Below are 60,098 nucleotides of genomic sequence, written 5' to 3'. Positions count from 1 at the left end.
GAGTTTCAAAATACCAAAACTTCTTTAGACTGAATAAGTCTGACTTTGGGCAGAATCTACATAGGAGCCTCTGGATCCTTATGTCAGTATGTTCCAGGTAGGAAAGCAATCTTCCCAGCAGCTGCTGGCAAGCACCAGCTATAGTGTTGTTCCAGCAGGACAAAAATGTGGAGATTTGAACTGGCAGCACTTCCAAGAACACCAAGGTGTGCCATGATCTCTCTTCAGCAGTGAATACATCAATCTTTTTAATTGCAGCAAACAGAACAAGAGTTTACCTATAGATGTGTCCAAATCAGCACTGACAATCCTTGCCTGGACATTGAGTTTGATACCTCTTTTTAAAAAGTAGCTTCGTGGCCTCCCTCACAACCTGATGAAGTCACATGTAGAAAGCAGTGGTCATCCCCCTGCCCCCTGTTTTCTTGGTCATACTATAAAACTTCAGAGTTTATGAATCTTCTTTGAATTTTCCTTTAAAGTGAATTTATTTCCTCCTATATGAAGGCTGCCTTTTCGGCAGCATTTATTTCTAATATATTTATAGGCAGCAACTCTATCCCTTCTCGAACCATGTTTTGAAAGTTTAGAATTAAGTCTGAAAGACTTTAGCTTGTCAGAGGCCAAGTGCCCCTTCTACTCAGGATCCCGTTAACCTGCTGCACCTCTTCAAGTTTCAAGTTATTTTTTCTGAACCTAGACATGTTAAATTATACATTTAACCTGCATGGAAAAGCCTTGTCCTGCCACATGTGAAACCATTCACAGTAAGCACACAATTAGATGGTTCACAAGTTTGTTTGTTTGTTTCTTTGTTTGTATGTTTTCCTGCAGTAGTTTATACCAGGAATTCTAATGAGCAGCTGATAACACAAGGTTCCATGACAGGCAGTCTTCACACCTCTTGCAACCACCTGGTTTTCAGCTGCACAGCAGTGTTTCCCAGTTTGTTGCACCAGCATGTTCTTCCCCCTTTCCCCTACTGTCCCTAATGACAGCATTTATGACTGCGGGTCCTAAAATTCACTTCAGTGCATTTCTTTACCATGCAGGGCCTCTTTTTTTAGAAGATAACCCATTATTTTTCCCTTTTAAAATTGTATCTTTGCATTCCTTGTCATCTTGACTGTAATTAATACTTACATTTGAAATTACTTAAAGAACTTATTGAAATTCTGGTAAAGGAACCCAGAACATTTCCTTTGTCCAGAGAGAATCTAGATTAGTAAGCCAAAAAATTGTTATGGCAAATTTGTATTCTTTTTTTTCAATCCTTCTTCCTGCTTATTCCATAAATTTTCTTCTTCCAAAGACATCCAGATCCCTTTTCTCCCTTTTCTGAAAGTGAGGTACCTTTTTTAGTCTCTGCTGTGGCTCTGCTTCTTGCTGGACACCAGACCGATAGGTTAGCTATTGCTTCTTTCAGGTCTCAGGGGGCAATTTTCAAGCCATTTGAACACCTTAATCTCTAGATTTTATTCTGGATGGGGTGGCCTGTCTTTACACCTGCTTTTTATTTTGTCCTTTTCTTCTGTTCCCCTATCTCACAACATGGAGGTGGATGCTTGCACGGCTGAGGAGTCACACCTAACACTGGATTTTTAATCTTCACACAGGTTTCCCTTCTCTCTGCTGTTCTCCATCAAAGACTACTAAAGACCGTAGTCTTTAGTAGAGTTTCCTCTGCAGGTTCTCAGCTGGGAACAATTCTCAGGTTTTCCATGCACAGTTTGACCTCCAAGTCACCACATTCTTTGTTAATTTTATTAACCACTTTTATTATTGCTCAGATTCTTTGTTCATCCTCAATATCATTCACCATAGATATACAACCACAGAGGGCTGGAGTCACCTCCTAAAGTATTTAGACATTATTCAGGTCACAAATTTAAAATGTTTTTTGTACCCAGAGAACTAAAAAATTCCATGCCACTCCTTGGTCTATGCCAAGTCCACGTGCTCCTCAGTCCAGGTGACTTCGTTAACTAGTTCCTGTAATTTATTGTTCTAAGTTCTGTCCTTGAAATTAAATATCATAATTGTAAACATTTGTAACCTTTTACTTGTTGTACTTAGGCTCTTATCAGTGGATATAAGGTAATTTTCTGTAACCAGCCTGTGTACAATAATTTACATGCACATAAGAAACAGTGTTAATGACCACCCGCTCAGGCTAGTTCCCTGGATGTTTAAATTGAGCAAGCCCCGGCTGGTGCAAGTGGCTTCAGAGCAAACTCTGAGTTGTGTTATAGTCACAGGAAGCTACCAAGCTACTCCCCCGTTGAGAACTGGCATTAGAGAAAGAGAAACAGTGTCTCAATGAATAAGAAATTAGCAGAGTTGAGGATCTTGCCTGTAACTTACAGAAAATTGTGAAATGCTTTCTGGTGAAATTTCCCCAGCACTGTAAACTCTATACCCTAGAAACCAAACACATTTTTGCTGCTTAGGAGATACTTGATGCTGGTTAGGGCTACTCAGACAGACCACTGCCATTGTGGATGACTGTGTGGTGTACTGCATGATGACTTTTTCTTCTTTAAGAGCTTCTCCAAAAAGGGGAATAGAGTAGCAAAGCTACTGCTGGGGCCATAAGACTACAAGACAAATATACAAAGAAAGGGGAATTAATGGAAGAGTCGTTTAAAAATAACCACTTTCAACTATTGTTACAGTGTCTTATTGACCCAAAGCAGTTAAAATAAAATAAAAGGTACCTGGGATGAAGTATCCCAGTGGCAAGTTAGGGACTTAGAGCTGCAAAAAGAGTCGCCAGATCATTCTGCCAGGCATCAGCTTACCCAGTCACCCTGGCACCCAGCCTGGCAGCTTGCACATGATCCAGTGTTCACTTCTGGGAAACACATAGCTGGAGCTCATAAACCTTCAGGGGACTTAGGATTTTTCTTAGAACTCCTCCAATGGATGTTGAAATGACATACTTTGTATTTGTTTTCCATTAGTCTGGTTAACACCATGCTGCTGCATCTCATTCTGCTGTGTAGCCAGTCCAGGATTCTGAACTGTCCCTCTGTATTTTCCCTAATCTCACTTGAAGCACCCCTCAATAGCCACCTTGATAAATTAATAAAACAAAGCCCTTTTAATTAATATCTGGAGGACCCTTTTCCAGCCTGAGAGTCCATTTTTTTTTTTTTTTTTCTATGAGTTCTCCAATTTTCCATCAAAGTTATTTCAAAGACGTGGACACCAGAACAGGACACTTTACATGAGCCACAGCCTCACCAAAACTGCTCATGGAAGAGGAATCCCTTCATGTTCCCACATACTAATCCAAGATCCAGGTTGGAAGGTGTCCTTGCCTAGGGCAGGAGGATTGGAACAAGATGATCTTTGAGGTCCTTTCCAACCAAAACTATTCTTGTGATTCATTGCAATTCATCCTTGTCTGGAAAAGCATTAGCTCCTTCTGGCACAGTATCCTAGTAGGAATTCATACCACTCTGCTTCATACTCAAGACTATTTTCTAAAATCTGGATTTCCAACGAAAACCCCTGTATTTCCTAAGCCTGCTCTGCTCCCTGTCCTCATGCTTGGCTTTCATGTGCCATGATTTTGAAGAGTACCATGTCATTCAGGCTTCACAGTAAATCCTCACCTTAAGCACAGCTGGGATTCTGCCAGAGGGTCCTGGTACTAACCTCCAGACTAGAGATTACCCCCACAGAGAGCCAGTTCCAGCAGAACCCCTGACAGTCATCCCAGCAAGTTGTTTAGCAGCAGGAGAGAACTGCTCTGCTGTCAAACATCCTCAGAATCTCAGCTGTAGAGTTCCCATGCCCTAAGCACCTCTGACACTGATTGTGTGGAATCCCACAGACAGAAAATACGTCTCTTTAACACGTAGCAGGACATCCCAGGGTCAAGGGACATCAATGCACTCTTTCACCTCCGTTCTTAAGAATCATCCTTGTCACAGATGAGCTGGCAAAACAGGCTGAGGAAAAGGAAGTCAGATTCACAAATGACACTTGCAGGGTTGTGACAGAGGAGAGAAGACCCAGAAAGGCGCATGGAAATCATGAGGCTCTAGCATATGCCAGAGAGATGCCCCCAAGGCAGTACAGCCCAGCACAGCACAGCTCATCCCCCGGGGGATGCTGCAGCCTGCCAGCACCTCTCTGTGCCTCAGTGCCAGCTGCACACACTCAGCCACGAGGCAGGGGCTGCATCTTTCACAGAAGGGCACTGGTCAGATGCAGAGACATGCAGCACACAAACAAAAGGGGTTTTACTCATGGCCACTTGGCTTACAAAAACCTAACACATCTTGAGTCTCCTCAGCAGTTTCCAGTCCTTTCTTCCACAGCTGCACACGGGGACCAGGCTCTGCTGCCTGCAGTGACAGGCAGCAGAGGAAAGACAGGCGGGGATCTCGGAAGGGACGTGCAGCCAGAGCTTCCACTGGCAGGGCTTGCTGCCAGGTGATGTGTCTGCGAAGCAAAGCTCACGCCCATAACTGCTGCACAATAGTGCAAACATAAAAGACCTGTATATCAAACAAGCCAAACAGCTCTTCACAGCAGGGCAGAGCATGTTCTTCATCACAATGGGATGAAATTTTATTCATCTTGCCAGAATCAGGGATGAAGAAAACGTGGAGGTGAGCCTGCTTATCACAGCCACAAAGCCTTGTTTTCAACCATGCAACCCAGTCTGCTGTGTACATCTGTGGCCAATGTCCATGCACACATCAGCTGGAAACAAAATCACCATGGAGAAGGGCTGGGAAAGAGTCCTGGCTGGGGAGCACCCCCAGGGCCAGCCTTGACTCCTGAGCAGACTCTAATGCTCAGGGCGACAAACACAGATGTGAGGCACCATCACAGAAACTAATTTCTTAGAACAGAAGCAGTACAGCCAAAAAATGGTCTCTTGGACTGAAAGGACCAGTACCGTGCTTTGTGAGCACCATACCTATGCTCATCCCCTCTTAAGCCCATTTGAGATTTCATAAACCCTAAGCCAGATCTGTCAAAGCCTCTATTGTAGCCTTATACCACTACAGAATCATAAAATAATTTAGGTTGGAGAAGACCTCTTAGACTATTGAGTCCAGCCATTAACCCAACACTGACAGATCCACCACGTCCCCACGTGCCAACATCTACATGGTTTTTGCACTTCTTGGGACAGAATTCAACCACTAGGCTGGGCGGTCTCATCTAATGCTTGATCATCCTTTCAATTAAGAATTTTTTCTCAATATCCAATTTATAACTTCCCTGGTGCAACTTGAAGCCATTTCCTCTTGTCCTATCAACCTTTCCTTCCGTAGGAAGATCCCAGTTCTGCCTCCCCTGGTTTCTGTCAGCTGCTAACTTCTGGCACATAGCAGTGCTCCACCTAAAAGTGATAGAGCATTTTAGGAGACAGGCCAGCCCAGGGCCTTTAGACCAGAGGGGCCTGGGAAAACCAGCCCCCCTAGCCTGAAGGCTGTGACTGAAGTCTGCTGGGAACAGAGTGAACAGCCCAGCACCTCTCAGGTGAAGCCTTTGGGGAGCTGGCAGGACTGCGCTGCCAGACCATGTCTGCATCAGATGCAAGACACTGGGGCACTGTTTTAATTTAAAATGGATTAGACTTTGTTTTCTTTGTAGCACAATAGCATTGCACACATTGTTGGGCGATAAAACCCACAGATAGCTCTGCCAGCGGGGTGTTGGGGAGGACGTGATCGACAGCACAGTCTGAGCTGAGATGGCGAAGATCATGGGGAAAGCCTATAGAAATGTGATGCTGCCAGGTCCTGGAGAGGCCCTTGCACAACTGCTGAAGAGCTCCTTCCTCAAAGAAGGCAGAGATGCAGCCCAGAATCTGGATAGCAGCTGGAGCAGGACACGGGTGTGGGGCAGCAGGAACATGTGTGAGCCTTGTTGTCACCCCTACTCACAGCTGTGCAAGGGGGGTGGTGGTGATCACTTCTGGAAGGACACTGTGGAAAAGAGGCAAAGATGTCTCAATTCACCGCAGCATCTCTTAGTTAACTGCTTTTTTTCCAAGCTGGTTCTGCCTCTCCCTGTGTGCTCCTCTCCTGGTTTTCCTGGGCCTAAGCTCTGCATTGAGCTCTGGAGCATGAGGGGAGCATGGCCTGATGAAGGTGCACTGGCAAAGTCATTTTGTTCCCTGGGTTTCTTGGTAGAACCTTGGTATCACGTGCACCAGGTTCCTTCATTACCTTAATCCGTGCCTTTGGCATTCCTAGAGCATGAGGGCTTTAGGTTGTCTCAGGACCAAGCAGCTCAGTTTGGGTACATCTACCTATAGCCCACTGTGGTGTTACAGACCAGCTATAATTTTTGCCTCCTGCAGAAATACAGGATTCCATAACAAATCTTTCTACAGCCTCAACAGCTCACCAAACCAGTGCTACCAAGCAAGTTGGCCTTTGCAGGTCTCTGACCCAGTTGTTCCTGAATCTCCTCTTTAGTCACATTTGCTCTTGACACATGTGATGCCTGAGGAAGGTGATGCAGGAGCAAAATGCAGAAGGAGTGTTCCCAAGATGTTAATCTAGCAGCTGGGGACCTGATCCCATGCAACTTTCTGCACAACATTCTCCCAGTATTTTTTTGCCTGAAACTCTTCATAACCTCCCATGGCTTTTTTTAGCATCAGTTTTGCTGCTGATGTGCTCCAGACCAGGCAACTCTTGGTTCAGAAGCTAACAGAAGGCACCAGGCTCTCCTGGGATCATTTGTCACTGCTAGAAGGACTGCTGGATCTGAGAGGGGCAAACCTTTTAGCAGGGCCTGTTGTGATAAGACAGGGGGCAATGGTGTAAAACTGAAAAAGGGTCAATTTAGGTTAGATATGAGGAAGAAGTTTCTAACAATGAGTGAGCTGGCACGGGTTGCCCAGAGAAGCTGTGGCTGCCCCACCCCTGGCACTACTCAGGGTCAGGCTGGCTGGGGCTTTGGGCAACCTGGTCTAGTGGAAGGCATCTGTGCCCATGGCAGAGATGACCTTGCTTATGTCCTTTTCGATTTAATCTATCCTCTGATTCTATGAGCTCCTGTGGATGTGCTGCAGGTTGGGCTCAGAGTGTGCTGCAATATAATATGTTTACATACTATGTATGTACTAATCCACAGCATGTAGTGTCACCATTGCTGCTGCCTCAGGCAGGAGTGCAAGACCTCAGGGGCAGCATGAGAAAACCCCTATCTCTGCATGATACCAGTGTCCATCTGTCCTGACCTGCCAGGAAAGTGGAAAAGCCCAAACTAGCCAGACCACAGGTCTGTGCAGGCCCTCACAGCAGCACACTCCTGGGAGAGAGAGGTCTCAGCAGGCAGCCTCTCCCAGCTGCCCAGGGAGCAGAAGGAGCACAGATTTTCTGAACAGTGCAGGAAAGAGGAACCAATTCGCACTGGTACTCAAGTGATGCCAGGACAGACCAGAGCCACCAGGAAAGGAGACTCTCCCCCAGTGGTGGGGGCAGCCCCAGGCACTTTGCAGAGGCTGATGCATCACCAAAGTCTCAAGTGCACAGTCTGAGATGACAGAAAATGAGATGGGATGAGCCAAGTGTTAGCAGCAAAGCCAACACACCCCTAGAGTCCACCTGGCTGGAGGCTTTGCATGATGTGAGGACTACATGAAAGCCTTCCCCTGGGCCACCACAGACTTCTGGCCAAGTGGTTCTGTGGTCTCTTGTGAACTTGATACACCATGAACAGACAAGTTCTTTCCTGGTTGCAGTTTAATTAGACCTTCATGTTACACAGAGACTCTTCTCTAACAACTATAATTACCATAGGAATGCAGAGAGTACAGTTTTAGTTCCATCAGATGCAGATCATTTCCACATCCTGCATAGTCTTCCAGCATGTTATTTGTCTGATACATAAGATCTCATTTTCTTAAAAGGGGAAAAAGAGTCAGCAAAACACTCAGCAATAACAAATTAAGTGTCATTAAGTTGGGCAATCACAGGGCTGTGACTTACTGCCCCAATTTATCTACCTCTCCCTGCAGAAGCACTTCTCAGTGTTATATCCACTCCTGTTGCTGAAGGACTCAAGAACAATGAAGATCCTTTGCATTTGATCTGGACTGACACTCTTCCATCCAAAAAGCTCCATGTTTCACCTCCTATGAGGGTGACATAGACAGCACTCTGCCAAGTCAAAGTTCATGCTACAAATTAAAGACAAAAGACAATCCCCAGCTACCGAAGAAAAACTCTGCAAACAGTAGATTCTCCTCTCCTACACAAACCCAACTAGATCAACCATCTCCTTTGGCAGCAGCCCCTACAGGAAGGGATAGAGTTTACATAAATGAGGCAGAAGAAGAGCAACTGGGCAGTTTTGGGCTGAGAGAGGCAGGGAAGGACTCTTTCAAGTAGAAATTGACCATGCACAGAGTATACCAAGCCAGTGTGAAGCAAATGAATGGGAAGGTAACATTGAACGAAGATGTTAATACCAAAACTGTTGAAAGACCAGGGGAAAATGTGATAATTTAAAATATATATATATATTAAATACATATGTGAGAAGAGGAAGTAGAAAAGCTTCACATCACACTGAGTTTGGCCAGCACGGGCAGAAAACATCAGGTGTTTATTACAAAACCTGAACAACTGCAAAGTCATCTGGACATGCTGCAGGGAAACCTGGGCCATTTATTATTAAACTGCAAAGCAGCCTCTTTCTCAAACTTTATCTTCTACAGACGACAAAAATCTGTCTGAGAAAAGCCGGACATGGCAAGCCCCAGCAAAAAAAAAAGAGGAACTCCCTCCACAGAGTCTGGAGTCCCATGTTCCCTGTGATTCCTTGTGTTGCTCTCCTTGCTCTGGTGCCCATGGCAAGGCTAATGCCCAGAGACAGCCATGGGGCCCACAGAGTGCCCAGCCCTATGGAGACCCAGCCCCTGCCTCCTGCAGCAGGACCATGAGGGGATAACAGGATCAAAAGAGCAGTAACAAGCTCCGGGAACTTGTCAGGCAAATGTGACATTTTTTAACCAAATCCCAAATGAACTGCTGAAGGGAAGCATTAGTACTGTCACGTGGAGCACATGATTTTGGAATTCATTAAGCCTTTCGTGCAGTGTTAGCAGTGCCGTCCCCTGCCCCAGCCATTAGCCATCTGGCTGAAAAGCAGCCAGGTTCCCTTCACCCCAGAGCCAGGGGAATGGCCTGTGCTTGCAGCAGAGCACAGGAGCTACACAGAACTACAGCATGCATGCGCTAGACAAGCTGATTGCACTGATCTTGAGGAAAAATGGCACCTCTTCTTGGAGCCCTCAGCACAAACATGCCTTTCCTCATGTCCTGTGATGCTTCCTCAAAGAAATCAGATGATTCCAGAGAATCTCCATTTCTTCTTTCACTAAGACACGCTAGAGAGGAATGAAGAATTTAGTTAAGGAGAAGTGGAACTAGGGATAGAGGTCCTGCATTTAGATACTGACAACTAAAACCGATGCACTCAAATTCAGATGAAATCAGAAGAGAACTGCAGGTGAAAGCTAAAGGCAAATGTTGCTGAATGTTGTTGGCTACAGCACAGTGTTATGGTTTTTCAGTTCTACCTTGAATACAAAGTCCCCTCCGAAACTCCAACTCTCCCTTGTTTGAGGACAGTTTGTAAATTAACCTTGCTGTGGATGTGAAGACACAGAGGTAGCTCCAGGCTGATGTGAGCAGTGTGGTGCAGAGCTGGCTTGGAGCTGGAGCAGCACCCATCATAACAGCCAATTGCCCCAGCTCTGACATTAGAGAGCACAGTGGGCATCTCAAACCAGCTCTGAGGAAATAGCCTGTGCTGGGAATACTGAGCTGTGAATCAGCAGTAACAGGGCTGGATCCAGGCTGGTTTCTACAGAAGTGTTTCTAGGTCTTGCACTGGTAAATATTTTCCATTACCTAACTCATCAGGATTGGAGTCCTCAATCTTCATCCAGGATAACAGCAAACTCGTGAGCATACAGAGACACAGGCTATCTCTTACAGCCTTAAGATGGGGTGATAATTGCCTATTCCCAACTGGGATCTGCCTGAAGTCATGGCCTCAGTTCCTCCAGGGGAGCCACTTCATTGTCCCTGGGCTATCCAGAGCTCCTGGAGTACCTGCCACTGTCCCCCTGCTCTCCTCCCAGCACAGTGCACGCAGCGTGGTGAGGCTGGTGCACTCTCAGCTCAGCAGGCCCTCAGCTGTGCTGTTGCTGTCATTCCAGACAATATTTGGTGAGACGATGCCTCTGGCAGGGACTGAGCAGCTGAGCTGATGCCTGCCAGACCAGCCACAGCAGGGCTCAGTTGCTGGCAGACACATCCAAAGCACAAAAGCAGCAGGAGAAACATTTTGAAACTCTCTTGCAGGCCTCCTGACAGTGTGGTATTTCTTACTAATTTTCCAACATCCTAATTTGTTAAATGTTTTTGCTTGACTGGAAGCCAAGCACAGATTTGGGAACAAAACCTGTGGTACACAGGGGGTTCCCCTGGCTGTCAGCTGCCAGGATCTGTGATACCAAGAATTGACACCAGACACAGTAAGCAAACTCAATGCATAAACCAAAACACAAACTTTTAGCCTGCCCTGCCCTGTCCAGAGCGGCTGTGAGCCTCAGATGCGCTGTGCTCCCTCCAGAGATTCGGCTGGAAACATGCAGCATTCCCAATATGTGATGAGAGCAAAAAAATGCCCAAAGCCTTATGCAAGTGTGAATGTACCACAGAAGGGGCTAAAGACTTAACATAACTTTGCTGCTGGACTCAGGTCCATGGCGCTGCATGGGGCATTAATTCTGCACCCTCTCTGCATGCTTTGTAAAACCACAGAATGATTTGGGTTGGAAGGGGCCCTAAGATCATTTGTTTCCAATCCCCTGTTGTGGGCAGGGACACCTTCCAGTATCTCAGGCTGCTGAGAGCCCCATCCAGGTGGCCTTCAACACTGCCAAGGATGGGGCACTCACAGCTTCTCTGGGCCAGTTGTGCCAGTGCCTCAACATCCTCACAGTAAAGAATTTCTTCCTAAAATCCAATCTAGAAACTCTTTCCTCTAAAGCCCATTTTCCTTAGTCTTACATGCCCTCGTGAAATGTCCTCCATGTTCCAGCCTCCTCCAAAGTGGCTCTAAAAGAGTTCAGGATGAAGCTACTGAAATCTGAAGTGGTGTTTAAAGTTGGCAAAAGTGTGACTTGATAGGATTTTGTAATGGGTTTCCAGGAAACTCCAAATTCTGAAAAATTGAATTAGCGTGTAAAAGAGAAAATGAGACATATAGGAAGAGACAACTCACACTTTTAAGGATATTTCAACACCTTCAGCAATTCTCTGAAGAAGAGTAACCACAACAAATGAAATGGAAAACCATAACAGTCTGTTAGAGTAATAAGCTGAAAAATGTTGTAGATGTCGGCGAACCCAATGGGAAGAATGACGATGTCTAACTCCATTTCAGAAGGCTGAATGATTTCTTTATTATAATTATGTTACAATACATTAATATGCTATATAAAAGAGGATACTAAATACTACATGCTACTTTCTCTAACTATCATATCTAACTAACTCCCAACTCGTGACCCTGTTCTCCAGAGTCCAGACACAGCTGGATCTGATTGGCCATCAGGCCCAAACAATCCACCATGATCCAACCAAGAGCTCACTCCAGGTAAACAATTCTCCAAACACATTCCACAAGAGAAAAACATGGAGCAGAAATAGAAATTGTTTTCTCTTTCATTTCTCTCTGTGCACCTCAATAAAAAATCCTGAGAGAGAGATAAATGTGCTTGCCACAGAAAAACTAAAAAAAACTCCAAAATCCCAAACCTCCAAACCATAACAAAACCCCCCCTTTTTCACCCTGGAAGTTTGCCATAAATAGTGTAACAGAGGTGTGAAAGACCATTCAGAGAAGATAGATGCCCAGTCAAAAAGCAAAATGAGTAATCCACACCAACAAGGAATGAAGGGAAATTCCCATCCTACAATCTCCTTTTGAAGGGACAGATGCTTTAAGTGAAAGCCGTTAGGAGGGTATGTTTAAAAACAAATTGATAACACAAACAGTAAGCTATACAAACGGCATTTATCCAAGAGTTTTGGAGGAATTCCAACAGAGTGCCATGGAATAGCATGAAATGGAATAAAAGGGGAAGAAAGAATCCCACTCTAGCAGAAGATAGTCATGTCTCACTGTTTAAAGGAGTGAGGAATCCAGTTTAATTAATGTGGCTGTACAGATGGATGTTACTGGATGCCCAAAATATTTTCAGAAAGATTCCTCACCAAATGTCCTTAATTGCTCTCCTTCACAACATGCTTATTTGCATGGTTAACAGCAAGACAGAAGATAATGAATGGAAAATGGTCAGTGTTTAAAATGGAGCACACCACTGTGTCCCACCAGGATCTATGCTAGGGCTTGTGATTTTTGATGTATTCATAAATGGTCTGTGTGTGAGCAGCGAGGGGGAAAAGTTTGATGGTGAGGCTGAGGAATGCAGTGTAGTGGAAATGAGCAAGATCTCAGAAGGAAAGCTGGGGGATAAAATGACAAATTAAAGTATGAGTAGGTGTAATTTACAAGGAGAAGCTCTAACTGTGCAAAGGTGTTCAGACCAGTTATCCCAAGTGGGAAAGTGGCCTGGGGATCAGTTACAGGTTTTCTCCCTTTCTTCTCAGAGAAGGTACAGTGGAATTAAGAAGAGGAAAAGGGAAAATCAAATGCATAGGACAAAGAAGACAGCCAAGGGAGACAAACTGATGTGTCGAGAAACCATTTGCAGTGACTGAGATAACTGGGAAACGATTACTTGTTTTGTTTTACAGTATAGGAACAAAAGCATATTAATTAAGAAATTACATAACAGGTTGAAGCAAATTTAAGTACTCTTTATGAATTGAGTCTCCCTCACTGGAGATATTCAAGAACCATCTGGACTCAATCCTCTGCAAAGTGCTCTAGGATGACACTGCTGGATTAAGAAGGCTGGATCAAATGTGGTCCTTTCCAATCCTACTCACCCTGTGACTCTGTAAATCTGAGGAAATAGTTAACTAGGATTTCTGGGATGCAAAACAATGCAGAATGGATCAAAGGCAATCAGGTTCTCTCACAGAAGAACAACCCAGCAAGGACCACTAGGCAAATGATGCTTTGGTCAGAGTAAGATTAAACAGAGCTTAATCTTGATTAAAGATTGCTGAAAACATGTGGCTTTATACCTACACTGCTCCTCCATCTGCTCCAACCACACCCCACTGGCCACCTTCACAGCCAGAATCTGGTGCTGATTTGTCCCCTAAATCCCACAGTGGTTTCTTGTGGTGCACCAGGAGGAGCAAGCTGATACACAAAGCCCTCGTCAAGTAGCCAGTCCTGAATGTTGTTGGACAGCAGAGTCACACCATGTGAGAACTCAGTACGGAAAACAAAGTTAGCTGGAAGACAGGAAAAGACTGTATCTCAGAGATGCTGTCACAACACTCTATGGTCACTTGACAAAGGCTGGAGTGAGGCTAAGGATAGAGTGGAGTAGCCCTTGTCTGAGCTGATGGCCAAACCAGTCTTTAAGACACATTTGGGGAAGGAAACATGTCAACACACTCTATAAAGTTGTCCAGGAAGAAAGCAAACAACACAAAGACTGCCCTTGTGAAAAGAGTGTAAGTGCCATAGCAGTGCTGAGGTTACAAGCATTCCCAAAACTCAAATGTTCAACAGACATGATGGCCAGACTGAGGGGAGGAAGAGAAAAAAACAGAACTGTGAAAAAAGGGAACAGGAAAGGTTCAGAATGGAAGGAGAGTGAAAATTCTGTTTCAGCCAGCCTGGTGGAGAATTGCTGGCCAGATATCTCAAGGGCCAAAGGCAAGACAGAGTTTTAGTTTGGACAGGACAAGACTAACCTGGAGTAGATCTTAGTCCAGAGGTGATTGGCTAAAATGTCTGCAGCCAAGATCATTCAAATGCAAAGGATAGAGGGAGGCAACAAAGGGGCACAAAACCCTTCTGCAAAAACAGTGAAGCAGGTTAGGGAAGCTCTCTAGAGGATGGTATGAAACATCAGTTATAGAGAAGGAGTGTAGGGGGATGACTATTAAGGTTCAGGTTATGAAATAAAATTCATCCTAAGCCTTCAGGCCCAGAGGAGCACTTCCATTTCTCACTCCTGTGGATTGCAAATCCTTCTTGCTGCTCATCCCAACTTCTTGTGTGCTGGCTCTTCCCAGCTCCCCACACCTGTTTTTGTGTCCCTATCCTTCCTCTCAGAGCTCAGCTTAAGTCCCATGGGGAATGAAATGCAGTGCTGAGGGGATCCACAGGCTGCCTGACCTTCTTCTGGATGCTGCCCCACTCACCCAGCTCAGTAAGGCCTGGTATTTGCTCTCTCTGTGGGAGAGCAAATGTATAAATCCTATACATTTCATCACACAGTAGCTAAACTATAGCATGATAGATCACAAAAGGTCTTCCTATCCTGGCTTACATGATTTATTCTTTGCTTTTTTCTGAGACATAGCTTTCCAAGTGCCATGAGGTAAGATGCTGCTGTAGAAAATGAGGTACAGCTGCTCATGTACCTGCTCCTATTCAATGGGTAATTATAGGATCATAGAAAGGCTTGGGTTGGAAGGGACTATAAAGGCCATCTTATTCCAACTCCCTGCCATAGACTGGGACACATTCCACTAGACCAGGTTGCTCATCTAGTCGGGCCTAGAACAATTTCAGAGATAGGGCATCTACAGCCTCTCTGGGAAACCTGTTTCAGTGCCTCAACCACTGTCACAGCAAATGATTTCTTCCTGATATCTGAACTAAACCCACCCTTTGTCAGTTTGAAGACATTGCCCCTTGTCCTATCTCTACAGCCTCTTGTAAAATGTCTTTCTCCAACTCTCTTGTAGCCCCTTTAGGTATTGGAAGATGCTATAGTCTCCCCAGATCCTTCTCTTTTCCAGGCTGAACAATCCTGATTCTCACAGCTTGTCTTCATAGGACAGGTCATCTTCAGTGAGAAGATGAAATTAATTCTTAGTTTTCACACAGTGCTGACTTTGGCCACTAGCTCAGGGCACGCAGGCAAAGACCACAGTAGAGATATCAAATCTGCATTTTATTCTTCAGCAGCCTATTGTATTCCCAGCTCTTCCTACAGTTTTTCCCAACTGCTCGCACACATCTGTGCCCATGACAGCCCAGCACCAGCCACACTGCTCTCCAGGAGCTTGGCTAGACTTTGTGTGTAGGCAGGGCACTGGCTGTTTGCTAATGACTCTGCAAACCAGAGCCCTGCAGAAATGATGCCAATGTCTCCTCTGTTGCATAACCTCCTCTGACCAGCAGTTTCTCACCCTCTCTTCCCTTGGTTCCTTGCTGCCTTGTCACAGAAAAAGCAGAAGTAACAGATGTGAGAGAAACTTGACCTGCCAACACAGGTGTGCTGCCTGGGTCTGTGCCAGGCTCCTGGCTGCACACACTGTGATCCAACCTGCACCCATTGCAACAGAGACAACAGAAATCTGTGATTGATCTGCTCTCCTTTGGGGAAGCTTGCCAGACATGCCATGAAGACCTACCAGGGAATTATCCTGACCCTCCCCTCATGTCATTTCTCTCACTGTCACTAGTGACCTGTGCCTGCAGCAGCACCCAGGAAGCACTGGAGGCACTGCTGGGGAAGAGCTCTTCACCACTCTCCTTGGCTCAGCATGATCCCTGCCAAGCTAAAGGAGCTGTTCTGCAGCTAGATCTTAGCCCTGGGTGTGCACCATATTCTTGGCACGGGAATTAGGAAAGAGTTACTGAGGGACTTCATTACTGACGTGCATTCCTCATACATGTCTCAGCTCCATGCACGAGTTCCTAGAAAAGTTTTGACCACAAGCGGTTCTATGTGCTGCCCAAAAGGCAGGCTTCCCAGCAGCCCAGTGGTGGAGGAAACTAAGGAGAACACTGGAAAAGAAGCCAAGGCTGACCAGGGCTCAGCCAGGAAGAATCTGCCAACAACAGCCTTTGTCTGCCTGGGCTAGTTCTCTCCTGAACAGCTTCAAAGCAGCTGCCAAAACCCAACCTGAGGAAGAGAAAAGGTGTGTTAACGCTGCAAGGCAGTGCTGGGGAGAGCCAGGAACAGCCACTGCTTCCCTGTCCTGCAGCCAGCAGTGCTGCCTCGTGATCCAGCACAGCTCAGCACCAAAGCAGAGGGAGGGAGGAAAAATAGCCCCGTGATTAAAGGCAGTGCTGAGACACTCTAACCCACACCCTGTAACACATTGATAACAGCACCAGCTGGACACAGCCATGCTCCCAGGGAAGGGACAGGTTGGGTGGACAGCTTGGCTGTCCTTTGGAGCAGAGCCAGGGAAACAGAGCCACAGAGAAATGAGGCTGGCTGGCAGGAGAGATTTTACAGGTGGAGTAAGGAGCACTCTGGAAGTACTTCAGGCATAAGTAAGTATGAGAGGAGTGGCTGTTATAGGGAGCAGTTGTATGTCAGAGTTAGTGCACCACGTGCCTTCAGCCTCTCCACTGAGACATTTTCACATGATCCCATGTCTGCCCCCAGAGGTATTAGCTGCTCCCTTTCATTTGCCACTTGTGGCTGAACTGACTGCAGGTAACAACAATAAAGAAAACACTGAGCTTCTTCATGCAGGCAAAAAAAAAAAAAAAAAGAGATTTATTTTAAAAGGTAGGAGAAACAGAACAAGTAGTATGGTCCTTTATATTGTCCAACCTGGACTTGCAGAGATTTCAGCCAGGATGAATGAGAGGGCTTCACCAATGATTCCCTGACTTTAGATCTGGTTAAGGACTGTGGAGGAGTGTGCCAGCACACTGATGCAAGAGCAGTGAATCCCCTTTACAAGAAAGATCTTCTTGACCTTGTCTCAGCTTCTGTTCAAGTGCTCCTGCACTCAACAAAAAGGACACTTCAATTTTGCTCCTTACTGCCAAAACCGCACTTCCCTTGGTTCCCAGAGCAGCAGATACACAGGGCCAAGAGAATACTGAAAGAGAAAGAGATAGGTAATCAGATATTTGTGACAGAACAGGTTGTTGGGAGATACCCAGTTTGTGACTATTCACAGTGCTAGGTGAGGAGTCTCCAGGAATACAGAAGTACTGACACACAGCCTGTCAGGCACTCTGGGTCTATGCAGAGTGTGACTGTTCCCATCCTCTCCCCTCTCCCAGGATCAGACTGGTACAAATACTGCAGGCACAGTACTGCTCAGTGCTGAGGAAAGTGAACTTCTGCATCAGCCCTGTCTGAAAGCACAGGGCCAGCTGAGTGCAGCAAAGAAAAGTTAAAAAAAAAAAAAATGGAAAAAGGCTGCTGTATCTCTGGACGTGTTCACTATTAGGCAAGGCCCAACAGCACTGGGACAGGTCTGAGCCACTTGGACCTGGAAGACAGTCAAGAAACACAACTCCCTGGAGGATACAAAAGGATTACATTTAGGTATCCCAGTACAACAAGCCTGCAGTTATCTATGCAGATCCCCATGTTCTGTCTTTCTTCTGTCTGACCTCTGACACAGAGAGCATCTCCTGGGTACATCAATGAGTGGGACACAGAGAAATTAAGCAATTAAGCCAAACACTTCAGGATTTTTTCAGTTATTGAAGAGTTCCTGTCTTTCTCAACTATGAAGAGAAAGACAAGACAGGCCCCAGCTAAAAAGCTTTGCTCCAGCATGACTTCCAGCATGGGAGCAGAACCACACAGGAAACTTGGCAATCTTGGTGTGTGTTTGGAAGCACTGCAGTGGGTCAGTAGCCAAAAGCATGGTTTTCTGATCCCTCTCCACACTCAGCTGACACATACCAAGATTCTTCCAGAGCTTCCAGAGTATACTACAGCACCACTACAGCTCCCACCTGCCTTCAGCAGCTGAGTAGATCAGGAGAGCTGCACATCCACCAGATACTTCAGATAAGGCAGTCAGTCAAAAGGCCTCTTCTGGCCCATGCCAGACCCTTGTCACCCACCCACTGTATCACAATCTCAGTCACTAGCTGTGTTTCCATTGCTGAGACTTTGTTGAAAATCCTCTTTACAGCAACAAAGTTGCTGCCTTTTCCCGTTTTGAGCTTTGCCTTCAGCTCACTATCTCTCTTCAGCCCGCTGCCTCTGCCACCCCAGGCAGGGCTCCCCACCACCACTGCCTCTCCACCCCAGGAAGCCATTGTAGCTGACTACTGTGGCATGCATTCTGGTAGCCCTCCTCCTTCCAGCCCCAGCCCTCCAACAAACTGTGAGCTCCCTCCAGCAGCCTGGCCATTGTACTGCAAGCACTCTATGCATCACAGCTGCTGGGAACTGAAACTTCGGCAGATTTTTCCCTGGTCTCTGTGTAGTCCTGGGACGGAAGCTGGCTGCTACTCTCTGTTCTTCCTGCTCTATTTCTTGTGGCCAAGAGATCCTACAGGTGGAACATGAAGGGAAGAGTTCCTTTTCTCTTCCACATCCCAGGAAACAGCAATTGCTGTTTTCCCTTCCGTACACCACCTCCTCTTACCGTGTCACCCAGGCTGTACATCCTCAGTGAAGCGAGCTCCTCTCTTTAGACATGTTCATGGGAGTGGAAGTGAACTGTGGTGAGAAGCAGAGAAACAGCATTGGCAGGGGAGCACAGGCTGGCAAGGAATATTCCAAGGAATACAGTCTTGATCCCAAGACCACCAAATAAAACCTTTGACCCAGGAACACTGGTGTCTCCTGCATCTGGGCAGGGAAATTCCATGAGTCCCAGAGGGGCTGTGGCTTAGCAGAGGATATGCCCCAGCTCACCTGCTGGATTTCCTGCATTGCCAGGCGTATGGAAGAGCGGAGGCGAGGGAAGGCTCGTTGGCTGCCCTCTCCAGAGTCAGGCTTTGTTCTACTCTTGTCTTGGGTCTGCTGGTTTTGGAAATTCTTGGTCCTCCTGAACCACTGCAGAGCAGGTGTGCTGCTGGAAGGCATGGAGGGGCAGGACTGCTTCTCTGGAAGGGTCTCTCCCTTGTCTGCTGATGAATTCAGTGTGAGACTCTCCAGATTTTTGTAATTCAAGCTCTCACTATTTTTCTGGAGAAAGGAGGGGTGGATTCAGCAGTGGTTTGCAGATCCTTCACACACACTGAACAGCACAATGAAGACGAATACCCAGCTGTATCCACTGCTGACATTCAGGAGACAGTGGGCTGTCATCATCTGCCAGTGCCTCTCCCCCATCTCAGGACTCCCCAGCTAGCAGTGTTTCCCAGTGCATGCAGAAGCAGCCAGGCTGCTTGGCCAAAATGGAACACCCCTCAACAGGAACACATAAGAGATGCTGCTGCAGTGTCTCTAACCACCCACTCAAGGCACAGTCCATGCCCAATCCTCTTTTCCCACTGAAGACCCTCAATATTCACCTGCCCACAGGGGACAGTCAGTATTTCCATGAAGGGCTGGATGCCCATGCTCTGGTGATACCGCACCAGCTCGGTGAGCGAGGTGTGAGCCCGGTCCTCCCCCAGGATGACGTAGCGTGCATTGGGCTGCACCTGGATCATGTAGTGTCTGCAGTGCCCTTTGCCCCTGGGGAGAGAGGGATGGACAGAAAGAGTCAGGACATGGGGCCCAGAGTGTGAGAACCTGGTTCCTGCTTCCTGTACCCGTGGTCTCCAGAAGCCATTTGTGATCAGGACCCTCAGTGACAAGTACCACACAGAGGCTGGAGACGTGCACTAACAGGTGCTCATAGGTGCTGCAATCTCCTTCCAGCCTGGTTTGCCCTCTCAGCCACAGAGTACACCTAAGCAGGACCTCTACCCTTGGAGCCACAGCACCCCACCCACAAACAGGTCTATTTTTTCACTAAGAGACAGATTCTGCAGTATCCCATCTGCTACTACAAACTCTCTGAGGTACCCACTACAGGAGAGGCTGAACATGATTTTCACTGGACTCCTCCGCAGGAGTAAGCTCCTCCAGAGCAGGTAATCTCCTCCAGTCAAGCCGTTTTATAGAATCACAGAATTCAAGAATTTTATGACTCTAGAATTCCTGGATCACAGAAATTCATGCAGTGCTCAATTTCACAGAATCACTTAGGATAGAAAAGCCTTTAAGATTCTCAAGTTCAACCCTTAACACAGCACTACCAAGTCCACCACTAAACCATGTCCCCAAGTGCCACATCTACAAATTTTTTAAATACCTCCAGGGATGGCGACTCTACCAGTGCCCTGGGCAGCCTGTTCCTGTGCTTGACATCTCTTTCTGTGAAGACATTCCTCCTGACATTCAGCCTGAACCTACTCTGTCACAGCTGGAGTTGTGTTTTCTTGTCCTGTCGCCGGCTGCCTGGAAGAAAAGGCTGACCCCCACCTAGCTACAGGCTCCTACCAGGAGCTGTGGAGAGCAGTAATGTCTCCCCTGAGCCTCCTCTGCTCATTACTTACCGGTATGTCAAGATGTAGCCTGGTCGGCTCTGGCTGATCCGAACAAGGAAGCAACCCAAAGGCTTGTCAATCAGCAAGTTTTCAGCTTCCCTGGAATCAGGAAAGAGTTTTTCAGCAGAGAGCCAGCAGCTGCCTTGCCACACTGCTGGGATTCGCATCCTATCTCATGTGCTAGCCCAGTAGTGTCCCAGGAGCCCAGCATCTGCCCCATATGCTCCTGGCTACAGGCCTCCTGACTCAGGCTTGGTGGTGCAGGAGGCACTAACAGGTTGAGGAAGCACCACACTCTCAGCCAAAGCCTCTCCAAGCAGGGCTGCTCCAAACCTGCTCCAGCAGTCTGATTGTGCAATAGCAACATCTGTCTTCCAGCACCAAGCATATCACAAAGCATCACTGAGATGAGGAACCTGTGCATGTGTGTACTTCCTATGGTCAGGGATGAAGAAGTCAGGATGCTGTGGGGTACTGGGTAAGCCCAGCACCTTGGAAAAACACCAGCTTGGATTACACCACTCTGGCTTTCTAAACTTCCTGCTGGAAGGAGGTTGTCCCCTTCTCTGCCCAACAGACAAAGCTCTGCTTTGTGCTTGTCATGTGCCTTGCTCCAGGCTAAAAGTGACTGCAAATCACCAGTGCAATTTGTGGTTGCTCTGACTGTTCCATTTCATGAAGCTGAGCTTACACTGCTGTGTGAAAATTTAAGTCTCTGCTTAAGCACCAGTGTCTTTGGGAAGAATCTGCCACTTCCTTCATTGTGCAGTGCTCATGGCTAGTCTGTACTTGAATTTAGACTGTTTTGTCTTCTAAACACTAATTCCTCTCCTACATTCTTTCATCTGTGGACCAAAGCATTATTACAGGTTAGGGCCTCAATAACTATCTTAAAAAAATTAAAAAGAAATGCAACTACCAGGGAGCTGTGAGCTACTGTAGTGTCCTTTACCAAGCTAATGTGCTGTGTAATGTCTCTGAGTTCACACTGACAGCCTGAAAAAATCCAAGAACATACATCTAATAAGACTGAAGGAGAACTGCAGTTTCAACAGAAAAAAACAGTTGGAGCAAGATGATGAGGGTGTTCAAATGGCAGCAACATTGACAAAGAAATCCCACCAATTACAGGATATTGGCAGTTAACAAGTGTGGAGCACCAATCTTCACACAGGTGAGACAATACTGCCATCCTGCTCCTGTCTGATCTGGCACTTCTCTGATTATGCCACTGCCTGACTCAGAAAGTAGTGCTTTACTCAGCCAAGAGAGTGAAGTGTGAGGCAGACCTGGTAGGAAAACTTCAAGCATTTAAACAAAGTCTTGCAAACAACTCCATAAGAAAGAAGGGCTTAGTGGATGCCTCTCCCAGACTAAGCAGAAGCAAATGCCACCTATGCTGCACCCTCCTTAGATGGACAAAGGTACTAACAAAAACCCTTCCTTTTCCTGTATCAAAGGGCTTTGGTGGAATTTTGCCATTGAGTACCAACTAAAGCCCCTCTTAATACTTTTTAAAATAAAAGTAAACTGAATTCTATATTTTCCTGCTGTAAATCGGGGTCTTCTCCTGAACTATACTGAAATATGAAAAAGTCATAATGTATCAACCCGAAAGTTCATCTTCATGTCTCTGCAAATGGTCCAGAGCAGGGAAAGTGCATGTGTATATTTCCTCTCTGATTACTTTACAAGCCTCCCATCCCTACACAGGATCTGTATTTAGGGACACAGTGGACTTATGTACTGTGAGTTTCCATTGTCTTTTCATGAACCTACATAAAGTTTCAGCATTTACAACCTCTGACAGGGACTCCCAAGCTTTCCCCTAAGATTTGACGCTCACAGATTAAAAGGGAAAAGTTATGTTGGTCACTCCCGTTCCCATTCCACTTCCTTCCTGGCCAATCCAACCTACACAGTCCCAAGGACACACTGCTGTCTCCCTATGGTCACTGTATTCAGAGTACTCACCTCCGACTGATCATCCCATGCAGCCAGCTTGGAAAGGCCCCATCATCCTGCATGATCTTCTGGGCCTGTGTCTCTGTGAACCAGCGCAGAGTTGCTCCTCTCTTGAGTTTCCTCACTTTTGCTTCTTTCCCAGTCTGTTCCTCAGTACCCAGAACAGGAGGAGGCACAGAAGGGTTCAAGAAGTTATCAAAAGGAGTGTACTGAAAGCAAGGAGAGAGGGAAAGTCAGCACAAGAGCAAAGTCATAGGCAGGGGACATTTGAAAAGACCACCTCAGCAAGTGACCCCATTCCTGAGTCCCTTAAGAGAAGATCAGTCACCAACTACTAGAAGCTGCTTTCAGTTCCTCAAAGGTCCTGACCATGCTTTTTATCTAACCACAGTAGGACAGGACTCACACATCTCATAACAAGAATGACAACATTCTCTTAGGACTGCATGCAGGAGAACATGTGCATGCAGAAGGTGGCTGGAGCAGGGAACCAGCACACCTGGCTAAGGGCCCCCCAGCAGAGCCAGTATTGTTACCTCTGTTAGTTTGCTGCGTGGCCGTGGTACTGGTGGCTGTTGTGACTGATCAGAAGGGCGAGGACTAGACTGAGGGTGCCTCTTTCGTGGCATAGGGACTGGAAGCGAGTTTCTTTCTGCAACAAGAAGAAATACGTAGGTGAACTCTAGCATCAAGATCCATGAGATCTATTCTGCACAGGCCTAGGACTGGGATAGGCTCTGCTGCATGGATTATGTGGTAAAACCAGGTAAAAAAGCCTGGCCCTCTTTCCAGCACAGCCAGGCAAATGACTTTTATTGTGCTGCTTCTACTCCCCACAGACAATGCCACACTTCCAAAGAGCAGAAACATCATCAGCTCCCTGCCCACCACACTGATGGAATTCCCATCCCAGAGCAGGCCATCATGACCTGGAGCTTACAGCACTTCAAGGTGATCACCACACCAGTAGACACACAGTGGGTCAGTGCGAGTGGGAACAACTCACCCTGGACCTCTGCTGCCAGTGCGAGCTGCCGGATTCTTTCTCTCTCTGCCTTCTCCTGTAGCCGCTGTGCTTGAGCTCTCAGCTCAGCCAACAGTTTTAGGAAACTCTTCTTGCATCTGAATCCCCTAAAAACTGTTCAAAAAAAAGCCAAAGTTAGAAAAAAAAATGCTGTTCATGCCTTTGTAATTCTCTCAGAGAAGAGAATGTTCTCTTGGAGAAGAACACTGGGTGATAGTCCTTCATCCAGTACAAAGCCCTCAACACCTGAATCACGTTAAAAAAGAGCAATGGAAACTATTGTGAGCAGGCAGCCAAAACCCTGTGAGAACTATCTTCTACTCTCAAAGCTGCCAGATCACAGATTTATAGAAACCAAATTACATATCTAAGCTCTCATCTCTAATGCCAGGGTACTGAATACCTAAAAAGAAATCTTCACAGAAGGACCTGTTAACCATCTATCTCTCTGTCCTTCTAGACACCATGAAGGAGACAGGATTTCCTTGATGCCAGCCCACAGGAAAACCTTTCCCATTGCAGGGCTCACCCAGGAGCATTACAGACATAGTGTGATCCCACCTACTCTACCAGTTATTAAAACACATGAAATGAAAGCTGCACCTCTCATTTCCCAGTACCCACACATGTTCCCCATAGATGACAACAGTGCACAGCTTGTGACTGTCTGATGTTTGTTACACTGTATGGTGCACAGTTGGAAGTTGCTCAGATGCTCCAGCAGTGCAACAACCCATACAGAAGAGAAGTGCAATAGAGGGGAGCTCAGCAGGGTGACAGCATCCTCCTCCTCCTCCTGGCTGCACAGGAGGTGCAAAGGGAAGTACCAATCTGCCCACAGCCACTCTGAAGAGACAGGCTGCTAGAGCAGATGCTATGTGGAAAGGTAAGAAAAAAACCAAACCAGACCAAAATTTTACCCCCTTTTGCCTGTCTCTGAAAGCAGCAATGAGATCTGCTTCACTCATTTCCCTCTCCCCAGTTCAACATAACTCACAAACAGTCCTTACTCCAGAGGACAGTGAGCCAGACCTCAGGACACAGCCAAATCATGTGCATGCCCTGCTCAGCCCAGCTCTCCAGTACACCTTTTTCCTTTCCAAGGCTGATTCTGAGGGCTCTCCCTGATTCAGGATGAGCACTGGGAATATGGGCATTTGCAATAAGCACTTTGACTTTGACCTTGATACAGAGATGGCACCTGCCCTACCCTTCTGTCCTCTGCAGAGGTGGAGAAGGGACTGCAAAAAAGGTTTTCCTTCCCCTGGTCCAAGATCAGCTCCTGTTGCAGTGCTCACCTTTCTGTATGATAACTGCTGCTCTTTCCAGTCGCTCCAGATACTTTGCCAGCTGTTCCTGATGCCAATATTTAAAGAAAAGTCGAGACTTTCTGTGAAGTTGGAGAAGAAAGATGCAGTGAGAAACACTGTCTAAGCTTTTATCCATCATCCTTTGAAGAGCCCATTCCTACAACCACAGAATCCTCCCTGAAGAGAACCAGGTGACAGCTTACACGGGTAAAATCTTAGGCTTCCCATTCCCAACAGCAGTGATCCACACCTACCCACAAATCCAGCCTTTCAGCTCTGTACTTTGCAGTATCTCCAAGCAGCTGAAAGAGATGAAAAAAAGGGAAATAAACAATTTTCCACCCAAAGTGAACAACAATTTTTTTTAGTTGCATGAAGGGGCATAATGTGCCTCAGCAATTCCCAACAGTCAGTAAACTGGCTGTCAGTCTGTAATGCACTTTGAGGTACAGCTAGGATCACATTTGGAAGAACATCCACAGAGGGGTTCCCAGAGGTAAATTTACTTCAACTCCCTGGGAGGCAATTCTGTGGAGCCTATTTTATTCTTGGAAGTGTTTTTCCTCATTCTGTTTCCAAACCCTTTGGACACAAGTTGCAAGGTCAGCACAGCACGACTTCTGGGAGAAAGTCTGTTTTCCAATTCCAGTTTCATTTTGCAGACTCCAGTGATAAAATTTGGGTCACTCGGAAAGATTCCCTGACACTTGGAACTGAAAGCAGCTCTAGTTGCAACACACAGACAGCTTCCTCTCTCTCCTGCTAATCCAGGCTGTGAAATTATAGTGGCACTTTTTGCTAATATCTCACACAGGAAAGCAGAAGTGCTTTTCCTTCTAGCTCAGCCAACTTCCACAGTGCCACAATCCATATCCACAGGATTTTCTTTTTGAAATGCATCCCATGATTTTTTGTGTCTTCAAACACACCACATCGCCTGTTTACTATAATCTGTCCCCCATCTATGAGATTCTCTTGTGACCTCAGTCAGGTTTGAAATTCTTACTGTTCAAAAGCATCAGGAAGTTCAAGGAAGCACTGTGAGGGCAGGAGGAGCTTACTGCCAGGAAAGAATTGTTCCAGAAGATCATTCAAACCCTTTTCTTAAATGACTAAAAAAAACCCCCTCAGCTGACTTCTTTATATGATGCATTTTCACTATCAATCACAGTTGACATTGGCAGGAAGGAGAGGCTGGGAAAGTGGAGAAGAGGAGGTGGGGGAACTGCTGCCCTAGATGTAGGAAGGAAAAGGCTGGCAGAGTAAAATCCTGTTCCTTTGCAGAGCTGGAAGGATGTTTATGTGTCTAACAGTCGGGTTCTAAAAGTGCTGATAGTATATTTTGCCTGTACAGAGACAAAATTCTTGGTTTAGAAACATCTTCTCTAGCCTGGGAGACATTCAGTCAGGCTGCTTGTTCAGCATTGTCTGTATCTTCTTCTCCCATGTGGCCATCAGGAAAAAGCCTGGAGAGGGCCCTGACAGAAGTACTTGAGTGCCTGCCATGCTGAGTTCAGTGGACACCCTTGACCACTATTGTCACTCCCAAATTAAATACATGGGCCAGTTTTCATTTCACAGTACAACACTTTACAGCAAGTGAATTTAATTGCTACATAACAGCTCAAGAAAGATTTAATTCATCATGGTACCAAATGCTCTTTAAACATTAAATGTCCTTGTCTGAAATCTGTGTTCCCCATCACCACAAAATCCCATCCTCTTTCTTCTGTCCCTTTTACACCGTTTCCTATGCTACTGAAAGTAAAAGTCTATGAAAAACAAACCAGACTGCACACAACAAAGTTAGTGTTCCTACCTTTCCTTTGTGAGGGGAGCACCAGGTTTAACTAGAAGAATTCCATATCTGTGGAAAACAAACCAGTACAAACACATAAAAGCCACATCCTTGATGGGCTGAGCTGATCCCTATCACCCTGACAGCAAACAACAACAAATCACTATCTTTCCCACTCAGTCTCCCACAGCAAATCACCCCATGACCTCAGACCACATGTCTTTGAAGAGTCTTTGAAGAGACTCTTTCACTTATTGCCCATATCTGGTTATCAGGGTAATTTCCCAAATAATATCTAACAAGAAATATTCAGAGGTTTTAAAAGACCTTTCAGCAAATTCCTCAAAGGAGGGTCTCCAGGAGAAACCATCTCTTCGGATACGGATTGTCTCCAGCAGTCCGTTGTACCGGAGCTGAAGCAGCACCACAAAGAGGATCAGAGAAACAAAGAGAAAAGGTCATTATGACATTGGTTTGCTCCTTTGCAGGCAGAAATGACTTCATTCAGCCCTAACCTTCTCCAGTTCAAAATTAAAAAGTTTTTTTCTGACAATGTTTCCTTGGTTAAGAATTTAATTTACCTTATCCTGTAACTCTGATGATTAACCACTCAGAGTTAGAAGTTGGAAACCATAAAAACCAATGACTGAAATAACTTCACCTTCCAGCCATGAGTACTGCTTTGCTTCTGTCCCTTAGAGGATTGCTTCATATTTCCAAATCTGGACACAGAAGTACTCTGAGGCATGGATGAACTTCCTCTTAATCCTATCCTTTCTTATATATATTAAAGAGGATGCTGAACTTTCTGAACTCTTCCAATCATTTTCAGTATTCTTTAAGGCATCTATACCTCAGACCTGACAGAATATCCAACTACAATCATATCAGAGCATTTCAGATCCTATCAAAGCAATCCCATCTTGGTTTCTATTCAGAGTTGCCCTGGCTGATGAGTGAGAACAGTCTCCTCTGGGAAGCAATTTTTCCAGAGTACTGTCTGTACCAGTCCCATCCAAGGGGAGATGCAAAGACGAATCCTAGCTCCTGTCAAACAGATCTCATTGCATTCATGAAAAAGAAATGAGAGAGATCTAAGATTGCAAAATCTGGACCTAGGAGTCTGTGTCACAAAAACAACCAAGTACTCAGAATCTTTACATATATATAAAGAATGTGGTCACTCTTTCTCTTGCAAAGGGAGACTTAACTGAGTCACCTTTCAGAGCCTTTTGGTGGAATCTGCCCTTCCACTGAGATGTGGCAGAAGTCTCTGTAAAGGACACTGCTTTTGCTCACCTGCAGCAGCACCACCTGGTTGTCCAGCACACCTGGCTCCTTCTGGCTGTTGGGCTTTATGCAGCGCACAAAGTGTGGGTTGGCAGAATACATCCTCTCCATGAGCACCATCAGGGAATGCTGGCAAGGGCAGAGGAAGATCAACAGTCCATCAAGCCAAAGCACTGCCAGATGTGCAATATCCTGCAGCAAGAACTGTTTTCTCACCCTGCAGCAATTTCCTGGGCTCTGGCAACAACTGGGCCCATTCCACCATGATCAGCCCTGCTTGGCAATCAGGAAAACCCCTGTCTACATAATGTCTGCTTTAACCATGCTTAGCACTCTGGAAGCAGTGCAGTGGTAATTTTATCACTGCTTTCATCTCACAGGGCACCTCAGGGCAGCAGTACCGTACCCGGAACTGAGCTCCAGCAGACTGTTTCCGTGTGCTGTTGAACTTGTCATCTGCTCCTGGTATGACCTGAAACCAGATCAAAACAAAGAATCAGCCCTGGAAAGAAGTGCTTGATTGACAGCCAAGGAGCACTGCTGGAAGGCAGATGGCAAAAAATGAGGGAGAATGGATGTAATGGGAGGGAAGACAAGCTAAACATATAAATGGGAGAAGCAAGCACAAAACATGGTAAAAAACAAAGGAGAAACTGTTATAAGCTGATTGCTGTCTGCTCTTATTTTAAACCAACTTCTGCCTGCCCTTTTTCAGACAGTTTCTGAAATAATAATTATGAGGTAATATTTATCAATTGTGATGTGGACCTGAAGTGCAATACCTTGGCTTTCACATGAGGCATCAGCGTCCCTGTCCTGGAGATCGTGGCTGGAAGAACACAGACAATTAGTTGATTTCGTACCTTTGCAATCTACTAGGACTAAAAATTCAAACCTCACTTCCTGCACAAACCTCCTTACAAATACTGAATCACAGGGTGTTAGGTTCCACCATGTGGAAGTACTGTATGAAGCATATAATGCAGGCATTACTGATTTCTGCCACTGAGAAGACATGACAATCAGGTTATTAAATAAACCTCAATGACTTTCAATAAAATTATCATCAATGGGCATCTAACAGTGCAGAAAAAATGGCACAGGCAACAAATGGGGACCTCACCTACAGCACTCAGATTATTTAAAGTCAGCTTATAACTAATTCAGTGACAGGATGAGAAAATCAGGGAAGTTTAATTTACTAAATGATCTAGTAAGAGTCTTGTGTACCCTTGATGCGATGGCTTCATGTGAATCATAAAATCAAAGAATGAGGCTAGCAGTGTCCTCTGGAGGTCATCTGGACCAAACCCTTTGTTCAGCACCTAAAGCCATTGCCCAGACTGGACAACCAACCTGAGAACAGGTTATATCTGATGTTTATGAACTTTGAAAGAGTTGGGACTAGGCTAAGTAGCTTCAGTAACAGTGCAAAAATGGTAATGAAGAAAGATAGTCCTAAGCAGTAGCTGAAAAACACAGTGGAGAAGAGAAATTAAATTCATCAGTTTCTTGTAAATCCCAGAAAGTGGCATGGACTGAATGGGAACAAAAAAATTACAGAATTTCTATACCAGAAGCACTGTGTTCAGCCAGCCAATTTCCAAGGAAGTATCCACCTGGCCTTTCTCTAAATTTTTAATTTAATTAGAAGCCTTGGAGAATCTGAAGGCTTATTGATAACTGGAAAAGGGGAGCATAGTGGTAGGAGAAAAATAATGCATGGCCTGAGAGTTTTTTTAACAAGCTATGAAGCTCCATTTTTAGCATCTATGATCTTGACCAGCTTCATTTCTAGACAAGAAATTTCTACACAAGAGAGTGTGTAGAAAAGACCAGTGCAGACAGTCCTGCACTGGCCTTGGTGACGATGGGAAAGCATCTGAGCGGCAGCTAATTCTCTGGAAGGGGATACAACCTGCTTTGCTTTCCAAAGCAGAGAATAAACATGTTGCTCTGACAGCTCTGTAGATGCCAGCAGCACCACTCCAGGCTGCAGCATTCCCAGAGTCGCCCTGGCACTGCCAGTTGTGAAACACATGAGCCTCATGCCCACACTTAACTCTTGCCAAGGTGGGGCCTGGCTCATGATGGATGTGCAGAGGGACTTGCCTGTGAACAGCACACTGAGTAAGGGGGTTACACTGTTGATGAAGAGCCCATGGATGTTGGCTGGCACGGTGTCTCTGTTCTTCTCTAGAAAGCCCCTGGCAGCATATTGTACCTGGGGAAAGGGCAGCAGGTCACTAAGGACAGCAGTGCTCACAGGCTGGCTGTAAAAGCCCCTTCCACAGCCTGCCGGGGGCTGACTGCATGTTAAACTGACTCTACTCTGGCTTGCACATGAATTCTTTAAACACACATGCACCCCATTCAGATGCCAGCCCTGAGGAACACAACCATGCACATGCTAGAGGCATCAGAACCACGGGAGTGCAGCATAACACCGAGATGTCCACCTTTAATATGTTAAAAGTTAATTTTTGTAATAATGAATGCCACAAATAATAATTTAGTCAACAATGCTGAGATTAGATTATTAAACTGCAAGTTACAATGACCTGAATCGTCATAGCTGCTCCTGTTCCAAGAATTATCTCCAATCAATTCAACTTAATGTGGACCAATGCTTTCAATACTGGTGGCAGTAAAGTTACATGCAATAATACTAAATCTTAAGCTACTTAGATACCAGTGAATGTGTCAATTACTGCCTCCACTTTCAAAACATTAATTACCCTGCTGTTTACACAGTGTTCCCAGGCGTTTGCAAAAAAATAGTCACTGCTATTGTAACCCAATAGGGAGAGAAAAAGCCTTTAGCCTGTCCTTTGGTGCTGCACAGTGGACATAGTAATTTATAAAGTACTATTTTAGGACTAGAGTCCTAATAGAATGGTGATTAGAAGAATAGCAGATTCTTCTAATGCCCTACACTTCTGAGAGGTAGCCCCACTTTCCTGAGGGGTCTTCTCTTCCTGTACCTTTTTAATAAATCCCAGGGAATTCTAGTAGGGCAATCCATTGGAACACATCATTTCTGTTAGTGTCATCCTCAGACCACACATGCCTTAACATCAGAGCCTTATTTATCAGGCAACACTCCCACCCCCTCCAACATAAACATTCAGCAGTCTTCCTGCAAACAGTACATACTTTCCCAGCATAGTGAATAATGCTGAAGCCCAAAACATGGCCTCGGGCTGGCTGGAAGTGTAAATTCCCCTTAAAGCTGCTTTTTAGTTTATCCACAAATGTCTTATCAGTTGCCTGCAAGAGAGCAGATTTCATAAGCTGCAACAAAGGCCTGATGAGGACACACAGATTCAAAACAAAGTGTTGGAAGTATCCTTGGGTGTGTAATAGTCTTCTGCTGTACCTTCTCTCTGACTCTTCTCAGGGATGCCAATGCCACTAGACTGCCTCTGATCTGGACGTCTTGTCTCATAAGTCACACATGGGAACATCTCTGTTCATCCTGCACTCCAACCCAAGAGCTTTCTTTGTAGCCCAGATATTCATTGATATATTAGCCCCCAGACTATTTTCTCTGCCTCCTCTCTCATGCATACCTGAGGGAATGCACTCTGCTCATCCAGAAGAGACAGCAGCCCAAGTGGCTTGGCCAGGAGCAGATTCTGCAGGAAAGAAGATGCATGGCACATATGTAAAGCAGTGCAGGACATCCCCTCTCACCCTCACTGGCCTTTGCAGAGGTTCCTCCCAGGTGCATCTCCTCCACATGGTAGGAAGAGCAAGACTTTTCTCTTGGCTGGATGGAGCAATTATATTTTGTCAGTCCTCTCACTCACCAGAATAGGTTCATTATTGTTGAATGTGATGGTCTCCCAAGGCAGCTCTTCTTCCTTATAGGCAGCCTGCTCCAGCTGGAAAATGTGCTGAAATAAAGAAAAAAGAGGTTGAAGCACCCAGCAGACTTGGCTAGACAAACCCTGGACATCTTCCTTCCTGCCCTGAACAAGAGCATGGGGGTGTGGCACTCTCAGCCACAGCATGAGAGGTCCAAGATATAGCTGCTGTTCTCCATGGTTCTCTGTAACCCTGGCACTCACTGGTAGTGGTGCATAAAGCAGAAAACTTGTCAGAGTGTAAGTGTCCCTGCTATTACGACTTTGATTAATGCTTGATCCTTCTATCTCTTCCTTTCCTGTCCCAGTGGCTCCTCTACCCCAGCAGGAAAGGTTGCTGCTCTCTATCTTTCTTCACTATTCACTATTTCTGTCCTTCCAGGCAATAGATATGCTTTTCCCCAAGCTCTCCTGCATGTGCCAGGTAGAGCAGTGTTCTGCTTTCTCTGCAGCACAAGGTGAGGTCACCCCCATCAGACTTACATGGTTGAAGAAATGCTGCAGCTGCTCATTGGCCAAGTTTATGCAAAGCTGTTCAAAACGATTCACTGCAAAGTTTTCAAACCCAAAAATATCCAAGATGCCTAAAAAAGGGGAAGAAGAGCACATCATGGAGCCTGCAGGCCATCCCTGCAGATTACTATGTACACTAACACACAATTGAATCTCTTATCACACAGCTCTTGTGGCACAGGGAAAATGCATCCAAGAGAGACACCAGTGGCAGCTCTTCCACAGCTTGGAGAGTTAGTTAAGAGAAGACCCACTCCAGCTTCTCTGCTGAGCCGGAGTGCCCCAGAACTACAGCCTCACAGTTGCTTCAGATCAACTGACTGCTCAGAGCTGAACAAAACCCTACAAGGCTTCACACTGCTGACTCTTATCTCCAGCAGGATCACTGTTTTGATAATGCATCCCAGCAGGCAAGCTCTGTGAAATCTCATGCTGTGCCTTGTCCTTCATCGTGGCTGAGAGATGCACATTTGAGAACAGAGCAGGAGCAAAGCAGGCAGAACTCACCTATCTCCCTCAGCTCCACCTCAGGATCCACGTTCTCAGCCAGCAGCTCATTTATCTTGCAAACAATCCAGCCAAACACTCGACCATAGGCCACCTTTGCAATGGAGTCCCGAGCATCTGCACAGAGGGAACAACAGCAACTCACCGCCGTGCTTCACAGGAGAGTGGGGGACACCGCACACAAGCTGGCTCAATGCATCCACCTCTAGCAACAATGTCTATATGAAGCCACTTTAAAGACCAGATAAACGTTGGATTGTCCCCATCCTTTGCAAGTGGGAGCTGTAAAAATAGCTCTTTAATTTAAAAATCTTCACAATCTTTCTACAAGATCAGCCATGCCATACCAGGGCATTTTTGAGTCATGCCACCTTTTAGAATATCCAGAGATTTGCTTTCCCTTCTGAAGATACACTAAGTATGGATCCCCTCACTGCTATAACAAGGGAGAAGCTCCAAATTTTACTTGGAAAACTGGAGAGTTCTCTTCCTCCTAGCCCATAGTTGCTAAATGTTTAAATGCTGTAGGCAAGAAAAGCACACAATTGATGGAAAGCTTGCTGACATTTTAAGAAGGAGACCAAATTAACATGACTTATTAGAGACGTATATTTTATTGTCTAGAGAAATTTGTAAAACAGAACTAGCTAATCTCATTTAATTTTCTTCTTTCATTTATTTGAAGCAATAACCTCTCTTTTTAATTATCTTTTAAAGTACTATAATTTAAATGACCCTTTTGGTACAGATTATTTTAGATTATTTTCTTGTTTTATGGAAAGGGAAAATAACACCTTGTGCTTGCTATTTTACTCTTTTCACTCCATTCCTGACACTGTGACATCGTTGTGCTCATGGTTGTTTCTCCATCTATTACCTAGAGCTCTGCACACTGCCAGCACTCTGCAACAGGAGCCTTCCCCTCTTTTGCACAAATACCCAGAGTTTCTTTCTGGGCTGGACTGAGGCAGAAAGCAAAGATAATTCCTTGGTTTCTCATTTAATCTCTGCAGTCTCCTAGAGACCAAACAAAAGCAGCATTCATGGCTCTCCATGTCAGTAAGCGACTAAACAGAAAAACACTGACATACTTCTCTCTGTGTGAAAGGAATGAAGGGGCACAGAAGGACATCTTTGTTCCAAATAAGCTGCACATGTGTGGGGATACCATTCCATCAAAGCCCAGTCTTTCTAGCCAGCACGTCTGCAGTTCATTGTGTTTCCTACCTTCTGCCTGTTGCTGGGTGTGAAAACGCTGGATCTGCTCGCCTCGGGTCACTGACGTTGTACAAATCAGGCATTTTAACAGCTCGTCTTCCTGGACTCCAAACTGACCCTGGGAAACAGGAAAGAGATGAGGACAGTCAGTTGTACACTCTTGCTCTGTTTCTGGGGATTGTGTCTGTCCGTGTGTAATGGGGTCATGATTCAGGCTCAGGCCTTTGAGCCCCACTGTAAGGCAAGTGCTACAGCTGGCACCAGAGTCAGATATGGGCTCTGATCCGCTCCACCCCTGCAGCAACCAGCCTCACACACCCGCTCTCAATCACTTTTTGTTTTGATCTTCCAGTGCTGCCACCTTTCACCTTCTTTGGGAGCCACGCCAGTCCCTCCTGAGCAGTTTAATGACTTATTGAACAGCACCACACGGAGGTGATTGTGCAGGTGCTGAAGCATCTGAGCTTCAGAGTCAGAGGAACCCACATGAGAAGCAGGAAACAAAGCAAACCTCAGACACATGGAACCCCCTAAGTGATTTAACAGGAATTCCCCTCCTGTGGGCAAGAAATGAGGAGCAGGCTTTCAGAAATAAGAAGCTGGCTGCTGAACAGACGTAGGTGGTTGTTTCAGGTATGGTGTAGGAGTGAAACAAGCAAAGAGATGGGAGTGAAACCAAAGAGCAAGGGTGCTGGATTTCAAACAGGTCAAAATGAAAAGAAATAGAAAACAGAGAAGTATGTTACTTTTTCCTGTCCTGTGCTGTTAATAAAGCAGGATAACTTCTTCATCCCATATAGCAAAAATGGAATGGTCCTGGGAAATATATACTTCTTAATCTGTGATAACTTAATGCAAAATAATAGAAAGCTTGATTCAAGATAACCAATTAAAAATGACAGCACTTAGGGGGGTATCCTTGGACAAAATTCAATGAAAACACAGAATAAATGTACTGATATTGCACACCCGAATTTCTCCAAAGCATCATCAAACTCATTAACATAAAACATTTAGCTTTAAAAAGCTTGTGCTTTATGAGGTCAGCAAGGTATATGCTGACTGTGCGAGACACTGGTTCTAGACACACAAGAAACAGAAGCTGAAACACATCTCTCTGGGTATGACTAGCAGTGAACACAAATGCTGACATGGTGTCAAACTGTACATTTCAAAAAAAAAAAAAACCCTTGTTCTTTAGAAACCTTCATATTCTGAGAAACATCCTCTGGCAGAAACAGCTCCTGCAGTCACACAGCCAGTGGGGAAGAACATAATACCCATAAGGTTTCATCAACATTTCTTCTGACTCACCGCTGCAGCCTTCAGCCATCCCTGGGAGGCTTCACTGACCTTCACAGACCCATTGCTCTCCTCAGGCTCAAAGGTCACATTGCCCAGAGACAACACACCAGCCAAGATAGCCTGCATGTCCACTTGCTCCTAAAACACAAAAGAAAGGTGACTGAAAAGTCTACAAGCACGTAGACATGTACAAGACAGACAACCCAGAAGTTGGAGAGGTTAAGGGAAGAGGCACAGGCAACCTGTGGGAAAAAGCTCTCCACAAAGTCTGGCAGACTCAGGTGGTCTGAAAGCAAAATGGAAAATCTAGAGAAAGAAATAGGTCTGAGCTTCAAGAGAGGAGCCAGAAAGAAACCCTGTTCCTGCAGGAAGCACAGATGGAAATTAAACAGCCCCAGGACTAACCTGTTCTTGGAAGCCCACCATGTCAAGGGCATTGCAAACCTCTTGGTATTTGTGCTTCCAGCGTTCAGTGACTTCCTGTGTACCAAACTGTCCACTTATGTACCTGAGAAAGTGCATATCCCATAAAAACTGTCACACAATTGGCATCGTAACTCAAGTCGTCCCCGATGGGAACAAAGCAGATCACCAGAAGGGGAAAGAAACTTTTCCAAGGTAGTGCAGCAGAGACCCCTGACCTCCTGGCTTCCATGATGCTCTGTATCTCTTCATGTAGCTCCACCCACCCACAGATAAAACCCCAGGGCAGAGGAAAAGACTCCATTATGCTCTTTTCCCCTTCGCCACCCATCACAAAGACTGCCTTTGACGCACCTGTAGAGTGAAGGATCCAATAACCCATACATCTCCTTCTGCTCTGAAGACAGTCCAGCAAACATGTAGTAGAAGATGTGGAAATTCCTCTCCCCAGTATCTTGTTGTACCACCCGTGACTTCTCTAACAGGTACTCACTCAGCTTTGCACCTTGCACTGCACACAAAAAGGTGACAGGGTGAGGAACTACACTCTGGGGGACATGAAGCTGCCTGGGCTGTCCCACATCTCTTCTTTGGTGACAGGAGCACAGAATTATCTAAATTAACTTTTTTGTATGCAAGGCCCTCTAGGCTGCCCAGTACACTGGAAATGGGCTTCTCCATGCTTCCTGTGGTCTTAGAGATTTCTGATCACCTCTGTTAGCAGAAACAAAGGCTTCTGGCATCACAGAGTATTACTAACACTTACCCTGCACTCTCACCCCTATATCCTTGCTGTACTCCCACTCTGTCCAAATCCAGGCCTGATCCCACCCAGGTCCTATCCAACAGTGGTTGCTGTGAGATTGCACACCCTTCCCACTGTTCAGTATGACAGGGAGGCACATGCCAAATTTTTACCCTCCACAGGTTTTGGCTACTCAGGCCACTCCCTCCAGTTCCTAACAATTCCCCAGGCTAGTAATTGCCCTTGGCTTTACCTGTATTTTTCTGGAAATGCAGCTGTATGTATTTTCCAAAGCGGCTGCTGTTGTCATTCATCACTGTCTGGGCATTGCCAAAAGCTTCAAGCAATGGATTCACCTAAAACAAGTGAAGAAGAGAACAACCATTCTTCAGATTAAGCAATCCAATTTAACTTACTTGGAAAAAAATATCTTTAGCATTTGCTACTCAGAGTTCAGCTGGAAAAGGAACCATTTCATGAATATGGATGAGCACCTACTTTATCTCTACCTGGATAGAGAAATTCAAAGAGGCAAATATCACAAAGACTAAGCAGCATGAGATTAACGATGATCAGTACAATTGAACTGATGGGATCTCAGTAAGATCATTGAGACATTTGTTAGAAGATAAGGTTGGTACAACCTATTTCCACACAGTATCTGCTATCGCTAGATAATTTGAATGCTATAGAACAGTAATAAACAAAGTCACCAAGGCACTCAGTTAATATGACAGCTTAGCTACTGAAATTTGTACGACAGTATATTATAAAGAAATTACAGAACAATCAGACCAACTTGCTAAGCTGGATGCAAAGGTAGCAAAATGAGAGTTTTCCTGTATTTGAGTAAAGAATGTCTGTCAACTGCATGAACAATGCCTCAGAGTAGATGCTGGGCAGCCTGATGAGCACAGCTTTAAGGTATTATGGTAATCCCTCAAAGGACTTGTCACTGTTGAGGCAGGGACAGGAATAAAATGACTCCATCGTCAGAAGGCAAAGAATGAACGTTTATTTGAAAGTACATCTCTCTTTTATAGAGAACATTGTGAAGACTAATTTCATTTGTCTTAAAGTAAAAACATTTCACACCATTGGTGCACTCTGAATAGCACATGGCGGTAGAGTATATCTATAAACAATATGAACAGAAAGAGAGATAATAAATAGTGTGCATTCCTCTTGGACTTTTTCCCAGGCTTAGCCTGGTAGAAATCTCTCTCCTTTTCTCTCTGACTGAACTATCTATATGGACTAACTTAGTCCTTGGATATATCTACAGGAACCAAATAAGCTGCATATTATTTCTTCATTATCATCTCTAGGCTTTCCAAGGGCAGCTTATCTGGGCTGAAGTGAGTTATTTCCAGTGAAGGAACCTGCAAGTTAGCTCTAGGCACTCTGCTGAGCAAACACAGCTCTCCTGGCTGTGGAACCTGCTCAGGTCAGAAGCAGCCTGGCAGTGTGGCCCAAGCCAGCTCTAAGCAGAGACAGCAGGTGTACCAATGCCATGTTCCCACAACCCAGCACAGGCATTCACCTTGGATCCACCATGGATGACACCACACTGAAATAATACACTATTCCAGAGCCCAAAGCACAGCATGGGGCATTGGGTTTATAGGTAAGTATATTGGCTGCAGGAGGAGCTAAAGCTGCTTTCTCTGAGGAGATGCCAGACACTTTCCCCATGTCCAACAGAGCATAGACAGCCAAGAGAGCCACACAGACCTGCCACTGGCCAAGGCTGAGCCCACCACTGACAGTGGCAGCGCCTCTGGGATAAAAACTGCTGCACACCCACAGAAGGAAGAGAGGAGTGAGTGTGTGTGAGAGGAACAGCTCTGCAGACACAGGGTCAGTGAAGGAGGAGGGGCAGGAGCTGCTCCAGCTGCCAGAGCAGAGATTCCCCTGCAGCCTGAGGTGCAGCCCATGGTGAGGCAGCTGTGCCCCTGCAGCCCCTGGAGGTCCGGAGGGGGCAGAGATCCACCTGCAGTCCCTGGAGGAGCCCACACCAGAGCAGGTGGATGTGCAGGGGGCTGTGGCCCCATGGGAAGCCCGTGCTGGCAGGACCTGTGGCCTGTGGAGAGGAGCCCGTGCTGAAGCAGGTTTGTTGATAGGACTTGTGACCCTGCAGGGGTCCCACGCTGAAGCACCCTGTTCCTGAAGGACTGTACCCTGTAGACGGGACCAGACTGGAGAATTCTGTTCCTGAAGTACCCCAGGAAAGGTATTGACACTGGAACAGCCTGCTCCTGAAGGAGTGCATCATGTCAAGGCACCCACACTGGAACAGTCTGTCCCTGAAGGACTGTCTCCTGTGGGAAGGACCCCATGCTGGAGGAGTGGAACAACATGAGGAAGAAGACAGTAGCACAGATAAACTGTGATGAACTGACCTCAACATCCATCCTCTATCTGCCTGTGCTGCTGGAGGGAAGAAGGTAGAGAAACTGGGAATCAAGATGAGCCTAGGAAGAAGGAAGGAGTTGGGGAAGGTGTTTCAAGATTTGTTCTCATTTCTCATCATCCTATTCTGACATTAAGTGGCAAGAAATTAAATTAACTTTCCCTAAGATGAGCCTCTTTTGTCTGTGATGGTAGTTGCTGAGTGATCTCACAGTCCTTATCTCAACTGATAAGTTTTTGTTATGTTTTTCTACCCCTGTCCACTTAAGGAGGGGGACTGACAGAGTGGCTTGGTTGAAGTTAACCTACCACAGAGAAAGACCGCTGTTTCTACAGGAAATCTGAGAAGAAAGACTTTAAAATGAAGTAGTCCAAGAACTCATTCTTGTTAATCTACCACATGGAAGGTTTAAAGTATGATTTGTTTAAAAAAACCTCACAACTCCCTGGGGGGAAATTCAAGTGGAAATATTTCAGACCAAAGAGTCAAATATGTTTCAAAATGAGCTAGCAAAGATATATGAAAAGAGCAAGGATGGCAGCTAGCCAGCTAACAGGTATGTGCCTGACAGTATAAGTAGCCAAGGATGGGTTACTAAAGGGTGTGTGAATTCTTCATCTCTCTGTACCATTAAATCAAGGTCTCATTTTTCTAACGAAAGTCCTTGTTCTACCTCAAACAGGAAATTATTTAGAAAAATGTCACCAATCTCTTGTAAAAGAGAACATGATAAATTATTGCAATAGTTTTTTCTAATTTAAGAATCTTCTCCAGCAAACAGAATTACTCACCTACTAACCCTTCCAATTTGTGGCCAGATATCTCACCATTCTTATCTACTATTTTCTTATGTGTGGCTCCCTGATTTCCAGTGGTGATTCACCAGCAGGCTTCCTAAGCCTAATGCAAGTTGTCTTGCAGCTGTGTTGCTTCTGCACCTTCAAGCACCATCCTGCAATGACCTACCTGAAGTATCTGCGGCTCCAGCTGTGAATTGCCTTTGCATAGGTTCATTATGTGCTGCAACAACAACTTTGTACTCTCTGTTTTCCCAGCACCACTCTCTCCACTGCCAAGAAAAAGCAACAGAAATTCCATCAACCACGTAAGTATAGTTGTTCTGCCCTTTATGGCTCAAGTGCTTCATCACTTGAGAGTGCTTTGCAAGAGTTTCACATTTTTTTCAGCAAAATCACCTGTGTGAGTAAAAACTCACATGCCACAGCTTTACACATGAACCATGCAGTTCTGGTCCTTCATCAGGGAAGTTTTTCCCCTCTGCAAGAGAATACAGACATATCCCATGCTGTCACTTCTGGATGGGATGTATCAGACAGACCATTTGCTCTGCTTCAAAAGCCATCTGGTACATCAACTCCCTTGTATATGCTGAAGCCAACAACCTCCTCTTTCTCCAGAGAGATTTGCCCTATCTACATCACATCCACACCTGGATACTGATCATGAGATGCTGTGGCAGTCTCAGATCTCAGGTGTTTCACACATCCATATGCCAGACAGCTGGGAATGCAGGTGCAGAGCTGCCCACACTCCCACAGTGCTGTCACAATCCATGGCACCTCCACCTCCAAGTCAAACAACCAGCTCTTTGAAAATGCAATTTCCCCTGTCCTGGGAGAGGGAATGTACAATCAGTGAGACAACACGTCCTTAAATGACAACATGACACCAGCTGAGAATTTCAGTATGTGCATGGAAAAAAAAAAAAAATGCAGGAAATGCTGGAGGTATACTTGAGGGCAGGTCCTCATTTCCTTTGAGCCGACCTTTGAGCGTGTGGTGTGGCTTTACTGCTTTGTAGCTGCCAGTGGCTCTGTGCTTGGTATCAAGTATGTGTCATAGGTGGCTAAAAGCCTCAAGTACTACAGCAGGTCCCTGTTCTTAAGCACAGGTCAGAACAGCACCATCCAAATACATACAAACAAAATAGGACCATTTTGCCAGTTGAGAACATGCCATCCAGTGCACCCGTTCAGTATGACAGGTTTATTTTTATTTTTCAGTAACTTTCCTCCTCCACCAAAAAAAAAAAAAAACAATAAAAACCAATATCCAACAGCACTTCTATGGTTCAAGCTTGACCTTAGACCCTCCAACAAACACAAGACCTTGATAACGCCCTGCAAGCACAGCAGGTGTGTAACTGCCCCCAGCTCTGAAGAAATGCTAAATCATCTTCAGGTGACCCAAGTGCTGCAGCACATGCAGGCTATGACTAATGTCCTCTGGGACTGGGAAGGCAAGAGGAGCCAGTAGAATTTGTGGCTGAAGTCAATTTGGTAGCAATGAACACTTATGATCTGGCAGCAGCTGCTTCATCCAACATCACCTCTGAAGAATGCGATCCAGACCTCCCAGACTCAGTTGGAGACACCAAAGAGACCACCAGGGACAGCAGATCCTGGTGTGTCCCTGTGCTGTTGTGGTGAACTGTGGTCTAACAGAAGTGACCTCATCTTCCCTGTTCACCCCAACTGTGCTCATGTAGGAAAACCTGTTAATTAGTGTTTCACCACCCATAGAGAGGAAAATCACAAACTTCTTGTGACAGTAACACACAGACCAGGTAAAAGGACAGGAGTCTATCAAATTCATCTCTGAACTGCTGGCAGAAAACAACCAGACCACTGACCACTCCACAAATTCTCATGGGTTACTCTTTCTTGTCTTCTACCTCCCAAAACAAATACAATGACTGTTCTCTATCCCCCAAAGCCCCACCAGTAGTGCCTCTTGCACCCCCTGACCCCAGGGCCACCACTTACTGAGAGCATTTCACTTCACTTAAGCTCAGGCACCAATTGCCTGACGGCACAGAAATGAGTGAGGCTCAAGTGCCCTTCAAAGTCAGCTCCCAGTCCCACCAAAACACTCAGCAGTGATTAAGCAGTTGACTTCCACACTATGTAGACCAAAAGCACTGAATGATCAGGCAAATACAAGGGAGCATTAAATCAAACAAGTTGGCAAGTAGCATTTTAACTGAGATGATATTTAAACTGTTCTCTACAACACCTAGCTGTAGAGAAGAGGCAGTTAATATTTCAAGGCTTTCTCCTTGCTGTTCAATGCTTTCTCTGCTAAATGATGCTGTCTGCTGTGCTGCAGAGTTCCAGCAGAACAAGAGTGACAAAATGGAGTAAAATGTTTGTGATACTGGTAGGGTCTTTGTTTGAAAGAACTACTTTCCCCTGACTTCTAGAGCACAGAACTGCCCATGACTTTGAGATCCTCCCTGACCAGATTCCCAAAGGTCTTAGAGCAGAAAAGCATAGTTTAATACTTCCTGCTCTTCGGTTACACTTGGGAAGCTCCACTTTGTGAAAACTGGTTCCTTCCATTATCATCCTTCCAACTTTTACTACAGCTTTTACCATGTCAGTTGTGTTGCCAGAGCAGAGCACCCAATGGCTTTTCCCAGAGCTGGATTCCAGTGGCTGGTTCCCCACCAGAAGTGAACCTGCCATCTTTAGTGTTGTAAAGATTGCTGGCCGAGCTGCTCCAGGAAAGCCAGTTTTTTCTGCCCACGCGTTCTCACGAAGTGCCCGCTAATATGTCTCAAAAGCAGTCGGGATGAAGGATGTGTTGCCAGCGCAGATAGATTTTGACTCACCAACGGAACCGGAAAGAAGCTTCACCTGAACCTTGGGTGGGGAGATGCCAGCGAGAGCTCGGGGGCCGCACCCGGCCCCCCGCCGGCCCCGGGACCCCCGGCCGCCACTCACCTGATGATGATGCACTGGTTGCGGGGTCCGCCACCCCCGCGGCCCAGCATGGCGTGGTAGGCGCGGCTGGCCATGGCGAAGATGTGGGGAGGCAGCGCGTCGTTCTGGAAGCGCCGGTAACGCTCGGAGACCTGCGGGGAAGCGGCAGCGGAGAGGGGTGAGCAACCGGGGGGGCGGCGGGGCGCGGCGGGGGCCGCGGCGCTCACCTCTCTCCCGTAGAGCGGCAGCGGCTGGAAGGGGTTCATGGCGACGAGGATGTCTCCGATGTCGGTCTGTGGGGACGGGACAGCCGGTCAGCCGAGTGCACTCCGCCGCCCCCACCCCCGGCCCCCGGCACTCACGTAGATGTGCTGTTGCAGGAAGCGCTCCCGCAGCCCGGCCAGCAGCGCTGCCTCGTCTAGCTCGGCCAGCGACGCAAGGTTCCTGGCCGCTCCGGGCAGGTGGCCACGCTGCCCCGGCGACACCATCGCCATGCTGTCCTGTCCTGTCGTGTCCTGTCCTGTCCTGTCCTGTCCTGCCCTGCCCGGCTCGGCTCGGCTCGGCCCCGCCACGCTCCGTCCCCGCCCCGCCCCGGGACCGCCCGCCGGGGCGGGGCCGCCGTTTGAATGCGGGCGGCGGCGGGACCGGCAGGTAACGGGCGGTGGGGCCGGGGCCGGGGCCGGGGCCGGGGCCGGGGCCGGGGCCGGGGCCGGGGCCGGGGCCGGGGCCACCACCACCACCACCACCACCACCACCACCACCACTACTACTACTACTACTACTACTACTGGGACCGGTGTTGGTGCCGTGTCGTGTCCCGGTCTCTATCCGTGGAAAGGTCCTGGGCAGGATGAACGCCTGAGCAGCACAGCCTGACTTTGGTGGTAGTCTCGCTTTGGGCACAAGGCTCAACTGCATGACCCATAAAGATCCCTTTGGCTAAATTAGTCCCTGATTCCACCAAGTATTTCCTGAATTCATGTCACAGTCAGAGAACAACATTTGATTAGAGTTTAGTAAATGTTTTGCAGTGTGCTCATGTAGTTTTTTAATATTTTTTTTACTAGAAATATTTATTTATTTAAAACATATTTCATTTGATTAAAAAACAAAACAAAACAAAAAAACCAGAACCCTGATAATGAGTAAAATGCTTCAGTTTTGGTCAAGGAAAGCTTTCTGTTCAATCCTGAAAGACTTTTAATGGAATTTTTTTCATCTGCTGAAAAAAATATAATACCCTTGGTTTTGATTGATCCAAAATACACTTTTAGTACCCTGCAGCACAGGCGAATTGAAGGAAGGCTAGGTGCAGGTTTTATTTCCAGTATTAACTCCTGCAACATTTACTCCTTTACTCCTCAGGGTGGCTGAGGACTGGCTGTGGGCTCCAGAATTTCACCCTTTCCCTTTCTTTTACCTCACGGTGTGCAGCCAATGTTGCCCTTGGAGCTGACCTACCATGTGTTTACACTCCTGAGACATCAAGAGAGGCTGTGCTCTCAACAAGAGAGGCTGCTTTGTGAGGGTACTCAAATAATTTAGAAATGGTGAAGGGGATGCTGGTCATGGTGCATTATAAGGTAATTAACAGTAATAGAGAGTGTTCAGTGATTTTTGAACATGAGCTGGGGAGAAGCAAGCTGGAGCAGTTCTGTCACTTGTAGGTAAAGTGTTTTCTAGTGTACCCACAGGCTGCAGACAACTCTCACGCTGCAGAACTTACACAGAATATATTGTGCAATAATGGGAGTGTTAGAACTTCTTCATATGAGCAGTAGATGGTCAAAACTGGTATAACTTGTTTGTTTTAATTATTATGTGATTAAAAGAAAATAGTCTGCAAAATGAAAGCCTTGACTGCAGTCTACCCAGGCTAGAGGTGCTCTGCGAATGGCAGCGTTTTAGTCCATTACTGGAGAGTACTTTGCAACTGCACTTGAATATAATCATGGAATGGTTTGGGTTGGAAGGGCCCTTAAAGACCATCTCCTTCCAACAGCCCTGCAAAGCCCAAGGACACCTCCCACAGACAGGGTGGTTCAGGGCCCCATCCAGCCTGGCCTTGAACACTTCTGGACTAATGCTAAGCTTAAGGTGGTGTTCCCTGCAGCGCTGCCTCTCCATCCACACCAGGTCTGCCCTGTTTGACCAAGATGTGGTCTTGGCTAGGCTTGTGGTTGTGCTGTAAGTGAATATGAGGGCAAGCTCGGGAGAAGCTGCTGCTACTATAAAACACTGCACATGTCCCTCAGCTCTCTGGACTATTGGCAGCTCATTAAATGCATCCTGGTACTCATTTGATGTGAAACTTTTGTTTCAGACATTGATTTATGTATCTGAGATGTCTCTGGAAGATGGTGTTTGACAAATCTCCTTCTCTATGATGACACATCTTTCTGTATTAATGTACCTTGTCCATGTGGGAAACAGAACTTTTCAGAGGCAGCTCAGCTTCCAGCAAAATGGCACATTTGATGCTGGGGCAAGTGTGCAACTGCCTGCACTGCCTTTTCGTAAAAAAACCAATATCTAACTGGTATTCTGCCAAAACATGCCTGTTTCTCTGAGTGTGATAAACAATGTTTTTCTGTGCAACAAAATCATGATACTGTAGCAGAAGAGCAGACCAGGAGCAAAGCCGGTGTGATTCACAGCAGTTGCTGGGCCTGTCTCACCTCCAGGAGCACAAAATACAGTTAGAAAATGACAAAACAAACCACTGGCTTCTTAGTAACCTCCATGGTAAAACAAGCGAGAGTGCTCTCTTCTTTTTCCCTGTCGTACGGGGAAGTCTTGCTACATTCCCCCTGAAAGACAAATCTAGTTATTTTCTACTCCTATCCACAGTACCTCTTCCACCACAAACTTGCTAGAGTTTAGCAAGAATTTCACACAAGGAATGGGGAGGGCAAAGCACAGGAAGCTGTTTGCATGTGGGATTTTGCACTGAAATTTGCTTACAGATGAATCATCATGTACCACTATTGCTTTCACAGCCTGGTCTCTCTAATGGTGTTTCTCTCTTTGAATGCAGGGCCCCTGTGCCCACAGAAGGGAATGCAGAAGGAAACTGTTAATGGTTGCTGGCAACTGACTGCCCTTATTTCCTAGGAAAGTGGTGAGTTCTTAGCTCAGGATCCTACCTTGCAACACAGGTTATTCTTTTGTTGTGTGTCCATCTTGCTTGGCTCTCCAGGATCCTTTACCTTCCTGTATATCAACCCTGACTCTGCCATGAGTGTCTCATCCCTGCCATTTGTGGTTGGAGCAAACACTGTGGAAGACCAGCGGGCTCGCTGGGAGAGAAAGCGCAGCAGGACAGCCAAGGAACTGCTGGAAACAGAACACAAATACCTTGAGCAGCTGGATTTGGTGCTCACAGTGAGTATTTCCGCCCCTTCTGATATGTGGGTATCTTCAGACAGCACATACTTATTTGTGTTGCCATGGGGAAGGGTCAAGAGCAAGACTGTGGTACATCCCTAATGTCTGGGATACCTGCTGTGGCTGAAAGAGTTTTTTGTTATTTTTCTTTTTCCTCCTCTGTAATATTCAATAGCTCATGGGTTTGGCTTTTTGGCCTTGGTCTGTACACAGAAATAAATCATTTAAGTTTTGATTGAATGGGGTGCTCGCCCTAAGATGCCTGAGATGTATGAACTGTAGGAACACAGACAATAAAAAATTTACGAACAAGATGGTGAAAAACAGATGCATTAGAGGATACTGAAACAGACTCTTCTCAGTGCTGTAGTACTGTTCCATGTGTTTGCAGTTATGGTCAGAGCTACAAGTAAGGCTTACATCTGATGGTGGATATCTTAGGTAGACAGTCACACTATTTGATATCTTTCCAAGCCAAAGGATTCAGGCTGCACCTTCTGGCTTCTGGTGTGTGCCACAAGTGGCCTTTGAGTAACCTCAGAGGTTAATAACCTTTGCAGCCTTCCAGTACTTGAAGGGGGCTTATAAAAAAGAGGGAGAGTGACTTTTTACACAGGCACATAGTGATAGGACAAGGAGGAATGGTTTTAAATGGGAAGACAGTAGGTTTAGATTAGATGTTAGGGAGAAGTTATTTACTGCGAGGGTGGTGAGGCATTGGCACAAGTGGTCCAGAGAAGCTGTGCATGCCCCATCCCTGGAAGTGACTGGCCAGGTTGGATGGGGCTTGGAAGGTGTCTCTGTCCAGGTTTGAACTAGATGGTCTTTAAGATCCTTTTCAATCCAAACCATTGAGTGCTTTGATGATGATTTGTGAATGCTACCTGTTTTAATCTTTTTTTTTTTTTTCCTGCTTAGTACTTTGTGACAATTTTAAAGGCCAAAGGGACGCTGAAACCTGCTGTGTTGGAAACTATATTTGGACCCCTGGAGTCCTTATATTCAGCCAGCCAGTAAGTAGACACAGGATGCAATTCCTGTAATTATATTGGGAAGACTCTATGTTGATGAGAAAGTAAGATTTGGGGAAATAAGGCTAACACCTTGTAAAACAGGCATTCACTTCTAGCACCACTAGCCTTGGTCGCACTTGGAAGTGTCCCCAGGAAACTGATCTGTATCACATATCTGGGTACCCAGTTACTGGACAGGGGTTTAAGCTCAGTAAGTCTGTTCCACAGGGTCTTCTGTGGCTTACTCTCTGACCTCCAAGCACATATTTGGTATAGAAACTGGATATGAGGTGGAGAATGGTAAAGGCAGGCCAGCAAATGAAAGAATCAGAAGGACCTGTAAAAATGCAATCTGTAACATATCCTTCACAAGCTATCTCTGCTCCTTGTGCATAGTGTTCTGTCACTTCACCTGGAGAAAGGGAACCTGGGACCAGGACTGGAAAATTTTTGTCAGAGTCTGGATCTTTATGGCCACTATGCTGAGAATTTGGAGCAGGCAAATAAAACATTGAAGGTAAATATGTACTTTAGTCTTCATATGGTTTCTCTTTTTCCATTCTGTGAAACTGCCACATCTTTCCATTTGTCTTCTGTTTCTGGAGAGATCAGTGTTCTTACTTTTTCTGGCCTGATGAAATTCAGGCTTTCTTCCACAATAAAGTGGTGAAAACTTCTCTACTTATTTAGAGCTTCTGATTTCCTGATGCCTTTTCAGGTGTTTGTGTATGTATGTGCATATGGTGAGCACTGCTTTCTCAAACAGTGTTCTGTATTTACTCCCACTCCTTCCTAACTAGCAAGTCTAGAGAGTTTCCAGGCTTTCACTATGATACAGTGATCTCTTTATAGGAATTGTCAGGTCTCCTAGTCTTTCCCACTACCACCAACTGTATCCTAGTAGTGGGATTTCCTTTTCCCTCACAGGTTTTTTTTCTATGTTGGAAACCATTTTTTCCTTCCCACTTATGTCTTCAAATACAACCTGTTTTCAAGAAATTTCTGCAGAACATATATTTATTCAGAAGTTCTGACAGCTGTATCTGGAATTTAAACCACTCAACTCCCAGTTTAGTCAGTGCTTGTTCTCAGATGTAGAATGTACTTGGATGTTTCCCTCCTCTTGAATTTGCATGCATGTATTCATGCTTTTGGTTTTCCAAGAGAAAAAGCCATTTTGGATACTTCTCTTAAGGTGACGAGAATGCAGATCTGCATTGCTTTTTCTTGAAAGGCATGGCAAAAAGCCACAAGTGCACTCCTTGTTTTCCTAACTGGGTCAACCTTCTCTTTTTCATTAATTTCATATATCAGGGGAGGTATCACTTCCATTACCCACTGAAATGAATGATCAGGAGAAAGGGAATGCCCATAGTCACAAAAGAAGTTGATACTCATGAGACTGGAGTCCTAAACTCTAAGTTGAAATGTTCAAAGCTCTGGTACAGACTAGGGCACATAGTTCTTTCTGTAATCTCAAAGCTAAATCCCTTTTTTGCTGTACACAGGAGGAAGTGAGGAACAATAAGTCATTCCGGCAGTTTAAGAAACTTCAGGAGACTCGACCTCAGTTTCAAGGGAGGGAGCTAGAGGATCTGCTTCCTTTGCCCCTGCAGAGGCTGCACCAGTAAGTAAGCAATCGTGAGTCTTCAAGGGATTAGCATAAGGGAAAAAGGAATGTATCACTATCTTTGTTGCTATGAAAGGGAGAGTTGCCTATTGTGTCTCAAAATCAGAGCATAGAGACAGCAATGAAACAGACCTAAGGATGTGCCTTGTAAAGTGGAAGCAGTGTACATGGATGGGAGATGATGCAGGAAGGCAGTTGTGTTTAGCCCTGGCTCCTTCCTCTAGCTCTTGGGTAGAATTGGAGGCTTTCTGCTGTCTCAGTAAGCTACTGAAGTTTGGCTCTGAATAAAAGCAAGCTGACTGAAATGCTGCAGAAATGGTGGTCTCTGCCAGTGATGCTTTTGCTCCATTTTTATGCAGATTGCTGACCTGGAGCATTGTGATTATTGTAGATGGCTCTTTTTGGAGGGAAATTAGATTAATGAAGGAGAGCTTCTCTTTCCTCTCTGGTCATCAAGGCTGTATGCTTTCCTCAGATTAGATGCCTATCACATTTGTCTGAGCCTGGACAGATTCACTCAGGATCGCTGCATCTCCCCCTTGAGGCACCAAGCCTTCCAGTCTTCAAGAAATGTTTAGACAACATCATTGGACACATGTGATTTTTAGGGTTGTCTTAAAAATGCAGAGGCATGAATTGGACTTGATGGTCCTTGTGGATGCCTTCCAGCTCAGGATATTCTATGATCATCTCCCCTTTGAAGAGGCAAACTGACTGCCTGAGGAGAGTGCTGCATGCACTCATGGGCAGCCCTTTCTTGGAGAGGGTTTGTGGGTAATAAAGGTGGTTTTTTGGGAACCTAGATTCTGCTACTATACATGCAGTAGCTGTTTTTCAACCATGATCTTATCTACACTAAAGCAAATTTGAGAGATTGAGCACCTCTTTTCTTTGAAAATAACTTGGAGATATCATATCACAGTCTTTCATATAACTTTATGTAATGTTTTTAATGAGCTTGGCAGAAGTAAACATTAACTGATTTGTGGGTTTTTACTGTAATTCTTTGGACAATTCTTTTAAATTTGCAAAATAGCAGTATATTTGTTGCCATCCAACTATTTCAAAAAATGTTTTGATACAAAGTCTAATTTTTGTGAGCTTTTTGATAGAAAGCCTAATCTTTTCATTAATCAGTTTTATCATGTTCAAAATTCTTTAAAAGTCTGTTAACATATGCACTAGGTTATATGAGTTCTGCCATTTTGTGAATATGTTAAATTCTTTCTGTTTGACTTTACTAGGAGAAAGCATTTGCAGAGATCTTATCCTCTCCAGTAAAGACTGAAAAGGAAAAAAGAAAAAGGCAGGTGCTAGTTCTTATTGAAATGCCTTTATTTTCCTGTGTGGGCAGGAAACATGGTATGAATACCACCATTCATACACTATTAAAATAGATAGTTCAAAGAGAAATTCGTTGCTTATTGAAGGCAATAACAATACATGTGAATTCTGAGACAGCCTCATGATCTTAAGTGATTTGTGAATCTGCTTCTATTGGATACCCAGGAAAAACCAAAGGTTTGCAGGTGTACAAAATACTTGAGTTATTTTAGTTGAGACATTTGATGATAAAATGAATGAATGAAGTGTGACCAAAACTGCTTGGTTAGTCTTACTCTGTCTCCTGGCTGAATGTTGTTCACTGTGCTGTTACTAACAGGAGGCGCTGCTGCTGTTCCTGGTATCTTGTTGTGAATTAAACCTGCTCTCTCCACCTCAGGTACAAGCATTTTTTCAGAGACCTGCTGGAGAACACCAGCCCAGACACTGCTGAGTACCAGAAACTTGCAAGTAAATGCTGGCACTTTGATACAGTCCTTCCTAAGAATATTTTGACTCCCTCCTACTGCCTGATTCCAAAGGGAAAAAATCTTCCTCTCTCTCTGGAGTTCTAGTGGATTACTATTTTCCTTCTCCATCTTGATCAAGATGTCCCTGAAAACACGTTAGGAATAAAAATACAGAGTAACTGCCTGTGAAAATGGCCTAATATTTAGGTTGGAGAAATGGCAGGCCTGTTTTTTTTTTTTTTTTTTTAAACTCTGCTGCTTGTGAGGCACTGGAACAGGTAGCTCAAGGAATTTGTTGATGCCCCATTCCTGGTAGAATTCAAGGCTAGGCTGGATATGGTCCTGAGCAATGTAATGTATTTGAAGGTGCCCCTGCCCGTGGCAGGCGGGTTAGAACAAGATGATCTTTAAGGTCCCTTCCAACCCAAACCATTCTCTGACTCTCTTGGCCACAAGATATGTGAAATGCTTCAATTTTCTAGGATAATTCATGTCCTTCATGCTATATCCACTCACTAGAGATGTCCCCCAGGGCTCAGTATCAGGGTCAGTCCTGTTTAATATCTTTATTAATGATCTGGATGAGAGAATCGAGAGCACCCTAAGCCAGTTTGCAGATGGCACCAAGCTGGGTGTGAGTGCTAATCTGCTGGAGGGCAGGGAGGCTCTGCAGAGGGATCTGCACAGGCTGGATCCATGGGCCAGGGCCAGTTGTGTGGTGAGGTTCAACAAGGCCAAGTGTGGACTCCCGTCCCTGGGTCACAACAACCCCAGGCAGTGCCACAGGCTGGGACAGAGTGGCTGGAAAGTTGCTGGGAGGAAAAGGCCCTGGGAGCACTGATCCACAGCAGCTGAACATGGGCCAGTGTGTGTCCAGGTGGCTAAGAAGGCCAAGGACATCCTGAATGGATCAGTAATAATGTGGCCAGCAGGACCAGGGAAGTGATTGTTCCTCTGTGCTCAGCATGAGTGAGGCCACACCTGAAATCCCATGTCCAGTTTTGAGCCCTTCACTGCAGGAGAGACACTGAGGTGCTGGAGCGGGTCCAGAGAAGGGCAGGGGAGCTGAGGAAGGGTCTGGAGCACAAGAAGTGTGAAATGTGGCTGTGGGGGTGTTTAGTCTGGAGAAAACCTGATCACGCTCTACAAGTACCTGAAAGGAAGTTGTGGCCAGCTGGGGATTGGCCTCTTCTCCCAAGTAACAAGCAATGGGATGATAGAAAATGACCTTGAGCTGTGCTAGGGGAAGTTCAGAATGGACATTGGGAGGCATTTCTTAATAAAAAATGTTAAACACAGAATGGACTGCTCAGGGAAGTGGTAGAGTCACCATCCCTGAAAATGTTCAAGAAATGACACTCAATGCCGTGGTCTACTTGACAAGGTGGTGTTCAGTCATAGGTTAACTCAGTGATCTCACTAGTCTTTTCCAATCTAAATGATTCTGTGGTTTTTATAAGCAGTTAACACCACTTGTAGGGCATTTTCCTGGTTTTGCTTCTAAATCCAGGAAATTATTCCTCTCTCTGATGTTTCATTGGCAAATCTTTTCTAGAACTGCAGACTTGTTAGTTGGAAAGAGGCCTCTAGAGGTGATCTAGTCCAATCTCTCACAGAAATTTCTAAATAAAGCTGTTATTAATACTTGGTTTAAAATTTTTCTTCTTAATTTCATGCTGTCTTTTCTCAGCAAGATGTATAAGGTGAAATACGCATTCATTTGTGATAACTTCAGAGTATGCTGCTATAATTTCAGAGACTGTGAAATCTGTTTGTGAGGTATCTCACTGGGTCCAAGACATCTTTGATAAGAGAGAGAACTCCTTGCAGCTTCTTCGGATTCAGAAATTGCTCAAAGGACAAAAGACTCAGGTTTTGACTCCAGGTGGGTCTTACTGACAACTCTGTTTTTCTTCTACCATGCTGAGATACCTGTACATATGCTCTCCTTCATCTCTGACTCAACTCACATTAACCAGTTTTCCCCTTCTGCCCAAATTCCACAGCTGGGTGGTAAAGGAGTATGACTACTAATGCAAGCACTCTTTTTTTTTTTTTTTTTAATTAAGAATTTTTGAGTAAGGATAAGCAACAGCTTGATTGCCTGACATTCAGATAGGAGAAGCTGATGACATGTGGTTAGAAAGTTAGGAACCCAAGAAGATCAGGAGTGCAGGAGTGTAAGTCCTGGGTGGGAATGAGAGAGAGACACTAAATTCTTTTGGAAGAGTGTAAGCACTGGCATTATCCCTACTCCATTGCAGGAACAACAGATGCCTGAGTTTCAAGGGCACAAGAACTGTGTTGTTGTTTACATTAAGCTACAAGATTAATGGCATTCTGCTCACACCCTTCATATGAAGAATTTTCTTTGTCTGCATGGTTAAACTGAGACAGAAATCACTGTATTTGTGTTGATTGTTGAGATAGATAAAGCCACAGTCACTGGCATGTAAGAACATTTCAATTGCTAGGTCTCTTACATGACTGGGTGCTCTCCATGCCCAAACCACACTCTGAGCTATGTAGGAAATATTGTGAGAAATGTGCCCAGTCTGGGCAATTATGAAATGGTCTTTTGGGGCTTCACCTGTAGCCGCACTCAACTCTGCTATTGCAGAGGTTATCCAGGCACAGTGCTGCAGCTGGAGAGGAGTGTTAGAGACACTGTGTGTGAAGGTCTCTAATGCAAGAACCTCCAGGTACTCATGAATGTGGTTGTAATTAACATGTGTGGATTTTTGAATGAAAAAATCTTTCCCCACTGGGATGGAGAAAAACTCAGAAGGGTAAAACTGACAAAGTTTGTGGGCTGAGATAAAGACAGTTTAACAAGTACAGCATAAACTGTTTATGCAAGCAAAGCCATGCAAGGAATTCATCCGCCACCTGCCATGGGCAGGCAGGTGTTCAGCTATTCCAAGGAAAGGGCTCTAACCAGGGCTTGCTTTACCACACATTGTGATTACCTGGAAAGACAAGAGCCAGCACTTTAAAACTCCCCCCTTTCCTTCTTTCTCCTGCATAACAGGCTGAACATGATGCCATATGATATAGAATGTCCCTTTGGGGATTTCAGATCAGCTGTTCCAGCTGTGAGCCTTCCCATGTTCATGTGCACTCCCAACCTCCTCACTTGTGGCTTGAAGTGGAAGGAGCAGAAACGACCTTGATACTGAGCAGTGCCTACACAGAAATAATTAACACATGTTGTCAATGGTGTTTTCAGTGCAAATCCAAAACAGCCACTATGGGAAAAAAATAACTCTATCCTAGCCAAACCAGCACAGGTAGAACAAAGGTTACTTATCAGAGGTTATTCTCTTAGGGAATTTGTCAATGGGCAAATTAATTTACAATTTTCTTTCCTATTCTTAGAATCCTTTTGGTGCTGCCAGGTGAAAGGGAGCTAACACAGGTATGCTCTGCTTATACTGAGCATGTGTAGGGGTGCCTGGGCACATTTGGGGTAGTGTATAAGTAAAAAGGCCAATCAGTTATCTTGATTAATGTTAGAACTAATAGGATAACACCATGAAAAGAAACAAACACCCCAAAACAGTATAACTAGACCAGACATGGCCATTGTTTCAAAGTGTTTGGTCCACCAATTATTTTGGTCTCTGAAAATTCTGAGACCAAATAGCAGGATGAGTGTTGAGGGTCAGTAAAGGCATTTCTATCATATAGGACAGAGAATTCTTGTAGTCATGTTTTCCATTGGCTGCAGTTACATAGTTATCATTGGATATGAGAAGCACAAATGTAAGAGACAACTGGGGCTTGCTAGTTTTGGGTCAGCTTTCCAGAAACAAGATAGCTTTTGCAGGACAGTTAAGATTGTGTCCTGTTGCCAGGAAGGAACAGGAGAGAAAACAAAATGGTGTAGATTCAGAACAGAGGGGGGTGTTGAAGATGGGTATCTCACATTTGCCAGTGTCTCTGAGATGTTCTGCTCCCAGTTAGGAGACCCTGCTTTTCTTGCTGCCTTCCATATTCAGGACAAATACTCTATCAGCCAGAACTGCCTCCTTAACTGAGCACATTGTTCTGTCATCCAGAGCTTCCCCTGGGATATTTTTCTTGCCCTTCTTTCACAACAACTTCCTAGAACTTGTATACCTAGGAATCCTGGACATGGATCTATATTCCAAGACTTCCAGTGCAGTCTGGGTCAGATTGCATGCCTGTGAGTCTGATCACAGCATAACCTGAGGGAAACAGATCCCAGCCCAGCCCCATGCTTCTGACACCTTCCTTCCATTTGTTTTTTTAAACCTGGATTGATTCCTCCACCTCACCCTTCTCTTCCTCAGTTTCTTATTCAGGTAAGAGGAGTGGTTCCAGTGGAATAAGCAAAGCAGGAATTCACTCACTTCTTTGTTTGGTGACTATAGCATTCTAATAAGACATAATCCACAATGAAAACAACAGTGTTTTTATTCTAAAAAGTATTTATAGCTCATACAGAAGCTAAGGCATGAAAGAGTGGCTGAAATTCCCTGACAGATGCTTCCTAAACAAGGAGGCAATACCTTGTTATGGCTTTACACTTTTATAAACAATCTTACTGGCAGGGGTCCTCATAATTCCCATGAGTTGATGGCTATCTTCCACAATAATCTTAGTAAGAAGTCCTGCTTTATTTAATTTATTTCATTATTATTTTTTTAAATTGCTGCTCACAGCTAGGATTATCAAATTGTTTTGATTATTTTCCTCCTGCTTTCTTTTGCTCTTGTTTTATCACAATTAATTTCACATGTGGATGACACTGGACTCTATTCTGCAAGACAGGTTGATAAGGTTGCCTATTCAGACCTTCCTCATTTCTATCTACTTTCATGCCTTCTCTTTAGAACAGAGAGAACTCCCTCTTTTTGTAATCTGCAATCTGCACTCTCTTGGCTACTGGAGGTCTGTATGTAGTTAGATGACCTGTGAAACATGGTTTTATTTTTGGGGCGTTTGTTGAGCTTATGTTTTTAATTAGCACACACAAACAAAACAAGGAAAAAAATGAAAACTGTTCAAAGCTGAAGCCAGTTTCTGTTATACCACTAATGACAAACAACTGGGCAGCACAATTTGAGATAGTTCATGTTGTGTTTTCTGAAAGTTTATGTTAATTTAAAGGTATGCATAACGTTCTCAAACAGTGTTTTTGTTCTGATCACTTTAAACAGACTTGCATATGATAATATACTCTTAGTTAAAATAGCAGATTTATAATAACTTCAGCTGCTCCTCATATACTGAACTTTTTGGGCTGGTTACTGCTTCTGAACGCGTACTCTCCGTGGTGGTGGGCCGGACCCAGCTGACATCCAGTGCCTTCTAGTGGCTGGAATTGACGTAGAACACGGCAACCTACAAAGGTGCCTCACCCAGTACTCCTGTTTGTCTCATTACATCCTTTACTTTTTATTCCTGCCCGCCCTCCCTCTGATCTCACAGCTGTCTCTGTTTCCCTGGCATACCCAGGGCGCTGGTATATCCGGGAAGGCTGGCTTTTGGTGGTGCCGGCAAAGGGAGAAGAACTGAAGCGCAGGATGTTCTTCCTGTTCTCTGATATCCTCATTGCAGCGAAGCCCTGCCACCCACTGCACCTGCTGAACTCCAACAAACTGTCCTGCCAGGCTGTCTACCTGCTCCACCAGTGCTCAGTGGATAAAGTGTTCGGCCACACATGGAGCCAGGGAGGGCTCCTCAGTGTAAGTCTTCCCACCTGTGCCAAGCAGAAGTGCCAGTGGAGTCAGGCCTATAAGCAGGTCTCCAGCTGTCTCAGCAGCCGAGGGACCTCAAGAGATGATGACAGTGGTGACAAAATGCAGCGAGCAAGTCTGAGTTAGGACAACCCTTCCCTTCTTGAGTGTTGCAGGTGCTTTTCTTTTCATGGTGTGGAGCCTTCTGCACACTCTGGGGTTACAGGCTGCTGGTTGCTTCACTTAGCTCAGGTAAGGAGGCTCCACTTGGACTCTGACATGCCCTCATCAGAGCCACAGGTTTGGGCGCCAGCCCCACACTCACATGACAATGATTTACACTGATTACATGTAGAAATGTACATGTCTACATGTACATGAACATGTAGAAAAACAGAGAATGGAAAAAATGTGGGTGTTATTGCAGCAGATGTTGTGCATCTAACTTCCTGAGGGCTGCAGATTCCTTGACAGGGACTAGAGTCTTCTGTAGGGGTTTCAAAGTCAGCTCTTCCAAGGCTGCACCTGCGGCTGTGTTAGCTCTTTTCTTGTGAGCTATGACAAAGAACTCTTTGAGCAAGCTGTGACCTGTAGATGATGGTAGTGAAAGAACCCCATGGGACATGGAATATGGTAGAAAATTGGATGAGCTGCTGAGAATTCTAATTGCTCATCTCCAAACAGGTTAGAATGAGGTGTCAACTTTGACTGGAAACAGGAGACAAGACTGGCACTTGTTCTGTACTCTACAGTCTCTGGCTTCACTCAATATTAAGACTACATTTTTCTGTGTGGGAAGAAAAAGCGTAACAATTAGCATGCAGGGACTGAATTCAGTGGTGATGATTTTCCTTTTACTGCAGTTGCTGCCTTGGCAAGGAATGCCACAGATTCTGCTTATCTTTCAGCTTTCCTTCCCACACAAGACACTGCTGTTGATGTCCAGCAACCAACAAGAGATCAATGACTGGTACCGGAGTCTCACAGCTGCAGTCAGGTAGGCATCCAGGTTCCAGAGGTGGAAGAGGACAGGATGTAAGAAGTGACCATTGGACCTGTGTATGGTTATAAGGGCGATGGAAGAAGCCTGATCCTGGCAGCCAGGACACAAGGGTATAATGAGGACAGATTTCCCATATTAACTGTGAATTTCCCCTTTGTTTTCCTCTACAGGCAGCTGAAAGCCTGACCCACCTGAGTACAAAGCAGACTGGCAGGACAACCACCCTCATGGCAGAAGCTTCCACAATCTTATAGAATGTTCAGGGATGTATAGTAGCACTGAATTGAGGAGGACTACACACTGTGTGAGATGATGAATGCTTTGTTAGCTGCCCTAATGTTCATAAAGATACTGCAAAATATGCATTTGTACACAAAAAAACCTTCTATCAAGGATTTCCCCCAATTTAGCTTAGAATCTTCTAGCTTTTTTGCACTTTAGTAAACTCAAGATAACTTAAGGTCAAGCAGATGGGAGTGTAACTTGTTTTCCCTCATTAAATGTTTTTTAAGAGGTATTTTTGTATTTTGTTAAAGCCTCAGCATGGACTTTTAATAATGTGGAAGTTGTGCAGCAGTTTGGTTCAGAAAACATCTATTTGAATACGACCAACTGCAAAGAGGACAATTTCAAGGTTATTAGAAACATAAAGATTAAAGTATGTCTGAACACTGACCTTGTAGCAGTTCAACAGTTTTTTCTTCTTCCTTAAGCAGTACCACCCATCTTTAATTTCTCACTGGCATTTATTAAAACAGAACTAGTACTATGTGAGCTAAGTGCCTCAAAGAGAGAATATATAATGGGGGTTCTTTGTCTTTCCATACAATTAGCTTGCTACACAGGGCCACTTGTTTAAATCTCTTAAGTTTGTGAAACGTGGGAGGAAGAAATGTAACAAAGTTTAGGAAGCCACACTGGTTCCACTGTGTTTTGCCATGAAGGGTTGGGCCAAGTGTTCTTGAAGTCCTTTCCAACTGGGTATTCTATCCTGCGGTTTTACATTTGGGTTGGTATTGGTTTTTTTTTGTTTGTTTGTTTGTTGTTGTTGTTTTTTTTTTTTTTTTTTTTTTTTTTTTTTGTTTTTTGTTTTTGTTTTTTTTTTTTTTTTTTTTTTTTTTTCTTTTCTCCACTTCAAAGTTACAGCTAGGACTTTGAAGTACTACTTTCAGTAGTTATACCACTCTGAAATCCAAATTCTGCTACTCCCCATTTTTGTTCCAGTAGAGTAATAGAGATGTCTTGCACTCCTGCCTCTGAAGCTGTGGTGTCTGTCAAGCTCTTGCTAGATTACTAAGACTTATACCTGTTACCACCTTGTAAGACAAGATTCTTTTGTTGTCGCTTTATAGTACCTAGCTCAGTGTTACCATCCTATTTGCATTCAGTGCTTTTTAAACAGCAGAGGTATCTTATTTCTCACCAAACTTCCTGCCCTGAAATGCTAAACACTGGTTCCTAGAACATACTGTTAGCAAATCCATTTTTCTGGAATAAGCAATTAACTTACAAGCATAATAATTATGCTGAGTCAGGGGAGGTTTATGTGGGACATTAAGAAGAAATTCTTCACAGAAAGGGTGAATAGACACAAATGAGCTGCCCAGAATGTGGTGGAGTCACAGTCCCTATCACACCTGGAGGTATTAAAATTAAGACTGGATATGGCACTTAGCACCATAGTCTGGTTGACACAGTGGTGTTTGATCATAGGCTGGACTTGATAACTTCAGAGGTCTTTTCTGACCTAAATGATTCTCTGAACACAACTCAAATACAACCAAACTGACTTTCTGAACAAAGTTTATTTACACAGAAAATGTTAATCATCAGGGCTCCTAGCTTGATTTCCTTCTCCTGCTGAGCCTCTATTCAAACCACTGGAAGCAGCCAGTAAGCTCAGCCCTGGCCATAGCAACTTCCATCACCCTCCAGACCTCCTGCCACACCTTCCCTTCCCTAGGGTACCCTAGACGGCGGTGCCCCGAGGTCGCGCGTCCTGCCGGTATCCCTTGACCAGCTGGTTCAGCAGCGTCTTGTCGGAGTCGCGGCGCGGGCGGACGAGCGGCGGGAGCGGGCTCCCCTTCAGCTCGATCACCGCCATCTTAGCGCGGTCCAGCCCGTCCCGGTTGGGGATCTGCAGCAGGCGCGTGTAGCTGCCGGGGTGCGGCTGGAAGCGGGGCGCCAGCACCTTGAACAGCTTGTGGATGAGGTCCTTCTCCTGCGGGGCGGCACGCTCAGCCCGGGTTCCGCGGCGGGCCGGGACGGATGTGGGGCTGGGGGGTACTTACGGTCAGCCAGAAATCCGCCATACGCATGGCACGCTCGTCCTTGTCCCCCCGCTTGGCGTAGTCGATGAGCTGCGGGGAGGAAGGAGGAGGCGAGTGAGGAGAGATGCGGCGGGTGAGGAAGGAGGCGGTGGGTCAGGGTGCCTCGGCCGCCCGCCGCCCCCTGGCCCGGCCCGGCCCGGCGTGGTGCCGCCGCTCACCCGCTCGGCGTAGCCGCGCATCTCATCCGCCCGCGCCCAGGGCGTCTCGATGCGCTCATAGCGCACTAGTGCTGTCACTAGGTTCCGCAGCAGGTCCAGGCGCGACCGCGGGCTGAGCCCGAGCCGCCGGTACACGCGGCCATGCGAGATGGCGGCCGCCACCGACAGCCGCATATCGCCGATCGACCGACGGCCCGGCCACCGCCGCCTCCCGGCAGCCCCCGGGCGCCGCGCAGCACGCCGGGAGCTGTAGTCACAGCCACAGTCCCGCAGTCCCGGAACGGGTCAGGTTGCTTAGGAACCACGGCGGGACACCTGGTCCCACCTCCCTGCTTGAACAGGGTCGTCCTGAAGCACACGGCAGAGCAATGCGTTCATGCACTTCTTGAGTATCTCGGATAAGGGAGACTCCGGAGCCTCTCCGAGAAATCCGTCCCAGATTTCGTCACCCGAACAAGTCAAGAAGTAGTTCCTCCTGTTCAAGTGGAACTTCCTCTGCACCAGTTTCGGCCCGTTGTCGCGTGTCCTGCTGCTCGGCTCCACTGAGCAGAGCCTT

General features: G+C 45.6%; 3 protein-coding genes across 11 annotated transcripts; 1 reads left to right on the top strand and 2 right to left on the bottom strand.

Annotated features, from left to right (window-relative positions):
* Positions 1 to 16,659: 16,659 nt before the first annotated feature.
* On the bottom strand, positions 16,660 to 43,074 carry LOC128782152 (unconventional myosin-VIIa-like). Of its 7 annotated transcripts, none has more exons than XM_053932338.1 (30): positions 42,886 to 43,074; positions 42,751 to 42,816; positions 42,545 to 42,675; positions 39,765 to 39,867; positions 36,639 to 36,741; positions 35,995 to 36,151; positions 35,623 to 35,725; positions 35,227 to 35,355; positions 33,922 to 34,030; positions 32,695 to 32,811; positions 32,158 to 32,258; positions 31,618 to 31,704; positions 31,378 to 31,443; positions 30,962 to 31,075; positions 29,918 to 30,029; positions 28,588 to 28,634; positions 28,212 to 28,277; positions 27,815 to 27,934; positions 26,843 to 26,928; positions 26,537 to 26,584; positions 24,972 to 25,019; positions 24,706 to 24,797; positions 23,390 to 23,521; positions 22,920 to 23,035; positions 22,393 to 22,592; positions 20,428 to 20,517; positions 19,396 to 19,561; positions 18,794 to 19,066; positions 18,522 to 18,595; positions 16,660 to 18,425 (listed from the first exon to the last, which is right to left on the bottom strand). In XM_053932338.1, exons 1-29 carry the CDS (start codon positions 43,015 to 43,017, stop codon positions 18,545 to 18,547), a joined length of 3,165 nt encoding a protein of 1,054 aa, XP_053788313.1. In that variant the 5' UTR covers positions 43,018 to 43,074; the 3' UTR covers positions 16,660 to 18,425; positions 18,522 to 18,544. The 7 variants fall into 7 exon arrangements, 4 of the variants coding, with proteins under 4 accessions (XP_053788313.1, XP_053788315.1, XP_053788316.1 ...); XM_053932340.1 differs by having other exon boundaries at positions 16,660 to 17,006; XM_053932341.1 differs by lacking the exon at positions 30,962 to 31,075.
* Positions 42,673 to 57,723, top strand: ARHGEF39 (Rho guanine nucleotide exchange factor 39). Of its 3 annotated transcripts, none has more exons than XM_053932345.1 (11): positions 43,158 to 43,174; positions 45,561 to 45,644; positions 45,723 to 45,907; positions 46,829 to 46,923; positions 47,320 to 47,440; positions 48,432 to 48,550; positions 50,277 to 50,347; positions 52,103 to 52,231; positions 55,831 to 56,060; positions 56,960 to 57,048; positions 57,225 to 57,723. In XM_053932345.1, exons 3-11 carry the CDS (start codon positions 45,761 to 45,763, stop codon positions 57,238 to 57,240), a joined length of 1,017 nt encoding a protein of 338 aa, XP_053788320.1. In that variant the 5' UTR covers positions 43,158 to 43,174; positions 45,561 to 45,644; positions 45,723 to 45,760; the 3' UTR covers positions 57,241 to 57,723. The 3 variants fall into 3 exon arrangements, with proteins under 3 accessions (XP_053788319.1, XP_053788320.1, XP_053788318.1); XM_053932343.1 differs by having other exon boundaries at positions 55,804 to 56,060; XM_053932344.1 differs by lacking the exons at positions 43,158 to 43,174; positions 45,561 to 45,644 and adding an exon at positions 42,673 to 42,701 and having other exon boundaries at positions 55,804 to 56,060.
* A 1,117-nt stretch (positions 57,724 to 58,840) lies between these two features.
* On the bottom strand, positions 58,841 to 59,770 carry MRPL17 (mitochondrial ribosomal protein L17). Its single transcript, XM_053931788.1, has 3 exons — positions 59,543 to 59,770; positions 59,346 to 59,414; positions 58,841 to 59,275 (listed from the first exon to the last, which is right to left on the bottom strand). The coding sequence occupies exons 1-3, from the start codon at positions 59,714 to 59,716 to the stop codon at positions 59,024 to 59,026; spliced, it is 495 nt and encodes a 164-aa protein (XP_053787763.1). The 5' UTR covers positions 59,717 to 59,770; the 3' UTR covers positions 58,841 to 59,023.
* Positions 59,771 to 60,098: the final 328 nt, after the last annotated feature.

This window comes from Vidua chalybeata, chromosome Z (assembly GCF_026979565.1).
Source record: "Vidua chalybeata isolate OUT-0048 chromosome Z, bVidCha1 merged haplotype, whole genome shotgun sequence".
NCBI lineage: Eukaryota > Metazoa > Chordata > Aves > Passeriformes > Viduidae > Vidua > Vidua chalybeata.
Note: the sequence above shows the minus strand (reverse complement) of the source record. Positions and strands in the feature narration are given on the sequence as shown.

What these genes read in the sequence shown, in the direction of transcription:
- ARHGEF39 (XM_053932344.1), top strand. Translation starts at nt 45,761, where the DNA reads ATGAGTGTCTCATCCCTGCCATTTGTGGTTGGAGCAAACACTGTGGAA. An exon ending in TCCTTATATTCAGCCAGCCA is followed by an intron (nt 46,924 to 47,319) that starts GTAAGTAGACAC and finishes CCTTGTGCATAG; the next exon opens with TGTTCTGTCACTTCACCTGG. An exon ending in GACTCAGGTTTTGACTCCAG is followed by an intron (nt 52,232 to 55,803) that starts GTGGGTCTTACT and finishes CTGATCTCACAG; the next exon opens with CTGTCTCTGTTTCCCTGGCA.
- MRPL17 (XM_053931788.1), bottom strand. Translation starts at nt 59,716, where the DNA reads ATGCGGCTGTCGGTGGCGGCCGCCATCTCGCATGGCCGCGTGTACCGG. An exon ending in TGCGCGGCTACGCCGAGCGG is followed by an intron (nt 59,415 to 59,542) that starts GTGAGCGGCGGC and finishes TCCTCCCCGCAG; the next exon opens with CTCATCGACTACGCCAAGCG. An exon ending in TGGCGGATTTCTGGCTGACC is followed by an intron (nt 59,276 to 59,345) that starts GTAAGTACCCCC and finishes GCCGCCCCGCAG; the next exon opens with GAGAAGGACCTCATCCACAA.
- LOC128782152 (XM_053932338.1), bottom strand. Translation starts at nt 43,017, where the DNA reads ATGGCGATGGTGTCGCCGGGGCAGCGTGGCCACCTGCCCGGAGCGGCC. An exon ending in TGGTGGGCTTCCAAGAACAG is followed by an intron (nt 35,356 to 35,622) that starts GTTAGTCCTGGG and finishes TTTGTGTTTTAG; the next exon opens with GAGCAAGTGGACATGCAGGC. An exon ending in CACGCAGCAAACTAACAGAG is followed by an intron (nt 22,593 to 22,919) that starts GTAACAATACTG and finishes CCTTGCTTTCAG; the next exon opens with TACACTCCTTTTGATAACTT.